This window comes from Phoxinus phoxinus (assembly GCF_949152265.1).
Source record: "Phoxinus phoxinus genome assembly, chromosome: 13".
Lineage (NCBI taxonomy): Eukaryota > Metazoa > Chordata > Actinopteri > Cypriniformes > Leuciscidae > Phoxinus > Phoxinus phoxinus.
Window position 1 is genome coordinate 19748162 of NC_136888.1, and position 72089 is coordinate 19820250.

General features: G+C 37.5%; 3 protein-coding genes across 16 annotated transcripts in view; 2 read left to right on the plus strand and 1 right to left on the minus strand.

Annotated features, from left to right (window-relative positions):
* LOC307009755 (protein FAM161A) overlaps nt 1-3247 on the minus strand; it is a 7207-nt gene extending 3960 nt beyond the window's left edge. The window contains exons 1-5 of one of the 2 annotated variants that reach the window (XM_079633806.1): nt 3225-3247; nt 2724-2813; nt 1725-2119; nt 1283-1554; nt 142-214 (exon numbers count right to left, since the gene is read on the minus strand). In XM_079633806.1, the coding sequence (XP_079489932.1) occupies nt 142-214; nt 1283-1554; nt 1725-1835 (456 nt within the window). In that variant the 5' untranslated portion in view covers nt 1836-2119; nt 2724-2813; nt 3225-3247. Of the gene's footprint in view, nt 1-141; nt 215-1282; nt 1555-1724; nt 2120-2723; nt 2814-3224 lie in introns of those variants that run through there. The other variant, XM_079633807.1, reaches the window with a different exon arrangement.
* Nucleotides 3248-7017: 3770 nt separating this feature from the next.
* b3gnt2b (UDP-GlcNAc:betaGal beta-1,3-N-acetylglucosaminyltransferase 2b) lies at nt 7018-34429 on the plus strand. Of its 5 annotated transcripts, XM_079633814.1 has the most exons (4): nt 16236-16332; nt 26125-26184; nt 26742-26872; nt 30661-34429. In XM_079633814.1, exon 4 carries the CDS (start codon nt 30679-30681, stop codon nt 31882-31884), a length of 1206 nt encoding a protein of 401 aa, XP_079489940.1. In that variant the 5' UTR covers nt 16236-16332; nt 26125-26184; nt 26742-26872; nt 30661-30678; the 3' UTR covers nt 31885-34429. The 5 variants fall into 5 exon arrangements, with proteins under 5 accessions (XP_079489937.1, XP_079489936.1, XP_079489938.1 ...); XM_079633811.1 differs by lacking the exons at nt 16236-16332; nt 26125-26184 and adding an exon at nt 7018-7171; XM_079633810.1 differs by lacking the exons at nt 16236-16332; nt 26125-26184 and adding an exon at nt 16072-16178.
* Nucleotides 34430-44555: 10126 nt separating this feature from the next.
* ehbp1 (EH domain binding protein 1) overlaps nt 44556-72089 on the plus strand; it is a 130958-nt gene continuing 103424 nt past the window's right edge. For 6 of the 9 annotated variants that reach the window (XM_079633781.1, XM_079633783.1, XM_079633785.1 and 3 more), the window contains exons 1-5: nt 44556-44979; nt 46634-47098; nt 62705-62762; nt 63610-63705; nt 65307-65360. In XM_079633781.1, the coding sequence (XP_079489907.1) occupies nt 46995-47098; nt 62705-62762; nt 63610-63705; nt 65307-65360 (312 nt within the window). In that variant the 5' untranslated portion in view covers nt 44556-44979; nt 46634-46994. Of the gene's footprint in view, nt 44980-46633; nt 47099-55675; nt 55822-56930; nt 56971-57105; nt 57191-62704; nt 62763-63609; nt 63706-65306; nt 65361-72089 lie in introns of those variants that run through there. The other 3 variants (XM_079633788.1, XM_079633786.1, XM_079633787.1) reach the window with 3 other exon arrangements.

A 72089-nucleotide genomic window follows, 5' to 3' on the forward strand; every position in this document is an offset into this window, starting at 1 on the left:
GTCTGATGGGCACTTTATAAACAACTATAGTTATGTCTATGTTCTCAAAGCGTTAAAAGGTTCTTGAATTTGATGAATATATCATTGAGTGAGATCATCTCAGCTTCCACACTGCTCTCTTTTTCTGATGAATTCACTGACCTTTATCTTCAGAGAAGAATCACCATTCTTCAGATGTCCCACTGATACCTTGCTGCCAACCTGTATGGTACTACTGAAAGAGGTCAAAGGTCAGGGATCAAACATTGTGCGTGATCTCACTGTCAAGATACGATAGTGAAGAAACCAAGTTACTTGAAATATTAACCATGCACTCTTTGGGAAAAAATAATTTCAATGGGTTTCAATATAGAACCCTGGTCACTGTGATTTTGCCAAGTAAGACATGTTCCTGGATCAACATATTTTGTTGATCCTGGAACAACATTCCTGTCGAAACCATAGTCCTAAACCTAACCCTACCCATAACTTATCCCTAAAATCAGTAAATGATAGGTGAATAACAATGATGCAGAAGCCTGGTTGTAAGCCTAAACTTGAAATAAACTGTAAACTTGTTTTTTAATCTGATTGGTTGATTGGAATGTTATTCCAGGAACAACAAAGATGTTGGGAGAAACTGAGAAATGGAGAAAAGTATATTTAATGTATCATAATACTTTTTTTAAATACATAAAAAAACAATTTATACATTAAAAAAATTGTATAAATTATAAATGTATACAATTTAATAAAATATAAAAATAAAGCAAAAATAGTTAAAGCTGAATTTATTAAATTTCGCCATGATGGGAGCCCCTAAAAGGTTCTATATATGAAGCGCCTGACAGAACTCTTTAATGTTCAATGTAGAACCTTTACTTCTTTTACTTCCTATGTATGACCAAAAATACCCCAAAAAGTATGAAAGGTGCTCTAACTAGTTTTTTTTTTTTTTTTTTTACTGTAATACATTAAAAATACCATAATATGTTTCCAGAGATGTAGGAAACGTGCACACAGTCACTTTGAAATATGAAATATCGTTTTTCGTTTTGATCTGTGTGATCCCGCACACTGCCAATTTACCCAGTAGTATTGCAACACCCCGGGTTGCCAGTTGGCTGAAACCACAGCGATGGAAGCCAACAAATGAACTGGGTCAACAGATTCTCAGATCTTTCGCAGATTCTACCTGATCTTTAAATCTAAAAATCTCATTTGTAATGTTCAGCTTTGCTCATTACTCATTATAATTCAATAAAGAATTAGATTTATTTTGTTTTTTTTTTTTATCACAGACCTCTCTGTATCTTCTCCATTTTGTCTCCAGCTGGTAATGAGCTGTCTTTCTCTCTGACCAGGTTTGATCTGGCTCAGATAGAGTTTTTCCATCTCAGCCATGTTTCTCAGGTGTTCTCTCTTCAGCTCCTCTAGTTTGGTATAGTATTCCTGGTTGGAGAACACGGGTCTCTGCAGTTGATGGGCTGCACACGGCTTCCCAAAGTCAGGATCAGAGAGGGAACTGAAGTCACACACCGCTATATTCTCACTGTCCGACTGCTGCTCATACTCCTGAGAGACCGAAAGAGAGCAAGACAGTACAGTACAGTATATAAACGTATATCAAGTGGTTCTTCCATTACAGATTCTTACTTTCATAATGCGTAATCTTCCAAATTCACCTGGAAATGCTTAATTACACGGTGAACTAGTCTTTTGCATTGTAGAAGTTAAATATCTACCTCTGTGTGGTGAACAATGTCATTCAGGGAGCATGAATAATCCTTCTCCTCTCCAAATAGAGCCTGAAGTTCACTCGGCTGGAGCCTCTCTGTGCGCAGTATTGGGGTCATGGTCCAGGTGCTTTATTCTTCTGAAGTTCAGCACAGCTTGCAATTCTGCTCTCATATAGCTTCAGATAAGTATTTTTCTGCTTCCTTTTGCCTTTTGATTTTGCACTACAGTAGGTTATAGGATTTCTCACCCCACACGTTCACACTCAGATGTGCCAATCAGAGTTTATCCCTGTGGATAAGCCTCAAAGAGTCACGATTGCCTGTTGACCATATGTCCCGTGTATTCTTCAATCCCTGATTTACACCTTCAGATGTGATTTGTGAACTGACCCATTCCAAACCTCAAATTAGATTTAGAGATTAACAACACTGTTAATTACAGAGTGCGTCCGGGATGTGAAAAGGTTTTAGCTAAAGGTGTTTGGAGGGATGTTATCAGTGAGGGTTCGGGGCGGAGTGGGAACAATGTTTTTTTTTTTTTTCACTATTCTCCTGTATCGGCATCCTGTTATTATTGTAAGCTCAATAGCTAAACAGATTAAAAAAAAAATATATATATCTTAAGGCTTTTTCTATACATTTGAATAAAAAAAGGCATAGAACCAGTTCATTTGAAGGGCATTGAGAACATAGTTTTATATAATTTGTTTTAAAATAAAAAGGCATTGAGATAAATACTGGGACTAAGTTAGAGCTGCAAACAGATTACTTTGCACTCCTTTTAAATTGACATATTACATTCTATGATATGAAATTTATTTAAATGTTGAATTATTTAAAATAAATTTAAGTTAAATTTATAGTCATTTTATATTTACCCACTTTTAAATACCCACCGTACACAGTTTCCCTATTAGGCATTACATTTGAATTATATTTAGACATTATCAAAGTCTACTTTCTGTCTGTCACGCTGTAGTATAGATCATGTCAGCAACCCCCTACCAGAGGACGCCTTTCTGCTGGAGACTGATGAAGGCTACTGCTAAGTCCATCTGTAGAGGTTCTGGTATTCTGTCACGCTGTAGTGAGATCCTAAACACAAGACGAAGGGAGAAATCCAAAGAAACCTTAGGTTTTCACCGGAAAATTCACCGGAATTTTCAGGTGAAAACAGTGCTATACAACAAATAACATGACTAATATCAGAACAAAGGGAGAACCAAGACTGTGAGTATAAATAGGGTGAGCAAACAAGGGTAACTAAATGAGGAGCACTGATTTGAATGAATGAGACAACCATGGTGACAAACAGGGCAGGGAATGGAAGATGAACAGAACCAATTAACAACTAACCATTAAACTTAAGCCCAATTTATACTTCTGCGTCGAACTCCCGCAATATGTCGTAGGCTGTGTGTAGCGCACATACCCTTCGGCGTACCCTGACGTGCACCTCTCCAAAAATGTAACATTACTCACATTCATACATCAATAATGTCTTACCAAGTTCGAGAAGAACGTTTTTTTCCAACATTCAAGAGCTGCTGACAATCTGGAAATCTAGTTCTATAAAACAAAAATCTCAGTTTAGAGGGAGTTAAAGAGAAAAGACTAACTTAGATATTCTTGTATGTTTACACAGTAAATCGCAGTGAGTCAGAATTGAGTGCATGTGTTTGTAATTACATGTGGTAGCAGATGGATTGACAGACTGAAGTGTCAGATGTCTGATAACTGTAAGATTGTGAACACAGCTTCCTGCTGATCTGATTAACCCTGAACACCCACGCACAGCTCAAACAAACACATTATATTCAGAAATAAAATCACAGTCTTGAGAAACAAAGTCATAATTACGAGAAATAAACTTACAATTGCAATATGTGAAGTCCAAATTTCAAGACAAGAGAAAATAAAGATGCAATTGTGAGATATTAAATTGCAGTTATGAGAAATTAAATCACATTTCACTTGCAGTTTGCGCAATATTAAGTCCCTACTGCAAGAAATTAATTTATAAAATAATTTAATGTTTTTATTAATGTTTTAATTATGTCACAATGATGTTTTTTTTTTATCTGAAGACAGTCTCACATTTTGAGTGTGTATCTTATCTTTTTTTCTGTTATTTTAATCCAATATTTTGTATTGTCCACAAGGGGGCGTTATAAGTATTCATACTGATGTTGTGATTTTCCAGGTGGAAGGGAGACGGTTGCCCTGTCCAAATACCCACTCTTGCTGTCCTGGCCACTTGAGAGCACGTGCATGCGACAGCAAAGAAGTGCGCAAGACTGTCCCATGTCTAAAAAATACCAAAGTGCAGTGTCAGTAATGCATACTAAACCCACACTATCTTGAGGCCCTATCCCAAATAGCACCCTAAACACTCGTGGTCTTCCTACGAGTCCACCCTTAGTTTCGTGATGTAACAGAGCTTTGACTGTCTAGTTGGGAAGAAGTCTGCTGTGGAGCTTGCACGGTACGGGCTCGCAAAAGTGCGCATTGAGGGCTCATATCGACCGCAAGGGCGGCGCTCGCGAGCACCCTTCTGAAACCTAAAATGGACTTAACAGACATGACCTAAAGTGCATATGAAGTGCGTCATTTGGGACAGGGCCATAGAGCATAAGGGTATCCCATTATGCATTATATTCGGGAACTTACTTGCCTCTAGGAAAAGGTTCCACTGTAAGTTTGATTAGATATTACATATCCTATAATTTGGAAGTAAAACATAAATTGTTGCTCATTTTATTGGTGCAAAGATGAGTAGACTATATGTAGGCCTATTTTGTACAACATTTGATACTGCTTTTTATCACTTAAGCACCACAATTTGAAAATCGTATCTTGTTAGTTACATAGCGACTACTGAACAGACATTTAGAAGTTTATTTGAAAATGCAAAGTATTGAAAATAAAATGGATCTGAAAACACTTTCATTTTTGCAACACTATAAGTGTGTCCCATCCATAGACAGGTCCCATCGGGTAATCATAAGTTGGCAATTGATGCTGAAAAGTTGTCAAAATCAACGTAAAAAAACAGGTCAAATATGCAAATCAAATTGCCGTAAAACCAATCCATGACATTGATTTGATGTAAACTGAATGTCAAACATTGTGACCAACACCAATTTTAGTGTGGGTATTAACTTTCTCTTTTCACCTTATTACCACTGGAAGACATTGCCTTTCCAACTGACCTTAAAATGCAGTGTCTTGATCAAGTTTTGACTAAGTTTTGACTAACTTTTGACGTCAAATTGATATCAAGGTGCCCGCTGGGACACTTTCAGTCTTCATGCCTACTTGAACACTTGGGCCAAATACAGGAAATACATCATGTAAGTAGCTAGACATGTGGTCAAGAGCAAAGACCGCAAGTGGTTATTCGGACAGGGCCAAAAGAACACTAAATCAGAGGAAAAAACTATAATTTCTTTAGTTTGTGTAAAGTTTAGGGGTGAAATACACCTTGTGAAATGTTGCACTTATTTATTTGTCAGTTACTACGTTAGAAGTTTGCCTCACTGCCAGTCTTTCTCGTTTGGTCATTGCGGATGTGTGAGGAGTTTATTTATTGCATTACACGCGAGCACTTCTCGCCAAGTGAACCATGTGATTATGAGCATTGAGTTGTATGTTTCATTCATCTTCGTTCCTCTTTTTGTACTTCCCTAAATGTGTCACATCACACTTTTTGTAAATGTGACCCATAATCACAAGTTCCTCAAAACAATGCTCTCGCACAAGTGTGTGAGAAAGTTTTCCAGTGGAGGTCATACAATCCAGAGTACATTAGTCAATGATTTGCTAAATGCCTTACTCAAGGTCAGCTGTTAATAACGGAAAGTTACAGAATATGTTGATAGACGTATGTAGCTAAATATGTACAGACCCGCTTCAATAAACACACAGTCATCCTGAAGTCTGGTAATGATGATCGCCCTCTTCAACGTCGTCTGGGTGGAGTGTCACCGTTACGTCACGTGTGCTCTTGGACTAGACTGAGATTTTCTTGTTCTAATCTGGATATGAAAGGGCCCTGTGTTCTGTAAAAGGACAGTTTGTGTAAACAAGTCTAGCTCCCACTGAAGCCAAACATGCATGAATGCATATTTTTAACTTGGAAGTGTGAGTGTGAAGTGTGAGTGTGTCAGTGGAGAGTCAATATCAAATGTGTGGGGTCAGAAAGCACAAAAACAGTTTCTTAATTAGTGTTTTGTGCCAAGTACTTGATAAAAAAAAAATATATATAATATAATATAATTATCAGGGTTTGGTTGAAACATGGCAAGGATAGATTGGATCCTTATCTACAGTATGATTAAACAAAACAAACTCAATTTAACAATAAAAATTCTTCACAAATGTTACGTTAGAAGAAAGAAAGCCATACGATTTTAAATGAAATTATGGCAAGTAAATAATGACAGCATTTATTCAATATCTGAACTTTACCTCATTATCATATACAGTTTTGCATGATTTCTTATTTTAAGAATGTTTAGATATTTGAACTGGAAAATAGGACTAAATTGCTTTTAAAATGCTGTCCAAGTGTTTTTTGTTTTTGCAGTGAGGGTGCTGATGTATCCCCTGTGAAGCCACAGAAAAGGAAAAGCACATCATGCACTGCACATGCTGCATGCATGACTGAACTCCTTCCTGTTCTGTTCAAAACCACATCATGGGCAAAAGCACCAGAACAGAAACAGAAAGAGGACTTGAGCCCAGGTATATCTTGGATCATTCTCTGTTTCACACATCGTCTTTCTCTTCTCACTTTTCTCAGTCTTATCTTGTTTCTCTCTCTTTCTCTCACAAGATTGCCATATAAATGTGGTCTCTTTTGTCCATGTGTTTCACTGTGCTTTATGTTTTCATAAAAATCACTTATTGTGGTTTGACTTCTTATGCTGTTGGATATGGAAAACTGACTGCACATAATTGTGTTCTTGGGTAATTTTCCGGTTACTCTAAGAACACAGGCTTCCTTTATTTTCCGGATTTAATCAGAGCTCTAGATCTCACAGGGACCTTCTCTTTTCTCTTCTCTTCTCTCTCTCTCTCTTTCTCTCCCCTTGATAATTTTCAAGCTGCTTCATTTTCTGAGGAACATTCTGAATCCAAACTATTCTCTCCGTGTAATTCTTGTCTGTTTCTCCATCGAGAGGAGACTCAGAAGAGAGTGTGCCCTCTGACCTTTAGGTGTGTGTAGTTTAGGCACTGTTGGTTCCATAAATAGTGTCTTGCAATACTGGCTTACACACACACACACACACACACACACACACGCACGCACACACACACACACACACACACACACACACACACACCATGGTCAAGAGGATGTGAAGAGCTTTCAGCTGGCTGGGAGTGAGATCAAGGCTGAAGACTTTTGCCTTTTATAGCTGGAGAGAGGAGTCTGGACAAAGTAAACAGTGAGTAAACTACTGCGCTCTTTCCTCTTCCTCTCTCTCTTTGTCTATGGAACATTAAGAATCTTCCCAGGCCTGTTTACATGACTGCTGGAAATCAAAAGGGCTTATATTTATGGGATCGCTCTCTTTTTCCAGGATAGAGATTGTGTGCTGCGTATAGGAGAGGGCAAGGGAGAGAGAAAGCAGAAGGGAGGTGCTGTGTAAAGTCCATTGTTCACATTTTAAATCAGCTAAACTTTTGGAAATCCTTTTGTTGTCTCATGTTCTTTAGGGAGTTTGGTGCTGAACTCTCATTATGCAGTGTTGACTTGGGATGTTAGGATTGGTGCAAGTCCTGTTTATTTATAAAGCAGTCATCAGATCACTTTCCTTAAAACATGTGATCCGAATCTTGTACTGCTCATAATGAAATATGAATAGCCTTGATGACCTAATTTCATACAGCAGTTCTTAGTAATGTTTCAGTTAGTCTCAGATGTTTCTAAACCTTTAAAATCCAGATAAATTAGAATTGTTGACAAAGGAGTAGAGCTATGACCTTAATGTGGATAGGAGAGCTCAGATAATGAGTTTATATTCTTCCTAATCTATTACATATAATTGCAGAAGTTTTTTATTTGTGTGTGTGAGAGCAAATCTGAGCACAATGTGTGACACCGACAAGTACATTTAAATGATAATCAAGTTAAAGTATTCAATCTGGCAAGTATACATGCACAAAACAAAAATTTGATACAGATTGTATTCATGATACCTTTGCTTGTATTGCGTCCGTCACATGTTTGTCTGCGTATGCGCTCAATGCCAAGGCCAACTGTGCGAGACAACAGCTAAATGACTAAATAACAGTAAATGTAACCTTACCTTAAGTCTGGACTGGCAGATTTCAGTTGGGCTATATAGATGATGAAATTGAAAATGATGATTTATTAGTTTAGTCTGACTGAAATTTAAACATTATGTATATAATTATACTTTAATTTTGAGATATCTTCTGTAATTCTAGAGAAAACAAGTGAGCTTACTATATAAATCTGAGAAGCAGAAAAAGCAAGACATGAAAGTCTCCATTTACTCTGCATTAATCTCATTACTGAAAAGTGGTTGAGTGAGACAATTAGATGTGAACTAAAGATCTCATTTGTGATTATTGACCTTCAAAACTTTTGTTTCATAAATGATATAGAACTTTCAGTAAATGATCTTGGAATTCTTTGAATTCTATAATCTATTGTCAGTAAATGATTGAAAGCACAATTCTCTAATGTCATTGTCTGCTGTTGCTTTTAGTCTTCACTGAAAATGAAGGGCCAAACTACATATAATTATTGATTTTCCCATAACTTTGTCTATGTAAAATATAATAAAAATGAGCAGCAATAAAGCTCTCGACCATCTTAACTTGCCTTTATTTCGAGAGGGAATTATTTAAGCTGTACTTTCATAAACAAAAAAAAGTGTTGTACAAGTATTAGTAAACTTGCTGTACAAACAAAAAACGTAGTTACTAGTACTCATAAGTATACTTTTAGACACTAAAAAGTGCATCAGCCCATGCACTTGTTGTCTTTTGACTTCCGGTCTGTATTTTCACAGCGATTTTGCGTATTTATGAATGAACGGCTCGTTTTAAAATCTTCCCGGTCTATTGACATTTGTTAAGACATCTGCTTCAAACATTACAATCCTCATGATAACTTTCGTTAACTTTACATTAAGTAAATCCACTTTAAAAGCTAGTTACTCCTGGACAGCGATCCCATTGAAATACACAAAGCGACCGCAAAACGGAAGTTCAAAGACAATATTCTAAAGATGGCGGCGCCCTTGTTTCTCTGGCGCATAAGGTCTATACTAGTACATTGATATTAGTATACTTAAAGTGTTGTTAAAAATATATTCTTGAACTTAATTGTAAGAAGTATACTTATTTTTTTGTAAGGGTATTCTGTAAAGATGCAGTTCCAGATATAAATGTTCAGCCAGTGTGAAGATAAAGTTCTATTGTTTTCGGCAGCTTTTTGCCAAATTCTTTAGGCACAGGTGACTGTTCCCCTTGAGGACAGCTGGTCCTCTGTGCCTGAGAGAACTAAGAACGCCCACTTGGATTCAGTGACTAGGCTGAAAGACAAGCTCTTTTTTCACTCCATAGTCAGCAGTATGGAGATCCGGCAGATCTGGTGGATTGATGTTACAAAAGACGATGAGGTACTGACCCTGAGTCTGAGTGAGGTCACAACCTAAACTAACAGCAAAGAACCACAAAAGAAGCGGGAAAAACGGCATAGATGCTTGTTGGTAGCACAATCACCATTGTTCTCTTCGGCAATGTCAGGTTCCTATAGTTGTGTTCATGGATAGTGAATTGTAATTGGCTTTGGACAAGGGGCATCTGGTACATGGCAAGATTCTCAAACTGAATTACATAGATGGGAGATATTTTACGTCTATATGATGACTTATTGCCAAATTAGAATATAATTGGCTCTTTTATTCAATAGTTCCCATCTCTTAATCATATATATTTTTTCTGATTGCTTCTGACTGATCTTTTCATCTCCCCTGTGGCAGATGCTGCGGTTGTTGTGTTGTCCTGGCAACACTGAATGTGAAATAAATGAACTGAGAGCGCTGCATTATTGATCAGTGTTAATGAGTTAAAGGTGTGGCAGATTGTGTAGAAGGACTCTGTTGTCAAAGTCTCTGTAATCTGAAACACTACCCTGCTGTGTGTGTGGGAGAGAGAGAGAGAGTGAGAGATGCCTCTGGGAACTTATATGTCCCAGATCTAAAATCATGAACATCATGATAGGGGTGGGAATCAGTATGGGCATGGTGATATGATATTATATCAATATATGGGTCACCATATAATAGGTCACCATATAATAACATTGCTATTTTTTCAAATAATTCTATTTTGGCATTGACAAGCCAATGTTTCCCACAATAGTTTCTGTATGAACCTGAAAATGAAAGACAACTGATTTACCTTTTTGCTTTTATGCTCAAAATTTTCATTATTATTATTCATTTATTCCCTTATATCCCTTATCTAAAAAAGGAAATCAATGCTTTTAAAAGGAAATCAATACTTTTATTCTGCAAAGCATTAAATTCCGCTTTGCCATCACAGCAATAAACTACATTTTAAAATATATTAAAAACAGTTGCTTTAAAATGTAACAATATTTCACAATATTACTGTTTTTACTGTATCACAGTGGTGTTTATTTGCGTCATTGTTTGGTAACACTTTAAAATATGTGTCAGTTCGTTAACATTGTTTAATATATTAGATATCAAAATCATTTAAAAGTCTCACTGGTCCAAAACTTTTGAACGGTATAGTGTGAAAATGCCCAAATAAACCTCTTATGCAACTGAAAGCGCCACCACAACGGTCACTGTGTATGTGTGTGACACACTGTATGACCACAGACAGCTTAGATGATGACATTTTTTTTGTCATGGAGGAAATTGGGCCTACCGTAATAGTCTGTGCTTAATGTCTATTAAAAAGACAACCCTCGGGGGAAAACAGAGCTAATGGTCTCAAATGGAAAACAGTAGTCTGTCTTTTGCTCTGTCTATCTCACGACCAATTCGTCTGAATTCGTCCGAGTGATTAAAAGGTGGCTAATTTGTCTAAACCCACGTGATGGGTATTTTTAGGGGTGGGGTCAGGGGTGGGTCATTCGTACGAATTCATGCGAATTTAGCAACTCGTAAAATATGTACGATTTAGCAAAAATCGTACGAGTAAGGTTGTATGAATTGGTACGAATTAGCCACCTCGTAAAATTTGTACGAATTGCCGAGAGATCGGTTTTGTATCCATGGGCAGCTTTAAATGCTTTGAGAGCTCATAAACAACAACAAACCTTCTCACACTTCTGAGATGACACAAGGTCTTGGTATGGATTTGTCTTGGAACAATGCGACAACATATCAAAGCAGCAATCAGAAAGGGACGCCAGGTTTTTCTTTGAAAATGCTTAAGGAGGGGCCTTGTGTACAGAACATACACTCAGTGTCCCTCGTTCCGTTTCCGTGGTTCTGTCTCCCCTGGTGATGATAACGCTCTCTTCCTTAACATCTCTATGGTTACAGGGTTTCATAGAACCAACAACATTTGGAAATCTACTGTACTGGGTACATGTAAGCATGCGAAACAAACAGCACTGAGTTGCTCAGTGCTTAATGGCCTTTGAGGAGAGCTGGCCACAAGACCACAGAACAAAGCACATTTTGTTCTTCTCAGCATGTCTTGGTGGATTAACATCTTAACCTTGCTTACTGCTTAATCTAATAATGCAGAAGGGGGTCATGATACAATTTTTTTGAAGTAAATACATGCAAGCATTGGCTTTTTTGTGTGTTTGATAATCAAACATGCACGCAAGCTGTGAAGACACACCAGTGGATGTTTCCTTGAAACTTCCCCTGAGTTTCACAGAAACCAGACAAGAACCACTGCCAAGCCATGTGCAATTGTAGACCTATAGGTATTGGTCAGTAAACAATGGTATGCTCAGGAATGATTTACATATACAAGACTGCTTTACAATTTTATGCAACACGCAACTGAAGAATAAATGTTCAGAATTATAGCACTCTAAAAGATTCTGGGTTGTTTCAACCCATGTTCGGGGCAACCGTTGGGTTTAAAATTTTTATTAAAATGTTTTATTTTTTACGGTTGGGTTTGTACATATTTTACCCAAACATGGGTTGAAACAACCCAATATTTTTTAGAGTGTATTAATCGTCATTTATTATTTTCCCTGGGAGCTCCAGACAGAGTTTTGCAATGGTTAACTGGGCCTCTACAAAAAACAGTGAATGCATTATAAGCATGAAAATATTTGCGTGCTAATGTTTGGTTTTAATGTTTGAGTCTGGGCTTAAGGGAAAGTTAAGAGATAATAAGTGCGCATTTTTGTTATCAGGAGATTTTGGGCCAGATTTACTAAATGGGGCAAATTAGCGTGGGAGCGCAATTCCAAAAAATGTGCAGATGGAAGTGGAAAGTTCATCGCGTGATCTACTGACGAGCAGCGCAAATTAGCATCTAGTTTTAGATATGCTTTTTCGGGCGGTGAATAATACCAGTCGATTGACTAGCGCAAACCTTGTTAAATCACCTTGCATGATAGATTTAAATACTCTCATCGCATAAATTTTGAGGAAGGGAAAAAAGGGAAACTCCTTCAATGCAATAAAATCAGTCGGAAAAACAACCCCATCCACGTCTTTCCAGAGCACATTTTTTCACTGCGTGTCTTTAGTCTTTTACATGTCTTGATGACTTCATTTGTCAGAAAACACTATTTTTTATTATATATTACTCTAAACCCAACACATTATCTCTTTCTTACCATCATGCACCTGTAACCCCTCCGGTTCTACTTGCACTCCTGGATTTAAATCAGCGTTTCCGGCATGGTGGGCAGTCTGGGCACTCAAACAAGGATGCTAGGTCGCTAGTGCACCCCTTGAGGCCAGGAGAGTGCGGTTTACTCACACAGCTCTTTCTAACTGGTCTCCATTACACACATAGACATACTTTCACCAAAAAAAAAAAAAAAAAAAAAAAAAGCATTTTCTATATTTTCATCTTACTTTAATTTGCTCTTTTGATAAACATATTTTGTGGGAGAAAGGCACATTTATTTTTCCTATTTCTTTATTTTTATTTATTTTTTCCTGAATTTTGTTGAAGGTCAAGATTAAAGACACAAATTTGGTTTCAATCTCACATAGACATGACCTACAACTTTAGGGTACTGTTAAAATCCCACCATATAAACTATTGTGGACATTGCTCCAGGAAACTGTTTCTTTGATTACTGTAGAATACGTTTGTTATACAGAAGGTTCAGTGTTGACAGAGAACAGTGGAGGCTTGACATTTTATTTTTTACACTGCATTATCATTTTATTTTATAAGTTGCCATGTTAGTTTCGAAACAACAGGATGTTCACACCCACACACACACACACACACACACACACACACACACACACACACACACACACACACACACACACACACACACACACACACACACACACACACACACACACACACACACACACACACACACACACACACACTTTCACATGACCTCACATACTTGAACATCTGCCTGTGGCTATTAATACAATCCTGGTCAGAATCATTGGTACCCTTGGTAAATATAAACAAAGAGGTCTTCTTAAATATTGCCCTGATGGTAGAAATGGGAATTGGCAATGCTTTAGCTATTTTCTTACAGCCACTTTCTATTTTGTGAAGCTCAACAATCCTTTGCTGCACAACAGAAGTCTTATTGGTTCACCCATAAATTAAAATGATCCTATAATTTACTCACCCATCCTAGGTGTATATGACTTTCTTCTTTAAGCTATACACTTTATAGTTATATTAAAAAATATCCTGGCTCTTCCAAGCTTTATAATGGGAGGGAGTGAATAGTAACTGAGATTTTGAAGCCCAAAAAGCGCCTCCATCCATCATAAAAATACTCCACACGGCTCCAGGGAGTTAATAAAGGCTTTCTGAGTGTGCTTTTGTAAGAAAAATGTACATATTAAAAAAGTTATACACTATAATCACTGGCTTCTGGTAACGGTGAACTCTGACACACATGTATAGACTTATCCATTTATTTGCCTTGTGAATGACATCATCAATGGAAGAAAAAAACTTGTTTGAAATAGACTAAATTTGGAAACAGGCTCTGAGAATAAACTCAATGGGATTTTGAGGGTACAAAACGCGAGGCTTGAACATTCTCTCTGACCCTCTCTAACTAATCTAATCACACTAACAGAGCACTCTTGACATCTTTCTTTTATCACCCATGAGCCATTCAGTTCCTCTCATCTACCCTTTTAGCTTGGCAAAACAGTGCAGTATTATCTGCTTTTAATCATCTCTCTGTTGTTGATGGTCAGTGTGTGGGTGGGTGTTTTACTGAGACACACTCTCAGATTTGAGCAAAATGTAAATCAAGGGCTTTTTGATAGATCACTGGTGTGGATGTTTTTGAGATCCCTGTGGCCCATGTGCATTCCACATGCTATAACCAGTTCAGACTTTGCATATAGATCTAAAGTTGCTGCTATGACTGGCATGCAAACAAGCCAGAAATGATGCAGCAGACATGACTGACATATGTTAGGAGGCATTCTATGTTATTCTGTGGTCTAGAGTCTATACAGGGAAGTCTATTTTTAACTCAGAGGGGTAAAAGAAAGGTTGGTCTCCGTGTCACATTCGTATAGTGTCCAAAAGTCTGAAACCCCATTGAAGATCTGAGATTTAAAAAGTTTAGGATTTTGAAAAATGATAAAGAAACATGAAAGAAACATTTAGGTTGATGCACTATTTCTGGGTCACTAATCTAATCAAATTGATCTTGTGAGTTGTGACTCTTACTGAACAGATCAAAATGTTCTAATCTACTGAAGCACAAAATGCTCTGGGTCATCTCAAATCAAGCTTGAGAAGATGATCAAGTTTTGTGCAAACTTGTGGAATTCATGACACTTGAGTGATTTTTTTTCACGAAACTCAATAAGCAGCAATGTTGTGAAATAATAATTCAATTTAAAGTAACTGTTTTCTTTTTTAATATATTGTAAAATGGCATTTATTCCTGTGATGGCAAATACTTTTTCAGAAACCATAGTCTTCAGGTCCACATGATCCTTCAGATAGTTTGCAGGGTTTGATGCTAAAGAAGAAAGAGTTCTTATTATTTTCATCAATGAAACAGTTTTTTATCAGGGTTCTTTAATGAAAGTAAAACAGTTATTTGAAATATAAATATTTTGTAAATGCGTCATTGCTGAATAAAAGTATCAAATTATTATTAGTTGCACCCACCCCATACTTTGGAACAGTGGTGTATTTTGTAATAGAAATGTGAATATGTATAAGTTGCACTAGTGGTATTAGAAATGAGGTATAGCCTGTTTATACATTCTCAACGTTGTGATTGGTGGATTCATATGATGCTCCTCCTAGAACCCGCTGTGAGGAACTTACAGCTGTTTACTGAAGTCACAGACAAAGCCCCACCTGTGTATTATGATGACAACTAAACAGAGAGAGAGAGAGAGAACATCTCCCTCAGCTCACGCCCTAACACATCTATTGTTCCTAATGAGACATCCTATTTTGAAAGGATAAACTTGTAACTAATAAAGACAGAATAATAAACATGAACAGATACTTTTTGTGTGAAGACAACAGGTGGCAGCACGAACAACTTTGTTCTGTGGTGAGCAAATAATGGAAACTGAGATTTATGTCCCCCTGTGACGGACAGTAGAGTCATGCATAACATCTGACCTTAGGCTACTTCGGCCAACTTGGTGCAGGGAATTCAGCAGAGCCCTGTGAGTTTCAACACATCCCTGGTGAAAAACTGGTTAGCTGGTCTTATCTGGTATTGCATTCTGGTCGGGGTAGTTAGATGAGTTTTGGGGTGGCATTGAAAAAAATCTAAATTAACAGCTCATTAGGCTACTCCCTGTTGGAAAATCCAGTTTGTTTAGCTGGTCCTGGTCCAGATGGTAGCTGGTTTAGCCTACTGCTGATCCAAGATGGTCTACCAACAAAGTTTTGACTAGCTAGAGACACCTGCAAGTTCCAAAACACGACTAGTATTTTACTACCTTTTACAATCTACATTATTCGCCAGAGTTTAACCTTTAGCCTCCTGTCCTGAACCCCAAATAAATCAACCAGTTGTAGTAGGCTATAAGAAAACCTTTCCAGGTAAAGCAAACACTAGGTAATCAAGTTTTCATTCCAGTGAGGAACAGAGCTCTGTAAACACAATGAATGTTTGGTAAATGTGGGGTAAACAGTAAGGAAGGTTTTTACCCCGCCCTGTGCTTTTTACACTGAAATGGGAGGAGTGGATGCATCATGGACAGATCTGGAGACAGACAGGATGTGAACGCGCTCTCTCACAGCTGGAGCTGAAAGGTAATGATGACTTTTACAACGATAAAAGGTTGAAGTGTTGCATTCAATCAGTTCGGTGTCCGCTGTTTGATAGCAAGATGTCTGAAGAAGACTGTGTGTTCCGGTTATAACTTTCATGTTGTGTAAGGAGCGCGAGACTTTCCTCCGCGTGCGGGTGAGTTTTGACGTTAGCAGGTCCGCTAAAACAGTCCGCATTTTATTTGCTCTACATCTTTGTTTAGATAAAGGTGTGAACGGTTTCAATTTACAAATCGTGTTTCTGATAAAGTTAAAGTGTCTGTGGGCTTGTTTTTAGCATTTCCCCGGTTTAAAGTAAAGTTCGCTTGGTTGTTGTTTGGCGTCACCTGGGGAGAGGTAACGTAGCTACAATCACAGATTGCATAATGTAGGTTAAAAATTAGTAAACATCTTCAGGAAATGTAAGCATCTTGTTAGCTGGTTCAGAGAAATAATTACTCCAAAACAGTCTAAATTTAGTTAGTCGTTGACAGGGTGCATGCCCGTGGAAACTGCGTACGGTGTTGGCTATGTTTTGTACACAAATATCTGTGTTATATGTCAAATCAAATTAGGTTTAATAGTAGTTCACATTAATGGATATCATTTGTTCCCTGTTATCCATTTTAAAGTATAATTGTAATTTGCTTGAATCCTCGTTAGCCTTGTAGGCAGCCCACTTGTGATCTTTATCAAGTTGTGACCTGCCTAATCGTGTCTGTAGCCTACATGGGATGAATTTACTTTCACAGTTGGTATAGCCTATGGAGTAACTGTTGATTTAGCACAGCTCATTCTTCTTCCCGTTTAACTTTTAAATGCATCATTTAATCTCATAACAATCATTGCTTTTTACCCAAACACTTTTCACAGTTTTATGTATGGTCCTTGTTTGCATGTGGTTTGCATTTGTGACTCCTGCACTCAAGTGAGGTGGAGAGAGTGAATCAGAGAGTTAATAGTTTTAGGGAAACAAAGTTCAAACTCTTCCAGTTTTGTTCTTCCCCTCTATAAGTCCAGCCATAAGAATTCATAATAAAACGTATTCTTTTTGCTTCCTGTTTCCCTAAAAGCTTTAGGCTGTTTGTTGTTTGTCAGTTAACAGTATTTTTTTTTAAATTACATTAAGTTTTTGCTTTCATCAGTAATACTTTGTAATCTAAATGTATTCAGACTGTTCCCTGAAGAGGCAAAAAAAAAGGGCATAAAGATTAAATCAGTGGCCACTTCCAGGAACATTTCTTTAGACCTGTTTGATTCTGAATGACCTTTCACAGAGAAGAAAGAGAGCTACTGCAAAAAAAAAAGTCATCCTACTCATTTTAGTCCTACATCCTACTTGGGACTACTCGAAAGTGAAAGCAGTGACCCATTATAAAAATGATTACATGTCTTCTAGTCAATGTATATTTCTTTTTGATGATTGGTTATGTTGGCATTTTGAGCTTTATACTTTGCAGTCTGCTGTTGGTGTTGGTTGAGCATATCATACCAGCAAATTGAGAAACTATCCCCTGGTTTCACAGACAAGGCTTATGCCTAGTCCCAGACTAAAGGTGTTCACACCAAAGATAACTATAAAAGATGAAGATATAGTTCTAAAATTGTTCTCAGTTTTAAAGAATAGCAGAGGCCACACCACAGCTTTAAGTAAAATTACACAGAAACGATATCACTGGAATCACTTCTCAGAATGATTTCCCCCCCCCCCCCCCAGCTGATGAACGATAAAAACATTGACAGCCAATCAGAATCAATCTTGCTATAACGAGCTTAAGCATTTAAAGCATCAGACAAGCGTGTGCTTAGAATAAACAGATATCCATAAATCATTTACTAGTTTACTCATAATATAAAAATTTTCCTATAGTGGTATCTTAATAGTTTCCAACTCATATAGTATGTGCTTGTTTTGTGGTCACGGGAGCCCTGAGCAAAAGCTTCTTAACTGACATTTAGGCAACCCGCATTTAAATTTCATGGGTGAATATCCCTTGAATTGCATGACACACCCACACAATAATGGTAACTATTTACAGCCTGTCCATCTAAGGGATTTTAACGGAGTCTGGAGTCAGAATGAGGTTCATTCCTGCCTGGTTTTCACTATAGTGTGTAAAACGTTGTCTTCATTACAGAGAGATTGCATGCTCTCAGGGAATGTAGTATTCATCAAGTCTGTGCTTGAGCTTCGCACAACCCTCATACTAGGCCCTAGGCTGTGGCAGTTCATTTGGACTAACTTTTGTTTTGAGAGGTAAGACTGACTTAAGGTAAGAAGTAATGAAGTATTACTCTTTGTGCTTCTAAAGTCATTGTGCATGGGGAGCAGGAGGGGTAGGAAGACTAAGTAGTGCTCAGTTTGCGTCAAGGTTTTTTTTGACTAACTAGGGAAAATCCCTTGGAGTTTTACTCATTATAATGACTTTAGGAATCCCCTTCAAGGTACGCTTGTGCCCCCAAGATGTTAGCCTGTCTCATTCTACCTGTTTTTAAACCGAAGCATTTTCAAAGTAACCTACAGTATGTTTAAAGTGTAGTGGCTTATCTTATGAGAAAACACTGCAGAAAATGGCAAGCATGCAGTCAGTTTCAGCGGGGGTGGGTGGGGGACCTTCCTGGTGGCGTTCTTCGGATGTGTTTTTAAGATCCCTCACACTTTCATGTACTTTTGTTTTGGTCACATGCGTTCCATTTAGCTGCCACATGGGAAATACTCCACCCAAATCCTGACAATTAACTTCAGTGATGGAGAATTCGCCCTCTTCCAGGAAATCTGCTCTGAAGTGACTTCACATATTGGACTGTTAAAGGGGAGATCAGGTTTTTGTATAAGCTGTGTATGTAAAAGATAACCCCCAAGTCATTTTTATTCTCATTTCTTCCTTCATACACTATTCAAAAGTTTGGGGTAATTGTTTTTTTTAATATATATTTAAAATTATTTTATTTTGTAAGGATGGATTAAATTCAAAATTTCAAAATTCAAAATCAAAAGTGACCATAAAGACAAGTAGATACTGTTATTTTGAAGTTTCTATAATCCTAAAAATAAAAAATATTTTTTTTTTCCACAAAAATATTAGGCTATGGCTGCTGAAAACTCAGCTTTGCCATCACAGGAATAAATTGCATTTTAAAATAAAAAAATTGAGCTGTTAAATTTTAAAAATTGTAAAAAATTCATAAGGCTGCATTTGGTCAATTGAACAAATACAGCAATATTAAGCAACAGAGATTCAAAACAAACTTTCAAAGACATTCAAATAAATCTTCCAATTCCAAACTTCTGAATAGTAGAGTGTAGGTCTTAATTTTGGGACATTCTTCGTGTTGAGGAAAATTTAGTCATTTGGACCTCGGTTTTTCATGTCATTAGCTGGGTTACCATCCAAACGTGAAACGAATCTTTTCAAAGTTCGCGAAAAAAAACAAAAAAACTACGCGAATTACCTGCGTTTCCATCAAGTTGTTTAAGTGGATGACGGTGATATAGGCATTTGGTAACCTATTAACCAACAGTAAATAAAACGCCATCAGCGGAAACATCCGATTAGTCAAGTGGGTATGAAGTTCACTACATCAGAATTTATTCGGCAAATGCATTATCTCCCATTATTCGCATTAACTCTTTTTCACACGTCAAATACCACCTCAAGGGAGCGAGTAAACTTTTTTTTTGCAAAATTAAGGGATTTTTCCCCCCTGAAATTTGCCGTTTCCATCACTAGTTTCTGCGATACTTCAAAATGCGCATACATTTTTTTTTTTTGTCCATCTTTTTGAGTTGATGTGTTTGTGATCAATTACTAAGGGTGTTTTATCTCTATACACAGAGGAGTTTGCAATCCTTCCCTTCTTAATATTGATTTAATTTACAGTCACCATGCATCTGAGCCAAGATAGTTCATCACAGAGTGATCAGTTTGCTTTTTGTTTAGCCCCAAACATTTTTATTCATGTGTGACATTAATCTTCTAAAATGTCAGTGGACTGGAAGTCCCACACAGATTATCATCAGTGGGTGGGTGAATAATATACAGTGCTTCTAAACAACTGGAGCTAAATATAATTTGCTCTGTTCTCATTCATACACGTCACATGTTCCTGCTTCATGGTTTCTTGTTTATCATTTGTGAACTAGAACAGTGGCTCTCAACTGTTGGGTCACAGGTCTGATCTTAAAATGTAACAGGCAGTAGTAAAAAAAAAAAGCTATTTGTGCTGTATTTAGCATAGTTTGGATGGCAAAAGAACTTAGAAACCCAGACTACATTTAGACACAGGTTCACTTGCAGTGAAGGTAAACTTGGTTTGAGTGTATGTATGTATGTATCCATGCATGTATGTGTATACACAGACACACCAGCCCAAAAATTATTTAGACATCAGATAGTGCCGGACACTAGAGTTAATTTATTTAAATGATGATAGCAAATCTGACGTTATACCCAAAAATACCTCATACAGTGGACTACCAGTAAAATGTATAAACATTTGGGACAAAAACTATTCAGACACTTTGACCTGACAGTGTTTTTTTTGTTTTGTTTTTTAACTGCTAATGCCACCTTTATATTCCACAGACTAAACAAAATTAAGCATTGGTTGGCAATTTGTTGACCTAAATTGGTTTTATCTAATAGTGTACTTGGGTTGAATAGCTGTCAGCTGTTAAATTTAATTCATTTGTAAGACAGTAACAGAAGGATGGCCGAGACCAGTGAAATATTAACTGATTTGATAACTCTTTGAGTTAATCATATTTTATTACCATTTTCTAAAATATAGTGAATAAACTGTGATAATTTTATAAATGTTGAAGGTGTCTGAATAAATGTAGGTTTTACTGCAATTAGTAAGTAATTGGCCACTGAGACATTTACAAACTAAATTCCAATTTTCCTATTCAGCCATGTTAATAATTTTGCATATTGTTGGGAAATTATTAACATGGAAATTATTAACCTTATAACTTTTTTTACTTTGTATGGTATACGCCTTTGGTGTTGTGTTTGGTGACTTGTTGAACCATATATCATAGTAGGGTTCCTTTTGGTGGGATTTCAATGGAAACAAATTTATTTGGATCTTGCTAAGGCATCAGTACAGAAACAGCTTCATGTCTTGATTAAAGATTAAAAAATTTAGTAAAGCCAGGAGAACTAGTATAAAATGCTGTAAGAAATAGCTATAAAAACTTAACTACAACTGCACTGAAAAGCATTTGCGTACAAAACCTTGCCAAATAAAACTTTCACGATATGACGATAACATTTGATGGATAGTTTGTGTTTGAATGTGTCTTTTTTTTTTTTTTTAGTAGACTATGAACTCAAGTCACAAAATGGCAAGTTATTAATGCTAACAACAAAAGGCAATGATAAAACGGTGTAAATACAGCTGGAAAACAGTGAAAAAATGGCCCAGTGCATGATGGGAACACCAGTATCAGAAAAGTTGAGTAATTTTATAACGTTGATATTTACACTTTAATTTCTACACGCTTGAATTGAGTACTAAAATATAATTTACTTAGTTTAGGCAAGAATTTAAAAAACTAACTTTTTCATGTAGAAACTACATTGTATTATTCTGTAGTATTTACTTCACCACAAAATTATTTCTTTCAGTGTAAGCCATTTGAATTCTGTGTGCGTGACACGCTGGTTGGCAACTGTAATCAACTCCACTCTGCTTTGCATTGTCAAACAACAATACTACAGGTTCTTTCTTTCTTACTGTCCAAAAATAGATAACATCAGGTGCCGCTACTCCTCCTAGGAGACTAGAATGCAAAACAGACAACCAAACATGCATGCAATAATTTTTTTAAAAGTAGGCTACATACTTTATTAACCATTAGCTGGTGGTAAACCAACAAGTTAGTCGTATATTGGAGTTGGTTTTAAAAATCAGAAATTCTTGAAATTCAACAGCAAATGCATTCACTTTTACAATCCAGCTGCTTTTTTACAATCCAGTTAAACAGTTTGTAAAGGGCTTGTGAATGGATCTGTCTGAGTGTTTAGTCTGGTGATGTGAGGCACGGAGAGATTCAGTTCATTGTTTACACAGCAAACGTAGTGTTAATTATTAATAAGAGACTTCACCTCCTGGGGATGCTTGCAGCTTAGTTTCTTTCTGACCGTAAGTGCACTAAGTAGGAGCAAATGTACTGAATGCCTGGATTGCAGCTCTTGCACAAGTCATAAGTGCCCTCAAAAGTATTTTTTTGCCCTGCAGGTCATCTTTTAACAAGAAATTGTAAATTTACTGACCTTCAGCTTCCCTGACGTTGCCTTTGTTTGCTTAAAGGTCCCCTATTATGGATTTTTGAAAATGACCTTTCATGTAGTGTGTAACAACATAGCTCGAAGTGAATGAACGCATCATGTAAAGTTTTAAATCTGAAAGTGCACCGTGTATAAAGTTGTGATCAATTTCTTTCGAAAGTAAGAATCAATTGAGTCAATGAAATGAAGTGTTTTTCAAATGAGTCATAAGCCGTTTCGTTGTGACGACAAGACGAAACATTAGTATATGGACCTAGTTGCACGTGGCCGCCATGTTTGATTTCCGAACAGCGAGTGTGCGGTTAGAGGCTTCCAGGTTTCGCATTACGCCCAGTGCAGGGAGCCGGAGAAAGCCGAAAATGACCTCTTATAGTTGTTTATGGAATCAATTATATAACTTAAAATACTACCAAGATCCATATTACTATCACACGAGCCAATGGCAATTAAATGCACGGATGCATAGTCAGATTAATGAATGAAATACAATGGTTTTCGAACGTCAACGGTCGCCGTATTGTGCACGGAGCGAATTGCCCGCCCACTTATTGCGCGTGCAGCATGGATAGCATAATGTCGAGGAGACGCTGTGCTCTACAATGTGAAGGTGAAGGTAAAGCCAGTTTTTTTTTTTTTTTTCACTGCCCAAGGACAAGCATGTGAAGAATCAGTGGTTTAAATTAATCTTTACCATGATACCACAGCATTCTAATCCTAAACGTTTGCTGTGTTCCCTTCATTTTACTGACGACTGCTTCTCAAATCTCGGAGTTCAATGCAGGATTCGCACACCGCTTGCTCTTGAAAGACGGTGTTCAAAATACTTAGTTTTGAGTTTTATATTGTGTAGCTCTCCTGCTAGCTAGTTTACTCGCATCATTAATACTTCTGCTAATCAGTTGTGGGCCACTATTACCTATAACGTTGTCTATTAATGCAGATTGTCTGTCTCTGAAAATAACTTAACTTACTTTTGTTGCCAGCTATTTTTACAATACTGGCTGTGAGTACACCCTAAGTGATGATAGCTGTACGTCGTTTAACCATGCAAAGCCACATGTCCTATTCATCATGTTTTTGTCTGCTTGACGGGACCATACAAATAGTTGTATCTTGTATTAGAGCAGTTAAAATTTGTGCAGGGTCATACAGAGGTTTTCCAAGACGGTTCCACTCGGAACAGGCCTCGCAAGGATCAATCAAAGAAGTTGAGTCCTCGTGCTGTGCGTCAGGCGCAGAAGCTCGGTTAAACAGACGCATGAGTGCTACCAGCAATGCTTTAGATGTTGCAGAAGCGGAAGGTCAGCTTGTCAGTGCTCTGACCATACGCCGCACACTGTAACAAGTCAGTTTGCATGCCTGCCGTCCCAGAAGGAAGCCTCTTTTGAAGCTGGTTCACAAGAAAGCCCGCAAACAGTTTCCTGAAAGCAACCTCTCCAAGAGCATGAATTACTGGAACTGTGGCCTGATGAGACTAAGATAAACTTGCTCTGCTCAGATAGTGTCTAGAATGTGTGGTGATTCCCTGGTGAGCTGTACCAAGAAAAGTGTGTTTTGCCTACAGTCGAGCATGGTGGTGGCAGCATAATGGTCTGGGGCTGCATGAGTGCTGCTGGTACTGGGGAGCTGCGCTTCATTGAGGGAAACATGGATTCCAACATGATGCCCTCCCTTCAGAAACTGGTCCGAACGGCATAATGACCCCAAACACACCGCCAAGATGACCACTGCCTTGCTGAGGAAGGTGAAGGTGATGGAGTGGCCACTGGCCAAGTATGTCTCCAGACCTGAACCCTATTGAGCACCTGTGGAAGGTGGTGAAGCGCCATGTGTCTAACATCCAGCAGCTCCGAGATGTCATTATGGAGGAGTGGAAGAGGGTCCCAGCAACAACCTGTGCAGCTCTGGTGAGCTCCATGGTCAGGAGGATTAAGGCAGATAACAATGGTGCTCACACAAAATAGTGACACTTTAGACACAGTTTTGACACGTTTACTTAGGGTGTACTCACCTTTGTTGCCAGCTATTTTGACCATAATGGCTGTATGTAGAGTTATTTTCAGAGGACCGTAAATATATGAAGATTTCAGATGCAAAAGCCTCTAAGTGCCATCTGAAATTTTCTTCTAAAATGAGCATTATCAAGCTCATACAGTGGGGAGAACAAGTATTTGATACACTGCTGATTTTGCAGGTTTTCCTACTTACAAAGCATGTAGAGGTCTGTAATTTTTATCATAGGTACACTTCAACTGTGAGAGACGGAATCTAAAACAAAAATCCAGAAAATCACACATTGTATGATTTTTAAATAATTAATTTGCATTTTATTGCATGACATAAGTATTTGATCACCTACCAACCAGTAAGAATTCCAGCTCTCACAGACCTGTTAGTTTTTCTTTAAGAAGCCCTCCTGTTCTCCACTCATTACCTGTATTAACTGCACCTGTTTGAACTCGTTACCTGTATAAAAGACACCTGTCCAGTGTCCACACACTCAATCAAACAGACTCCAACCTCTCCACAATGGCCAAGACCAGAGAGCTGTGTAAGGACATCAGGGATAAAATTGTAGACCTGCAGAAGGCTGGGATGGGCTACAGGACAATAGGCAAGCAACTTGGTGAGAAGGCAACAACTGTTGGCGCAATTATTAGAAAATGGAAGAAGTTCAAAATGACAGTCAATCTCCCTCGGTCTGGGGCACCATGCAAGATCTCACCTCGTGGGGCATCAATGATCATGAGGAAGGTGAGGGATCAGCCCAGAACTACACGGCAGGACCTGGTCAATGACCTGAAGAGAGCTGGGACCACAGTCTGAAAGAAAACCATTAGTAACACTCTACGCCGTCATGGATTAAAATCCTGCAGCGCACGCAAGGTCCCCCTGCTCAAGCCAGCGCATGTCCAGGCCCATCTGAAATTTGCCAATGACCATCTGGATGATCCAGAGGAGGAATGGGAGAAGGTCATGTGGTCTGATGAGACAAAAATAGAGCTTTTTGGTCTAAACTCCACTTGCCCTGTTTGAAGGAAGGAGGAGGATGAGTACAACCCCAAGAACACCATCCCAACCATGAAGCATGGAGGTGGAAACATCATTCTTTGGGGATGATTTGCTGCAAAGGGGACAGGGCGACTGCACCGTATTGAGGTGAGGATGGATGGGGCCATGTATCGCCAGATCTTGGCCAACAACCTTCTTCCCTCAGTAAGAGCATTGAAGATGGGTCGTGGCTGGGTCTTCCAGCATGACAATGACCGAAACACACAGCCAGGGCAACTAAGGAGTGGCTCCGTAAGAAGCATCTCAAGGTCCTGGAGTGGCCTAGCCAGTCTCCGGACCTGAACACAATAGACAATCTTTGGAGGGAGCTGAAAGTCCGTATTGCCCAGCGACAGCCCTGAAACCTGAAGGATCTGGAGAAGGTCTGTATGGAGGAGAGGGCCAAAATCCCTTCTGCAGCGTGTGCAAATCTGGTCAAGAACTACAGGAAATGTATGATCTCTGTAATTGCAAACAAAGGTTTCTGTACCAAATATTAAGTTCTGCTTTTCTGATGTATCAAATACTTATGTCATCATGCAATAAAATGCAAATTAATTACTTAAAAATGTATTAATTACTTTTCTGGATTTTTGTTTTAGATTCCTTCACTCACAGTTGAAGAGTACATATGATAAAAAGTACAGACTTCTACATGCTTTGTAAGTGGGAAAACCTGCAAAATTGGCAGTGTATAAAATACTTTTTCTTCCCACTGTATATTTAAGTTCAATAATTTCAATTAAATGACAGTTAATAGGTAATTTTCATTGCCATTGAAGTGAAATAACTGAACATAAACATACAAGCTTGATAAAAATTATCATTCTAGAAGGACATTTCAGATGGGACTTTGCATCTGAAGTCTTCATATACTGCTATACAAGCAGCACATTGACAAATAAATAAATGTATATTATTTATTTATTTTTTTCGCAGAAGAGACTGACAACTTGTTTAGCTTGTAGCTTGCTGCACTTTTGTGAAAAGGAACACTTACACCTTCAGTCACTCAAAGATGAAACTGATATTTTTCTCTCTACTGATCAATTCAAGCAATGCCAACAAATACTTGCCCAGGTCAGACCACCTGAACCAATCCTTGTGTGTGTGAACCGACTGTGTTTACTCTTGCTGTTTTAGGCTCTAATGTTCCATGTAACCATTATTACAGCAGCAGCAGCAGCAGCATAACATGTCTGTTCTTCTTTCTCCTCAGATATGGATTTCCTCGCCACATCATCCTTGTTTCTGTGATTTGCTCTGCCAGTTTGTCAGGATGGGCTAAAAACAATTGCTAGCAGCTGAGCACCGTACACCTGGACCCTCCACCGTCTCACCTGTGCACAGGTAAACATGTAGACACTTTGGCCCAAAGTAATTTATCTTGAGAAACAATCAGTTTGATTGTATCAATTGATTTCATCGTGTTCACTTGTCCACTGCTGATACTTTGAGAGCATGGTGACTGATGTTGATATTTATATAATAAACCATATTCTATTGACCATAAATGACAAATACTGTATATTGAATTTGTTTTTTTGTTTTCTTGTATACAATATTTAATCATAATTCATTCAAAATGAGAAACGGGTATTTTAAATGCTTCATGTTTTTATTCAGAAATATGAAACCAAGGAAATTGGCATTGCATTTAAGTCGAAACATACAGATAATGTTGTTTCTCGTTGAAAATAAATGGCTCACTGACAGGGACATATGTAGTCTTTAAATCACCACTGATCCCAGCGGCCAGCTGGCCCATGAGGCCACTCTAAATTTAGTCCTTTATCCCATACGTGTAAAACTAGACTACCCCTGCACTCGGATACAGCGCTGTTCCATAAGCGATACTGGGCCTTTTACTAGTATCCCTTAGAGAGTTACGGGGTGGGGTGTACAAAGAATAAGAGAAGATTGAAAGGAAAATGGGCTAAGGTAGAGCAGGAAGAGGGAAGGAGAATGGGAATGTAAGCTAAACTGAAGAATGTGAAGTTGAATAAATGAGAGAAGCCATGTGCAACAGAGCAAAGGGGTTGCTTGGAGACAAAAGCAATGAAACAAGAGAAAGAGTGAGGAGATGGTGAAAGAAGCAACAGGTGGATGGGAAAGGGGCATGTACAGAATAAATGGTGGAAGTATTGATTAACCTTTTAACCTTTAGTAAGTGTGAATTGTCAGTTTAATAAAATTTAAAACTCTTAAAGATTGTTTGTCTAAAGACAGTTACTCCAAGGCATTCCAAATAAAGTATTTTTTATAAACTAGTGCATTAACTCATATAGAGTAAAACATAAAGAGGTTCACTTAAAGAGGTTCACTTAGTTTAATTTTAGCTTGAAAGTCTAAAATTTAAAACGGCCTAGCTTGAAATGGGGTCATGTTCTTAAAGTAACTGATGTCTTTGTTTCTACTAATAGTTTGTCTTCTCGACTTACAGGCTCTCATGAAGTCATCTATGGTTGACATTTAGACTTATTAGCATGCAGTACTCAAGAATTTAGTTGCAAACATTCACACACGCATGCAAACAAACTCTGAAACAATGTATGTAGTCATCTAACGGAATTAACGTTGTGGTTATTTGCGTCACTTTTCTGTGGCATGTGGTTCAGTAGAAACCTATTGAAACTGTCAACTGTTCTGGTGAAAGAGAATCTATCCTAGGAAATGAAAACCGTAAGAGGTAAGGCAGGTAAAAAATTGAAACCGAAAGCTTTGCAGTTTTCTGCAGTTGACCCAGATAGCATCTCATGTCGTGAAGTGCCTTTAGTTAGTTATATATTTAAGAGTGCATAGCAGGGTTTTCTGGATGCAGCGCAAGCTACGATTTCTTATTCACAAACAAATGACTCGTGTACTGGTCCGTTAAAAAGATTCATGAAACTGTGTCAAAATTCACTAAGTTAGTGGTTTGAATTGGACTGAGGTACATTGATTTTGGATAGGGGGCGCTGCCCCAAAAAAAAGTTGAGAACCACTGCTCTAAGCATTAAATCTGGACTGTTGACATGACACGATTTAAACCTAATGAATGGTTGGTTCATAAGGATTAAGCAGACTACACAATACACATAGTGATATAGCGTTAACCCCTTAAGCGGCACCCCCCTTTTTTTAAACAGACATGAAAATGCACATTCCGAACTTAAATGTTTGTAATTCAAGAATGCTTTGGAATTCTTTCTGCTTTGTAGAAGTGAAATAAATTAAGAGAGTTAAACAGAAAAAATGTTATAGAAGTTTGAGTTTATGAAAATGTACAATGTTAAAAAAATATTATTCATATTTTATATAATATATATATTTTCAAAACCTGGAGGACTCTAAAAATGCAAAAAAATAAATTCCAAAAATCTGAACAAGTTGGGTTTCAAATTTTAGGTTGATATCTCCAAAAGTAAGATTTTGTTTGGGCGCAGTACCAAACTTTTTCACTAGTTGACATTACTGCCCATATAAGGGCGCCTCCATTTCCATATGTTGTTTGAGTGATCTGAACCATTATTTTTACAATTTTCATACAATTTATGAAGTAGACATCCTATTCAGAAGTATAGGATGGTTTGGCAGATTTTAAAATTAATTCAATTTCTAAGAAACACAAAAAGAACACGTATGTGCATTATAGCTCTTTGCCACATCACAGATGGTGAATCTATTATTTTTTTAATTTAAAACATTTTCAGACCTTTTTTTTCTAAAAGAATTGAATGGATGCTATCTTTTGAACTCTTGGCATGAAAACAAACTGAGGTTTCTACCATTCTTTCATGATTTTTCAGGTTCATCACTATTTCAAAATAAAGGTCTGAACAAGCCTTAGGAGTATTGAAATATTCTTGTTGTAAATTGATATATAACGGCTCCTCTAATTTATTTTGAAAATCGGTCACCAAATATGTAAACTAGAGGTTGTAAGCTTTCAAATGATATATAGTTTGTCAAGATTAGTTTAGGTTTAGTATACGATATTACTGTTTGAAATATGTAATGGCTGTGGGCCGATGCCAATATAAGGGGTTAAAAAACCCATGCACTTATCTTAGATGTTGAATTTCAGAGGATTTCTGAAAGCATGCAGCACTGCTAAGGCAAATGCTACCCAAGTATTTGGAGGTTGAGCAGTGAGCTCATTCGCTACTGTACTGATACAGCAGGAACCAATCAGCTGCGCCCTGTAGATAATGATGTGATTATGAACGGGAGAGTAAAAGGACCTATTAGCCTGCACCATCTAGAGTGTCATGCCAGAACTTTGTGTTTGTCTGATTCTAAATGAACCGGTAAACTATTGCTTGTGATTAAATGATACATATTCAGAAGGTTGTTTTTTGCAATCAACATTTTTTTCAATTGTAAACGATTCAACAAAACATGTCGTAATGCAGAATCTATTGTAATGGAAACTTTGTTTTGGAGTGAAATAGTACAGGGCCAGGCCAGCCTAGTAACACTTTTTTTTTTTCTCTCTGTATTTTTGATTATTCTCTTATTTAAATGAAGTCTCTTCTGCTCGTCAAGCCTTTTTATTTGATCAATAAACCCAAAATACTGTGAAATATTATCACAATATTAAACAACTGTTTTCTATTTGAATACATTTTAAATGTAATGTATTCCTACGATGGCAAAGCTGAATTTTAATGCAGCAGTTACTCCAGTCTTCAGTGTCACATGATCCTTCAGAAGTTATTCTGATATGTGGATTTTCTGCTCAAGAAACAAATGTTTTTTTTTTATTGTAAATGTTGAAAATAGTTATACATTATATTTTTGTGAAAACCGTGATCCATTTTATTTCTGATTCTTTGATGAATAGAAAGTAAAAAATAAGCATTTATTTGAAATGGAAATCTTTTGTAATAAACATCTCTACTGTCACTTTTGATCAATTAGTATCAGAATGAATGTATCCTTGCTGAATAAAAGCATTCATGTAAAAAAAAAATTACTGGCTCCAAAATTTTGAACGGTAGAATATATGGCATGAATACAGTCAGTATCACTTCAATGACAGCATCAAATTGTAAGTAAACCATATTTATTGAGGAAGTGTTTTTTTTTTTTTTAAGTTTGTCTTAACAGGTCCTGATCCATGTCTTTTTTTTTTTTTTTTTGTCTCTGCTTTTCAGGTGGTGAGATTTGACACCATGCAGGGACCTCGGAGGAAGGTGAAGGTCATGTTGATGATGACAACGGTGTTTATCTTCATAGTGGTGGAGGTCTCCCGCAATTCTGGGAAGGGCGACAGCAACAAAAATAAGAATCTGGTTCCCTTGAAGCGTTTTTGGGCAAAAGATCTTCCGAATAACGCCTACTGGAATCGCCAGCAGCAACAGCTGAACTACATCAACAACCCCATCAACAACCCCAACCTAGAAAAACACAACTTCACGATTGATAAACTTCCAGACTGGCTAAACGACACGGTCAGTCTTGATTCCTGTGACCCAGACTTCAGGGTGACCACCCAAGTCAAGGATTTCAACTCCTTACCGGATCGCTTCAAGGACTTCCTGCTTTATTTGCGATGCAGGTCCTATCCCATCGTGGTGGACCAGCCAAACATATGCAAAGACCAACCGTTCCTCCTCCTAGCTATTAAATCTTTAGTCCCGCACTTTGATCGACGTCAAGCTATCCGCGAGTCGTGGGGCAAAGCTGGCCGCCTTGCAAACAGAACGGTCGTTACAGTGTTTCTTCTTGGAAACGCAGCCATGGAAGACTATTTCCCTGATCTCTCAAATATGCTCCACCATGAGAGCTCAATGCATAGAGATATTCTTCAATGGGACTTTAGGGACACGTTCTTCAACCTCACCATTAAGGAGGTGCTTTTCCTGGAATGGCTGAGCACCCGCTGTCCAGGAGCCAGTTACATCTTCAAGGGGGATGATGATGTTTTTGTTAACACCATCCGCATTATAGACTTCCTAAGCGGTCTTTCTCATGCCAAAGCCAAAGAACTGTTTGTAGGGGATGTGATTACTAATGCTGGCCCACACAGAGACAAAAAGGTCAAGTATTTTATCCCCGAGAGCGTATTCGTTGGTGCGTACCCTGCGTATGCAGGCGGGGGCGGTTATTTGTTCTCGGGACAGCTGACCCAGAAGCTTCATAACGTCTCGAGGTTGGTGCCCCTCTACCCTATTGATGATGTCTACACAGGTATGTGCCTTAGGAAACTGGGTCTCGCACCTGAGAAGCACAAAGGCTTCAGGACCTTTGATATCGAGGAGAAATATCGGAATAATGCCTGTGCCTATAACAGTCTGATGCTGGTGCATCCCAGAAGTCCTCAAAATATGATCAAAATCTGGGCCTGGCTGAATGACCCAGCCTTGAACTGTCACTGAACTGCTGCTCTAGGGTTTGGCTGCTTTAAAGGGACAGGTCACCATATGATTATGATTCTGTCATCATTTACTCACTTTCATGACGTTCCAAACCTGTAAGACTGACTTTCTGAAAAATCTTATCTTTCAGAATATCTTCTTTTGTGTTCTGCAGAATAAATAGTCATAGAGTTTTGAACAACATGAGGGTGAGTAAATGATGACCGAATTGTCATTTTGGTGAATTATCCCTTTAATGTTTTACCGTTGTTCTATTATGATTTATTATTAGCATATTTTCATGTCAATGGTCTGGAGCAATGATGGGCTTTCTACATTTCAAATGTGCTATCAAGTGGCTCTGAATTGCTACCTATACAGTATTGCAATGGCTTGACTGTGTCAAATTCTGTTAATTATGTTACAAGTATTTATACACTGCCCTCTGGTTGTGAGGTCACAGGTGCTGAGGATTGTGGGAAATGTAGTTCAGCTGGTCTGGACATGAACACACAATACACTGCTCACCGGAGCACAAATATTGGTTAGTCATTTTAAGAGTTTTCTTTTTCTCAATGGGAGAGATGTTGTATCAAGTGAACTGACATGTTCAAAGTTTTAACAAACCTTTTTTAAAGCATCTATGCGGCCGTCACAAGCATAATCTCACTGTCCATACTTGCCGCTTTATTTCTCAGCAATGCGAATGAAGTCCTGTTTTGCACACAAACAGTCTGAAAATGTACACGTGTGTTTAGATTTATAAAGAGTTGGCTCATTTTAGAGCCCTGGTTGTGGGTACTACAGTTTCTGATCTCAACTAAATATAGGTTGCCTACCCAAACCTCTACATATGTGTTTTTGACTTTAATGCACTGCTGTCTCTTCCTTCTAGGTTGATTCTTATGCAGAAACCGACAATCAATTGCTTGTCTTAATCTTATTTTTGTATTTTTTAAAAAAAAAGGCTGCCCATTTCATCAAAGAAATGTGTAAAAGTTATAAAATCATTCACTCCTCTGCTGGAAAAAGCAGACCAAACGCTTGTTTCCCTCTTTGATCTGATTCGAAGTCTTCTCATGATGTGCTCCAGAGTTTTGGTCAAAAAATTATGGTTGTAAAAAAGCAAGAATATGAAAGTACAGCGCGAATGAAAGGCGATGGGTTTCATCTTAAATTTGAAATCAAGGCACCTCACAATTTACCTTCTTGACTAAATGAATGAAACCTTGCAGCCAAATTTCCAGCCCCAGATGAAGCCTGTTGCTGTTGTTCATGTTATTGTTGTATTTTTCCTCCCATAAAGAGGCCAGGAAATGGTCTCAGCTGGATGACTTCATTATGGTACTGAATTTGATACAGCAGCCCTCAACTGTTACAGTGACACCTGCTGGTCTGCATATGTACTTTTTTTTTTTTTTTTTTTTTTAATGAACACTGGACATTTTTCATAACCTGCTTTCATCTTGATGGAATATTTAAATCATGCATGTGGCCTTCCAGTCAACTAATAGGTCAAATACTTTTTTTTTGTTTTTTTTAAAAGAGGCAAAGGCCTAGTAATCATCAGACTTAAGGCTGTGCTGACTGTGTCTGGTCTAAGTCTTATCTGTCAGTCTGCCTCGTTGCTTGTTTGCTGAGGAGTTCAATCAATTTCGTGTCATATTTGTCTTGTTTAATATTAAGTTGTCCACCCAGCTATGAGGAACGAGGGCCAGAAGGATGTGTGTTTTATGTCGTCTCTGCACACCGTTTAACAGCCTGATCTTGTGTTTGGTGAGAAAACAAAAAGTGTTTACATGTGTTAATGTACAGTACGAAAAGCTTGTATTTACTATTTTATTGGTCACAGAGGTAGATTATACAAGTTTTATACACTGGTATTTACTGTACTCTAGTGGGTTCTCAAACTGCACAGGCTGTTGTTGTATGATTGATGGTTTTTGTATCAGTGCATAACATTGCAGAATGAACTGTTTGCCTTATGCTGTTTGTGTACCAGAAGATCTTTTGGTTTATTTAGGTAATGCCTTAATGACAATTTGGTCTTTATGTAAGTAAGATATTTGGATGTTAAAATGAAAATGTGTTGGGTAAAATATGGCTTTAGTTGTGTATGTGTATTTATGTGTATTTAATGTAGGTATGTATATACAGACTCAGGAGTATGATCATGGTAAAATCTTTTTTCTTTTCTTTTTAACTATTCAGTTTGTATTTTGGAGTTGTTCATTTATTCAGTCATGTCTATATATGACATTTCTGAAACTGTAATGGCTTTCAGGTAGCCTATTTCACTTCACATCACCTTTTTAAGAACATTCAAACTACTTTTTTGCCATATTTATATGCTGATTATTTTCTATTTTTATTTGTTTGTATATCACAACGCCTCTTACCAAAAACACATTGTCAAGCATGCAAACATTGCTACCAAAATGTGCCTGTTAATAATTCTGATCAATTATGTGTCTGTCAGTCTTTTGTAATTGAATAGGCACACTTGTTTTTGTCGCATCTGTCTACCTTTTTTGATTTAACTCTTATAATAAATGGAATAAATTGATGTTTTTGTACCTCTGTCCATTCCTGAGTGTGTCTTGCAAAATACTTTGCTACTTTTTTTCTGCTATTAAATGTGATCTTATTAAAATTTGATAAAAGACATGCATATTTTTTTTTTCTTCTTAGCTATTTTGTGATGATAGGAGTGTGTGTGTTGCAGCATTTGTTTTAAACCAGCAGATGGCATCTTGGTGATTTGTGTGTCAGTGTGCCAGAGCTCTCCTGCAGTAGCTATTTTATGTCACTGTGCAGCACTTCTTTTTATTTTATGCTGAATGCCGCCCTCTCTCTGATTTACTAAGGTACTTTGTCATGATCGGTTCTGTGAAACTATCTTGTTCCAACGTGCAGTGTAATTTTTCTTCTAACACTCTGACATTTAATTATAGCAGAGCTCACAAATCATCTGCGGCTCTACAAGAGGTCCAGAGCTCAACTAAACACTGAATTTTCATACCTAACTACACTAAATCTTATTCACACTTCTTGCTTTTATCTCAGTACTTGATTTGTGTCATTTATTACCTGCTGAGATCTAAAATACAGTTACATGCACTTTCTTGTTGGTCGCTTGGAATGGATTGTGTCTGTCAAAAAAAAAATGACACTGGATAATCAAGAAATAACATGGAGTTGAATGCTTTTTCTAACATCAAGATTTTGTTCATTTATATTTTAAACCGTGTGGAGTCCATTTCGGCTTCAGTTATTAAAGCAAAAAAGACAATTCCTGCATATTTTTATTTTCAATTCAGCCTTTTACTTAAATTGATATGTAGATAATTTAAAAATAATATGCAATACCGTTCAAAAGTTCGGGGTCATTATGATTTGTGTATGAAATACTATGAATGTCTCTTACGCTCACCAAAGTTGTATGTATTTACTGAAATATAGTAATATTGTGGAATATTAATGTTTTCAATGCAAATATATTTTAAAATGTATTTTATTCCTGTGATGGTCACATGTTGGAACATCATTATCAATGTTGAAAACAGTTGTGCTGCTTAATATATTTTTATTGATATTTTTTATTATTATTTTGATTAATAGAAAGTTTAAAGATCAGCTTTTATTTAAACTAGAAATCTTCTGTAATAATGTAAAAGTATCTGTCACTTTTAATCAATTTAATGTGTCCTTTCTAAATAAGTGTATTAATTTATTTAAAAAAATCTTGCTAACCTCAAACTTTTGAACGGTACTGTATTTTAATATATTTTTTATTTTATCAACATCAACTTGGATGAAAGTATGCTGTATTAAAAAGACTAACGGTGTGACATACATTTGTAAAAGTACAATTTTGCTGCATTTTAACATTGAGTGAAAGAGACATTTGAATAACCATATTTCTCAATTGTTTTAGAAACATCAGTTTGTGGGGTTGCATATCCTTGTGAAGGGACATTTTGAAGCGTGTGTGTTTTGTAAAAGAAAAATTGAAGTGCAACACCCTTTCTTGTCATCTTGTCCCTCAGGACATGGAGCGAGAGGATAAGTGAGGAGTTGCTATAGAGACTTTCTCTCAGGGATGAAGAGATGCTATATTCTGCAGGATTATAATCAGGAGAGGAGGAGTGTGAATGTGTTCGTGAGACCAGATGATGGTCTAATCAGACGTGTGTTTGCGTGAAATGCTGTTCAACTTTGATCAGGACAGTGGAGTAATAAACAGGAGTGTGTTTTGCAATCATATTTCTCATTGCCTCAGGAATGAGTGAAACTAGTATGTGTGCAATGGGATATTGCGTTTCATGGAACTAAAAACAATAGCAGATGAAGATTGATGAGGTCTCTGAGCATGTAGGGTGTATACAATTGTCACCTTCACTTTCCTCCAAACATACAGACTTACAGAGCAAGCATTTATGGCCATGTATGGTTATGAGAAAGCAGAAATGAGACACAAAAGACACAGAAATAGTCGACAGAGAAGCATGTGCAGATTTCTGTTCAGCTTGGCTGTGTGGTGAATGCATCTCTGCCAAGTCGCTCTCTTATAAGCAGCCAGAACCATCTCCTCATGTTTTCATTTAGCTCCCTGCTTACAAATTGTCTTATTTTGAATGATGTCTCATATAAAGAGTCAGACAGTACTGGACTATAAAAGAAAAACCAGGTCTGTATATGATTTATGACTGTGCCCTGTTGCTCTGACAGGATTTGATGGAGAAGTCCTTTCATGCACACTTGTTTTTTCATGCACAAGTGTTTTCCAAAAGTGTCCACCCCCTTCCATTTTTATTGGCACGCTATGTGACAGCTAATGTCTTTGGCACTCATTGAGCACATTGGAATTTAGAACCGGTTTTTGTCTTCTGCTTGTGCATGCAATGCAATAAATAGCAGATATGGAATTATTCACCTATTCAGTCTCGCAGGTGGAGGAATGCAGAATGTTGGTCCTAGATCAGCTGGATCTAGCAGGTCTTAGGCCATTCACATGTAACACTTTTTTTGCGTTTAAAATGTGAGGTGCTGGACAGTGGCAGTTTTTTTTTTATTTTTTTTTATGTGGAAGTTTTTAAAGAAGTTTTGGAGCGCATGCAGTGTCATGCACGATACGCTGCAAAATATGCCAGATGCGAGTGCAACATCACAACTGTCTAGCGCACTGTTTTACCAAACAATAGAAAAGCAACTCTTCTCTTCTCTCTCTTCTCTCTCTCTCTCTCTCTCTCTCTCTCTCTCTCTCTCTCTCTCTCTCTCTCTCTCTCTCTCTCTCTCTCTCTCTCTCTCTCTCTCTCTCTCTCTATATATATATATATATATATATATATATATATATTGGTGATGGTTAAGAAACCTATTAGCACTCATAGATATACAGGTATTTGAATAAACTCCAACCCTACATATTTATGGTGCAACTTGCCCTGTTTCTGCTATAAACCAACGAAACCTCTGTGGCGTGTTGAGGAGAGCTATGCTTTTACTTTCTATGCAGTCAAGTTTAAAAAAAAAAAAAGTTCAGCTTTAAAAAAACAACATATCAAGACTTTTCAGCTTCCTCAACGCCGTATTGCACAAACACATAAACAAGTTCTGTGTGAATGCCAATGGCCTTATATTGTGACCTGTTTATAACTTTGTTACTATAGAGTGATCGTGAAAGATGGAGTATCCCTCATCTGGAGAAACTGCTGCAGGAACATGGGACATTTGAACCTTTTTGAAAGGCCAATGAATGAAAAGTCCTTGAAGACTCTGTGTGATTGAGAGAATTGTATTTCTGACAAACAGAGAGCACCACAGGGAAATATTACACTCTGACCCTTCTCTCTGTAAACACACGCATTTGTTTTTCTGTCATGGTGGGGACTTCCCGTTGATTTTACAGTCCGATGGTTTTTATTGCATACCCCTGAGTCTAACCATCACAGAAATGTTTTTTATTATAATTTTTTATTACTATTATTATTCCGTTAAGACAGTATTTAGTCATTTTTTAAAAGCCATTTACATTTCAGGGGGACCATTGGCTGCTCATGCACAATGTAGGTGATTTTAAATTTTACTACCTCTATTGGGACAACACCACATTTTCTATGATATGCTGTGCTGCACATAGTAGTCCTCTTCTTAAATGGAAGAAGCCAATTTGTAGTTGTGTTAATGGTCCAACATAAGAAGGAAGTAATCACAGTACTCGCAAATGTAGGCTAGTGATAGATCTGCAGCACTGAATGACTGAGATCAATGTTCCCACTTCCTTTAAGCAGATCTCGGATGCTTCTCTGCTCACCCCAGTGTTTAGACGTGTAGTTGGAGATCTGAGGAGCAGAAAGAGGACAAAGTGTCAGCCTCAGGACCAGGATTAAAATGAGTTTTTGGCAGCTGCTCTGCATTCATCCACATAATAGCGTGAATATACAACATTATTGAAAGATGGTGAAAATGTCTGTCTGACAAAAGATTAAGTACCTGAGATGATGTTTCTGACATGTGTAATGAAGCGTGTGACATTTTATAATTGTCTGATGTGTCCTGATGTGTGTCTGTGACCTGGTTTCATTTGAGTGATCAAATCAGCTTTACAGATATTATTGATGGATATTATACTGAGGATGTCTACCCCCATCTCTCTTTATTATTATTTTTCTTTGTAGACATACAATATTAACAGTTTATCAGAGAGCATTATTTCCTATATACAGATGTGATAGTCTGTGTGAATGGATGGAGACAGGATACAGAGACTGAAGTGATGACAATAAATGGAAAGAGCAAGAGAGAGAGAGAGGACATACAGCATTCATCAAAGTGATTCATCTTTTTGTTTGTTCAGAGAAATAAATGATCAGTCTCTACTTCCTCTGACGCAGCAGTCCGGTGGAAAAAGCAGCAACAGAGTAACAGTAATTGTTACATAACAATTGGTCTGAGTAAAGACAGATGGCATAAATGCAAGCCAATGCAAAGTGACAAACGCCTGAGTGGATTCAATTTTGTTTAGGGCCCCAAATACAAGTGTTCATTATTTACTGCTTGACTATATTTGCCTCAATGAGGTTGAGCTGCAGCTTCTATGACCTGCTTTTGAACACACACTCTCTCTGTCTGCAGTAATGGCAGTAAGTCACTCAGTCTTTCCACGTTGCCCGACTGGAAACTCAACAGGACTGGAAAGTGTCTGTCCTTGGCAGTCCCTTGAAGAATTGTTTTACATGGTGTTAATGTTCAGCAACCACTTTCATACTGAATGTTTTTATTGCTTTATTTGTGAAGTCAGTCAGACAAAGACATGGTCTCTATAGCAGCTTATGGCTTGTGCGAGATGTAGATGGTCTATCTCTTGTGGTCAGTTTAGGCAGAACCAGCAGTAATTTTCAACCAAACAAGTACAAATGTACTGGGAGACGAGAAGCTACTGGTACAGAACTTTTTTTATTTTTGCTTACTAAATTTTACCACATTACACAACTACATTTTGTATTTTCACAGTAGGCCTTGAGAGTGCAGAAAAATAGGCATTTACAGGGGCATTTAACAATCGGTTAGCCTAAAAAATAAGTTTGTACATATTTTAGTTTTACTGACTATAGGGACAATAAACGCACACATGTTTGACGCAATAAACAGAGTTACTCATCGTGTTTGAAATCAGTAAAATTGAATGCAGTCACTGTATTTGTGAAGTGATTTTGCACTTGGGACTTGGATTTAGCACTGAAACTGAAAATGCAAAGCGGGAAGTATGTGTAAGAAAGAGAGACTGATTGATGGGAAAGTTTTTCTATTTCTGTGGATTTGCTTCAGGCGATGAACTTTCATCACAAGAGAGAATTAGTGTGTGGGTGGACATGTAGCTGCTCTCTCCCCACTTACATGTTCTTCATACTTTAGTGTTGAGCCACACACACACACACACACACACAAACGGACACACATATATCTTCACAAGCACATAAACACCCTTCAGGATCTGTGTCAGACACTTGTCCTAGTTCAGACGTGACACCGATATGACTAAATAAGCTGACGCCGCGTTTCCCCTGCTGTAGGGACTTCATTTTATCCCTTAAACAAACCAACTCTGAAGTTCCCTGCTTTTGGTCTCCCCTCAGCCACTCTGGCAGCTCCACAGAGGCCTTTATTATTTCACCTGCAAGCAATGAGAGCCGAACTACACACTGTATCAGTAGAGAGATCATTTTGCCCTCAGTCCTCCCCCTTTGGTTTTCCTCATATCACATGCTGTCTGCTGTCAAAGTCAGCTGCCTAGAAATGAGACAAAAATTCTTGCTTTCTATTTTCCACTCTTGCTTAATTTTTATTTATTTATCCTCCTTCTAACACTATTTTTACTAACTCATCACGCCAGAGTGGGCCACAAATGCACAATTTTGTAAGATTATGTAATATCCCTGAGAATTGAATGCTCTAACAGCTGTTCTAAATTGTTTTTGCTCTTGGAAAACTTTATAACTTATATTCATAACTTTATTCCAGCTAATAATTTTTATTTAGCATATAAGGCCATTACATTTTTGGAGCCAAATCTTCACTATGTCTCTGCACTCCGAAGTCCAAAGCCCATTATAAACCCTGTTCCCTCCCCTTCAAAATGTTCTTCCCAGAATTCCCTTTTTCTGCACTTTTTCACTGTGAACAGAGAAAATCCGCCAAAGCTCATCATGTGGCTGTCAGCATGTATTGGAGCATGTGTGTGTGTATGTGTGCATTTTTTATGTTGCTCATTGCAGATAACAGCATGCTCAGCCATCCTGATATACCCACAGATTGAACGCTCCACTGCAGGAGATAAATATGATATTAGACAGGCAGCAGAACAATTATAACGTACATGGATCATGCATTGGCTCCATGCATGTTTTATAAGGCATGAATGATGCTACACTGCCCATAAAGTCATTGTTAACACTTTAGTTTAGGGTCCAGTTCTCACTATTAACTAGTTGCTTATTAGCATGCATAATAATAGGATATTGGCTGTTTTATTAGTACTTATAAAGCACATATTAATGCCTTATTCTGCATGACCATATTCTACATCTCTTCAGTACCTAAACTTGACAATACCTTACTAATAAGCAATAATTAAGAGTTTATTGAGGTAGAAGTCATAGTTAATAGTTGAGAATAGATTGGACCCTAATCTAACGTGTGACCTACATTTTATTGCAGGTATGTTGCCAGGTCTTTTGAGAACTTATTTTTTCTGGTTAGAGTATTTTGTCCATTCCAGAAACTATGCACGCTTAATTATGCTCATTTGCATTTCTACATAATCAGACTTGTCATGTAATGATTTGTCATGTCATCAATTGTTAACATTGTCAAACCTGACATGTTGAATAAATTTGCGATATTTTAACTGATCCGGACAGTGGACCTCATGATTAACAATGACTTTTTTTGTCTATCATATGGTACAAATAGTACAAACCACTTTTATAATAATTTTGTGTTGTTTTCAGAGCTTTACAGCTCATCCTAATTTACTTGGGAAATATTGGTTATTTATTGTTTTTATAATTCATTATTGACTTTATTGCGAAAAATTGGTAACTGATCTGGAATATGATGACGTTAAATTAGTAGTAATCTAAATTTTGTTAAATCATGCACTCCTGCAGCTTAGTATTGTGAGTTGCTTTCTCATCAGAGAGCACAAAAAACTATAAAGATGCCATGTCTGCTTCAAATTAACAGTCCCATCTGTTCTCCATTATTTAGTGCTAGAGCACAAGAGTGAAAATATAGCACAGAATCAGTTGAACTACAAGGAATCCCAACAAATCCCAAACACATTTGAGTGAAATCTACACCAAGGACTAACACACGTTTGCAGTATGAAGCCTCGGAGGTGTGGTGGTGGATCGGCCCTTTCAGGCCTCGCTGCCCCTGGGAACCGCTGGAAACCCTTTGTCGGTCTCAAGAGGCCACTGCGAGATCTGAAGTGCCAAACAGCAGGAGGTGATGCCATACAGACAGCAAAACATCACAGATCAAATTAATCCATTTCAATGTAATGTATTTTATTAGTATTATTGTGTGTTTACAATTTACATACAATATTGTCAAAGCATCATACACAAAACAAGTAGACATTTATCGAGATATTATGAAGAAAAATATCTGTAATATATGTACAGTGTTTGTACTGATCAAGGCAGTTGTATTTATACTGTTGTTTTGTCCCCCTCTGTTGAAATTGCTTTCTCGGGGTGGGTGGTTTGGGTTCTCCGTCAGATAAAATCGCGTTCTGGGGGAGGCCCCCTCAGTGGGGGCCCTTAGAATCGTCACCATCTTTCGCCCCGCTAGTGACGGCCCTGCAAAGAACACCAACGGTTTTGCGAGCTAACACAAAGTTTATCAGGGGAATGCTAAACATTTACGAGAGAACGCAAAAGCATTGAAGTGTTTGTTCCTCCCATCTCATATTTTTTCCATCACGATGATCCTTTTGGGGCTCCGTATTTTTTAGGTGTTTGCATATGAAGTCTAACTTCACATGCATATTTACTGTTAAGCAATCTTCTGTAACCTAAAATATCATAGATTTAACATTAATTCAGTATTACTTCTATATAATTAATCATTTTATCTAGATCCCTTGTGCTTTTTCACAATCTTGTTTACTTATGTTGAGATGTTGAGGTTGCTCTTAGTGCTTCCTTGTGTTTATTTTCAGAGGACATTCAGCTGCAGTTACAGAATCTTCTATCCAACAACTTCTCTGCCTTCTACAATAAGAGATCAAAACACACACACACACACACACACACACACACACACACACACACACACACACACACACACACACACACACACACACACACACACACACACACACACACACACACACACACACACACACATTAACAATGATAGATTGATTAACACACCATCTCATTGTTGAAAAATGATTTCCTCATAATGCGGCGCATAAGGTTCAAAAGTAACTGTATAGAGCATTTAATTTCCCATAATGAGGCACATTAATGTTCAATAGTTTCTTCTGTGATGTCATTGTCTCTTTCTGCAGGCTCTTAAGCTTCCATTGTGTGTGACATCACTGTTCTCTTCTGTCTTTGTCTTCACCCACTGCTGTGCCCGTGTGTCCGTGCCCGTGCATGAGGGAGTGATTCACTTACAGTAAGCGTGCTTATCTCACTGCCAGGGAACACACTCACATTACCACTGGGACACACACAGGAAGAGAGAGAGAGAAATTAAAGTCTATACACAGACAAACTGCAGACTTACACCACACCAAAACTGTATATATATAAAAAAGGGAAGATTTCAGTAAATTGTGGGAATAATTTTTTTTTTTTTAGCAGTGATGTATTGTTAATGGGAACTTTTTTTTTTTAAATAAAAAAAGGTCCATTTTCCTAAATCACATCTTTAAAAAAAAAAAAACCAAACATCTTATCTATTACAAGATGGCGTTGGCAGCCCCTGAGCTTTCACAGTAGTGGCCTGAGAGGTTTAATGTTGGCTAACACATGTCCTGAAGTGTTGGCAGCCCATAAAAAGCAGGATCGGATCTAGAGACTTCTTGAGTCTCTGTCTGACACATGGCAAAGGTGTCTGATTGGCCGTCTTTGCAAGAGCTCTTGGCACTGTGACACTGCAGTCAGGATGTTTCAACTCTCTGTAGACACTGTGGCTGCTTATGTGTGGAGATCACACCCTCCTCTGCCCCATGTGCCCACATCCTCACATCTTCTGATATACGCGCACACCCGTTCATCAGGGAGGAAACTCATCTCATGCACTCAAAAGATAAGGATCAAGATGCTGGAGAACTGGCAGAAAGAGTCTGTTCCTTCCAAATACTCACAGATATGTGTCTTTCCAAGAGTGCTGGCTGCTTCAAAGCAGTTTTTGACACATGGTGTGTCTCCCTGTATTAAAGCACTGATGTGCAGGCATCAACAAGCTTCTGAAAATGTGTGAATTGAGGCAATGAAAGAATATAATGAAGGTAAAAACACAAAGTAAAATAAAAAATAAATAAAATGGTTAAATAAAAATAATAATTATTATTAATTTTTTTTTACTTAAAATTATTTTCTGGTTGAAAATGGTCTTTGTGTTTCTCTTCATACTTCAAGTAATGGCCAGAAAGACAAAACAAATGTAGGCCTAATACTGTAATTAACTGTTTGCCAGTTGAAGCAGAAGAGTATTAGATCACAAACTCTCACCACGTCTCTCGCTTCATTTTTCCAGTTTTTAAAATATCAAGGCACATTACTGGCACAACCGTTTTACTTAACTTTTTATCGTTTTTAGAAATAAATAAATAAATAAATAAATAATTGTATTACAAACTATAATTGCAATTTGTAATATAAGCCTATAATAACCTACAATAAAACAATATCTCTTTCACAAATAGGTTTTGTTTTGTTTTGTTTTAACCTTTTAATAATTCACAGATTGGCCTAGCCTACTATTTCACACTCGTATTTAGTTAACTTTATTTCTTAACACATAGGAGAAGGTTTACATTACTTATGTTCCTTCTCAGCTCTCTTTGCACACAGGCGGGTTAAAGATCTCTGAAAGATGTCTAAATCGACCAATAGGAGCCCTAACTGGCAACAAAAACGTTTAGAAGTGTCATGAATATGTAAACATTTATGGACCACCAGCCAATGAGAGACGCGTGGGGGCGTTTCTCGGAGACTCCGCACAGATGTTTGACTGAATGTGGGATTGGGGAGGAAAATGATGGAGTCTTGATGCGTTGAGTTTGTGTGTGAATACGAAAACAGCGCTGGAATTTCCTCCTCTCGACCGGAAAACCACCCCTGCCCCTCGCCTTCAAACTCCTCAGTTTGGCTGTTGCCGGTATACGTCCGAGTGGGAAAGGGATTTCTGTCTCGCTGCCGCTCTTTGCCCTGGGATAGCCTGCCTGGCTAAGGTTAGCCTAGGCTGCTAGCGGTGCTCTATGGGAATATCCAGCCAGAGCGGCTCTTTAGCTCGCTAGCGGTCTGATGCAGCCACGCGCCTCCCGCCGCAACGGGCGCATTCAGCCGCTACTGCTGCTGCATTATTCACGGGGTGAGTGCAGGAATGCGACCAGAACCAGGATGTTGATGAATAATATCATGATAAGGGTCTCTGTGACTGCAGGGGTTTCATTATTGATTGTTGTAATAATCTCTTAAGCTATATTGCTAGTCAGGTATTTATAACAACACTGTGACTTTAAAAGCGGGTTTTTAACCAGTAACCTGAGAGCAAATTTGTGTGAAGTCAGTTTGACAGCACTGACAGTGTATCAGTTTGTATTCTTCTTTGAATGAGGATGTGAGATGTTTGAAGAAAGCCTTCAGCAGTCTTGTATAGATAATTATACCTTCTCGTGAATGTTTAAACAGCAACAGTTGTGAACATAATTAAAATAAATGGTTCTGGAGTTCCTTATCCATTTCGAGCTAAAGTTTATTACTTTTAATTAAAAATATAATTTAACCTCAGCTATATTCATTAAAGTTTGACAGCATGAAACAACAACAACAAAAACGACTTTAAAACAAAAACTGATCCTGCAGGATATTTAGGCAATAAGAGGGGGAAAAATGCTGTTGTACTGAATATCAGCACAGCTGGCTGTAATTTGCTTGTTGTCATTATAGTGACTACATTCACAATATAACATAGCCTCAATTGTCTTTTTGCTTTTGTAAAACTACATAATACAAACATTAAGGATACAATGTTTATTAAAACATTATTTTAAGCAAAAAATTTCCCATTAATTTTTCCCCATAAGCATAAGAAAGAAGTAATTTGTTAAAGAGTTATAAACCAGAAACCAAACTAAACCAGCTACAAGGTGAATGACAACATTACAAACTTTGATTTGACGCAAAAAAGTAGACAAAATTGAACAAGAAGACTCTACATCACTCTCAGTGCTTCATGGGAGTGGACGGGCGTTAAAGAGTTCCTTTGGTACAATTTGCTTGTTTTGATTCTTGGATTGGTGGAGATTTTATCGCAGAATAGTGGATAATGTAGTTTTTCACCAGGAATTCCGCTGTAAAACACAATTATTTAAAAAATAAGTTGCAACTTGCCATCGATTAACAACCTCGTAGCTCTTTCTTTATAGTTTGGTATATTATGGTTAAAAATAAATTCCGCTATTTAGTAAAATGAACAGGATTTTTACTTCTGAAACCCAACTATTGCACTCTATGCTGATATGATATGCCTCAGAGAATTAAATTTGAGGATTGAAACTAACAATTGTATTAATGCAGTGCTTAGTCTGCTTACATTCTACCATGTTTTACTTGTGCGCTAAAATAAAATACAACAATAACTTCTGATCTGTTAAATTTTCAACAGTCTTCAGAATAATTGTAACTGGTCCAGAAGATCTAATCTGGCTGCACTTTGCTGGTTTTATGAAATTCGTTTGCAACTTGCACAGCTAAACAAAGTCAGCCAAATCTCTGTATCTCTAGATATCATCGCTTTCCATTTCCCTGCACAGATATCTGATAAGGATTGTTCTCTTTTGCTGGTATGAATCAGTGTTTAAACTCAGAATGATTTTGTTCAAATGATCAGTAGAACTGACATATGTTTTTGTTTAGATGCAGAAATTGGAAATCAAAGCTTGACATGAGTTTATTAATTGATATCTTTTTGTGCAACAACCTTTATCACTGAGATCTAACCATAGTCCTCTTTGTCTCTGTAGGTTTATTGACACATGCAAACGAGGAATATTGGATTACCATGCACTGCTAATGTTTATTTTGAGGGATTTGCTGTACAGAATGAGCTCTGTGAGAGCTGTCAATCATCCTGGTGGATTTAACATGTCATGCCATCATGCAGATCTGCGATCATCCACATTAATGTTTTGATGGCAAGGGATCTATGTGTTTTTTTTCTTTCCTCTACCTGATTTTAAACTCTGTAAACATCAATGAATGCACACAAGCTGATTTTGGACGGATACTTTTGAGAACTTTTCCAAGGAAAGGATTTGTGAGGGGGTGGCGTCAGAACGCGACAGTATTTTAAACAAACTGTTAGCTCTTTAAAGAGGAAAAACCATGGCTTCGGTGTGGAAGAGACTGCAGCGTGTTGGGAAGCATGCTTCCAAATTCCAGTTCGTCGCCTCCTACCAGGAACTCATGGTGGAATGCACAAAGAAATGGTGAGTTGTCACTGCTTGCATGTCTCACGCGTGCCGCTACTCATTTCCAGCCCAGCTTGTGCGTGTGTGTCTGGAATGCTGAGTTGGCCCGTGACGTATCTGACTAACGGCAATGATTTATCCATTCCCCCGGGCATTCCTGTGTGTAGGGAGAGGCAATTTACTACTATAACTTTCTACATCGTTTTGTTTATTTTCTCTCCTCTCTGTTTAGGAATTGTGCATTATCGGTTACAATGAAGGAATGTGTCCTCAAATTTCTGCAGATAGGATGTAACTCAAATTGGACGAAGTGAGATGTTAATAATAACATAGGCCTATAGCATATGTTTAACAATTAAATGGGTGCAATATAATACATAATTCTGTATCTTTGTATTTTACATAAACACTTGGTTGTCTCCCTGCATTTACCAGGTTTACATATAATGTTTTTTTTAGGTCCATCCATACTCTCTTTAAACCTCTTTAAGAAGTTATAAAAAATTATTATATAAATGGCAAATAAATAGTTTTACAGTGTGTACCACCAGTTAAGTTTGAGTACCCAGTCCTTAAGTTTGAGTACCCAGAAAAGCGCTATAAAAATGTAACAAATTCTTATTATTATTACAGGTGTCTCAGGAATTGGGAATATTCATGTACATCATCAACATAACATCTTTTTTACTAGAGATGCTCACTCTTACCATTTATTTATATTCGAGTAATTTTTGTGCAGTCATTTAATCAACTTATTATTGTTCTAGACAACAGCACTTAATTTCATCTAGGTCATGAGGTGCTTCATTCTCTGAGATTTTATGTTTATGTCTTTAAATGTTTGGGGAAAAATTGTCTCCTCCGGTGGATGTCTTTTAAAGTCGGCATGAACTGAAAATTCACCCTGTCTGTTTTCTAAATGCGTATTATTGATCTCATCGGGAGCTATTCAACATGTCGTTTTAAAAGTGACTGACCTTGTCATTTTTTATCAAAATATAATAACTTGATCTTCCGGTGAAACGGCAGACTCCTTTCTAGTGACGTATGCCGGACTTCTCCAATCATTTAGTCCACTTAAGCCCCACCAAACGATAAATAGAACTAAGTCCCCGTCCTACTTTTTTCAATAATCCATTTCACTTGAATATCCATCATAATACCAAAGAAAATATCTGTGGCTATTTTCATTTTCACACAACTTTAAACTTTACATTTGCTCCCAGTCTTGAGTGTTTGGTTACATCCTTGCTGCATTTTATGCTCACAGTGGAATGCTGCTCAGAGGTTAAGGTCAGGTTGTGGATTATGCTTTATTCGGGGTGAAGTACGCAGCAATTTTGTTAAATATCTCAAGTTTTCTTTGAGAATTTTGCCTTTGGTGTTTTCTTGCAGATTTCCAAAAAGAGTGTTTTGTTCTGCAGTCATGGCAATTGGCAACACATTCAGTGCTCCACAAGGGAACCATAATTCATATTTACAAGTCAAGTCTGAGGAGTTCAGGTGCAATAGGATTGTTTCTGGGCCCTGGAGGCATGTGTCTAATTAAGTGTTTTACTTTCGGGTTTGACGAACATACACCCTTGAGGTGTTTCAGATGTGAATGTGTCAGGTAATGGTATGGTAGAAATGCACTAAGGGCACTGTGTTGAGAATGCCTTTCTGTGGAAAAAAAATATTTCGTAATCAGGTTTTAAGACCAGAAAACATTGTAGACTGTGTTTAGGTTTGGATGCACAGACTGTTATCGGCATGGTGATTTGTGGACCAATGTGGAGCCAGAGCGGCGCTGGCGCTGATGAAAGAGCATTATTCACTTACTGACAAGAAGCTCAAAGGCGTTTGTATCAGGGAGACGTTTGTGCGTGTGTGTGTGTGACAGCTACGTGATCTGTGCTTTTTGGTTCGTCTGTCCAGTATGCCATTGTTCTGATGGAAAATTTTCCACATTTGGCCTCAAGTGGAAACACTTAAAAATAAATAAAGTGAAACCGTTTTCTCCACTTTTTATGTAGAAAAACCACAGGCATTTGTTCTGGAATGCTGAGGAGAAGGAAAATGTGTTCATGGGAGGAATAAAAGGATGTGTAAGTCAGCATTTGAATAAAGAAATAATTTTAATGACAAATCATTTTAGAAGTTTTAACATAGCATAACATCTCCACTGGTTCTGATCCCACACGGTTAATGTGAGTGTAGGGCGTATAAAAATAAAACATTCGAATGAATGTTAAAGCGGATGGAATAGGTCTAGTAAATCTGCCATGACCATCAGCTCTGAATGGCACGTGATGTGATTCTTGAGGCTGAAAGATTTCAATCATTGTCCTAGCCAGTGTTGTGAATGTGTGTGCTGTGCTGTGCATATGTTATTTGATCATTGATATCCGGTGGTGTGATTTATCTGTAGCCAGCACAACCGCTCTGCCGGGCACATAGTGCAGGAGCAGCGTCCAGTCAGGCCCCAGTCAACACCTTGGGCAGTGTTCCAGAAACATGCTGCTAGGATACGGGACACGCCACGGCCTGCTTAGGTATCCCCGCCTGTTGATTCAATGCCTTCTAGAATGTTGGCCTTTGCAGTTCTCTTGTCTCTTGGCAACATCAAATGTTTATGAGTTGAATGTTTCAGTGTCTCTGGTTTAAAGTGCTGTTGTGTAATCCTGCCGATTCCCACGCCTCTATAGCATAGCCACGGTGGTGTTTAATTACTGTGGAGAATTGCAGCAGTGATGTATAGAATGTTGTAAGAGACTTTCATAAACATCTTAAAATATGACTGACCCCCCAAACCTTTGAACGCAAGTGTTATAATTCAACTCACCTTCCTTGGGAGGACATACATTTTTATGCATAATCCATGTTTGTTTTGCGGACCATTTTGTTTCTTGGGGGTTGTAAGGTCAATAATGATAATATATAGCTTCCTTTACACTTTAGGAATGGGGTTCCTTTACAAGGGGTCTTTGGTGTCAAAAGGACCCCCCTGCTGTCCAGCATTGCAGCAGTGATGCTTTTAGAGTATTGCCTGGGGCAGCCAGCTGCTTTTGCTTTCAGGCCCGGTGCCACAGGTCAGTCTGACTGGAATGAGGAAGGGAAATCCTTCAAAGTGCTACAGCAGCCAAGCCTCAACTCAGACCTTTAAAATCCCAGCATGCTTCATGTGGGATTTCTCTTAGCTTTAAGCCCAGCATTATGTATTTCAGTGCTGCCAAGGATCTCGTCTTTACTGGTGTTTATATTTATATTTGACCCATGGGCACAGTGACACTGAACTTGTAATGAACTTACAGTATATGTTCATACAAGAAAGAATTGCATACTAAACGACAGCGCTCTCCATGTTTGAAACTTCATCATTAAAAATGCATTGAAAGTGCATCATACCTAATACCTAAGACTTGCTTTACTCTTATACACTTTTCTTCTTCTTTTTCTGGAGGGGTGGAGAAAAGAAGAAGATGATTGAATAGAGGGAGAGAGGGAATGTGGTTTACAGTGGGAAATAGTTTTACATTCTTTCAGCAGAGGGGAAAAAAAAAAAGTAGGTCTATTGCACTGCCTTTGCACTTTCTGGCCTGATTGTGACTCCTTTGGTTCTTCTGTCTGTAGGCACACATTTCATCAGAGCTGTTCAGCTCAGATGTGATCCAGAGTTCTAGATTTTATGTTATGTAATCAGAGTGAATACAAAACAACACATAGCATCTGCGCTGTGTTGTTTGCAAGGTGTCTAGTGAGATGGAGCACAGACTGAATATATAGCAATATGCTTTGTTGTTAATTTAAGCAGATTGTCCTTTTCCAGCTGTGTTTTCCATGTGTTCATCCATTTGTTCATTATAAGAAATGATAATTTCTCTCCTCTTATATTATTTCCTCTCGTGGCCTGAGGCCAGGACAGACGCTCAGCATAGCTGACTGAATTAATTTAGGTAATCTTCATTTGTTTTTATTTTATGACTTACTGCAACATTCTCAGAATGTTTTTCTGTTCTATATAGAACACTATGCCAAAAAGGTTCTAAAGAAGGGTAAATGTCTTGCATAATACTTTCATGTTAAACAGTTCATAATTTTTTTTCTAGTGATACAGTATGTTTACAAACTGTTTAGTTCATCATAATTAATTTAATGAAATGAAATCTCTAAAAAGATCCCATGGGAACCCCTAAAAAGGTTATATATAATGCACCTGGCAGAACCTTTTCTTCTAAGAGTGTTTACTTGTTTTTAATAAAGTTTAAACATTATATTAGTTAGGAAAATAATTGTTGATGCGGTATCAAAATTGGAATTGATAACTGAAATTATCTAAAATGTGTGTGTCGAAACCAACCATATTTATTAGAATACAAGGTTACGGGTCAAAAACAGTGATAGATTGTTAGTTAGTTAGTTTTGGGTGATGGGGCCTGTGAAAATGTTGTCAGGGCAAGTAAAAATCTGACTGGCATTCTTGAGCATTGAGCTGTGCCTTTGGCCTGAAAAATGGCAATTTAATGCTTAAGTTATTGTCTGTCACAATAAATCACCCTCTTGTCCACAACACTCACAGATGCCCCACTCCCTGTCACTCTGAATTAAGCCACTGAGGGTGAATGAAACAGACCCTCATTTGTCATTTCTCTTATGAATGGATGCTGGCACTGGGCAGTTTGTTCGTTTCCATCTTTCCTTTTTGTTGTTTAAAAGGAAAGCTTCAGGTTCAATGCAAGATATTCGATAGCATTTGTGCCCTAATGTTTACTACAGAAAATCAAGGTCAATAAGTGATGTTTTTCACACTAGTCTTATGAACAATGTAGCTACCATTTAAATGCCTTACTGTTCTTTACTTAGCTTTGCAGTAATTGGCATTATGGTCCTGATGCTGTCGATAGAGCTTAAGTTGTATTATTGATCCAGAGTGTTCCTTAAAGCATTTCTCTGTAAGTGTTAAACCCGTCCCTCTGCCTTCACTTCATGTGGATCACGTGAGGAAATGACTGATGCTGTGTAGGAGGAGGCAGTGAAGAGATGTAGATCTGTGTGTGTATGAGTGTGATTACTCATGCTGAGCAGACTGAAGGTTTAATAAGGTCATGTAAGTGATCAGGGAATCAGAGGGAGGTCATGATATAGCTTGTTTTATTGATCATCGCACCTCACAGTGAGCTGATCGGTGTTTCTTTCTCTCTCTTTTGGGTTTGGATTCATATCTTCTGGATGCAGTCAGCCCTCATAATGAAGAATGCATGGTGTTCTGCATCAATCAGTTTGAGTTAATGGAGTCCAAGCCCTTTCATGTGTCTCATGACACTGGGTGTGTATGGTTGTTTGCTCTCTGGCTCACATTAAAGCCTTTCTTGTTAACAGGACCAGATAAAGGGAGATTTTCAGCGACTTGAAATTACTCAGAGGAAATTATTAGTTTTGTAACCCTCAGTGATCTTATATAGCACAGCTTTTAGAATGCAGGGTCATATTGTATAGTTTTGTGGCGTTTTATTTTTTCCCTGAAGTTCACTTATAAAGTTTTATTGCGCCAGAGTCAGAATTTCTTTTTACACAGTTTTCTACCTGCTCTTTCATTTTAAGAATTTAACCGGCATATCTGTATCATGACGAGGGGACCATTGCGTACTGAACATTAAAGTGTGTGTTTATATCTTAAACCTCTTCAGTGGTGTTCAAAAATAAATGGATAAAAGTAAAGGCACAAGAGGAATTTGGGGTCAACAGAATTGTTAATAAATGAGATTTTAAATGTAGATAAAAAGCATTCAGTAATGATTTTCATGAAAACCACTGCAGGCACATTTAGATTTATTTCCTTTTAAGGCTACAAATCTACCGTCTCTGTTTTTCTCTCTTTCTCTCTCTCCATTTGTGCGCTCGGTCATTGGATGATTGCAGCACTGATTGCAGTTTTTCATGATGGCTTCAATAAAACAGGTTTTATTACTAACTCGTAAATTTAAAGTTCCATTACGATAAACTGATGACTGAAGGAAGTGTGTGTCTGTGTGCAAGATCTGCCGGTCAGAAACGGCTAGCTGATATGATCATGTGGGAGTCTGTGAACTTTAGCTAAACTGACTGATAATCCAGGGATCACAGTGCTTCTTTTGGAACAAACAACTGACAAAATGTTTACTTGCTATGAATTAATTAATGTTTCTGAAGTATTTCTTAAAACTAGAAGGCCAACACTTCTGCAAAAAGATTAATTTAGCAAGTTAAGAAAGTTATGAATAAATATCTGTATAGGGCTGAAACTGGCAATTAGTTTAGACTACTAATAGTCTAATCTGTTGATTAATTTCAAAATTGTAAATTGAAGTAATGCTATATTTGTCCTATACGTTGTGGGCAAAATAATAGTTTGAATGCCTCTATGAAACTAAAGTAGTAACAGATCTGTTCTTCTGTTTTATGATTTATATTGAAGTAATGCTGGGTTTAGACTACATGATATCAGCCCGATTTTGGCACGACCCATTTGACGCAGAGTGTCATGATGATTCGTAAACAACGAGCGTCGGGATGCAACAATTGTTCACTTTATCTTGTATAGGGTGTCATAGTGGACGACAGCCGATGCCGCATCATCTCACATGTGATCTGTGTGTGTCCTAACACTCCAGTTTAGTGATGGGGACACTAGGCAAAACTGTCAAAAAGCCCCGAGGACGGCAAGACGTTGTGCAGTGCCAGGTTGTCAAAAAACTAGAGCTCGACCGATGTGGATTTTTGAGGGCCGAGACCGATATTAGGGAGTAAAATAAGCCAGATATCGATATATATTGGCCGATATTTTTTGTGTATATTATAACACAGTAGCAATATTATTTATTAATATGTGTATAATATAGTACGGTACCAGTCAAAAGTTTGGACACACTTTCCCATTCGTGTGTACAAACCATTGACTCGTACTGTATATAGAATATACACAAACAGAATATTATATATAAACACATTTTTTGCAATGATCACTCAAATGTGGTGATCAAACACTTGTGTGACAAATATGTAATGGAGGCAGGGTTAATGAGAATGATACATTTGAGCTGTAACCAAACTAGTTTGCATCGCATGTTCTATTCATTATATTCTAAATACTGTTGCATAATCTTCACTAATGTCTTAGTTTTAATGCATTTTATAGTCACGTTCTATAAAAAATAACTTGGGCCTATATCAATAAATATATCAAAAGTGTCACTGCAAAACCTTATCTTCTATTCTTTGTATTAATTCCTCTAGTCTCTACAAGTGGTGGAAGAAGTACTAAGATATTTTACTTAAGTAAAAGTAATAGGCTAATACCATAATGAAAACATGTTCAATTACATGTGTACTTTTTACTTAAATACTATTTTAAATAAGTAGTCAGCAAAATGTACTAAACGTAAAACTACTCATTGTGCAAAATGGACCTTTATAAAGTGTTATAATTATATAAATTATTGGAATATTGCTTGATGTTGTAACTTGGCGTTTTAGGCAGAATGGGGTGACACAGTGTACACTGGACACGGCAAAGAGCCCGCTGCAAAGTATTTGTCCTTCGTGTCAGTACATCATAAATAGAATGAGACATCAGTTTACTGTCTGAGATTTATCGCGCCGCATCCAGTGTAGACAACATCACTGATTATAATGGGTTTTGTCGAATCACATCACTGGCGTGCGGTGTCTTGTTCAGGCAGCAGTAGTCAAGCGGAGTCTCAACGGTAAGTTGCTAACTAACTAGTTACCAATGCGGTGGTGGCTTGAGTCTGTTGAATGGTGTTTTAATGCTATGTTGTCACCTAGTTGGTGAGACACAATGCTATAAAGTAAATAAACAATGTCCCCGTCTTTTACTCACGAGCTTATCATACTCATTTGCTACATTAGCTAGCTAGCCATGTTTCAAACCTTGTCAGCGGAGTGGAAGCTAATGTGTGCGCATCTTACACTGAAGAGACCTCCTTACTGAAGTGAAAGTGTTGGCTGGTGTCACTACTACAGTACACTACATTGTATGTTCTGTAAACAAAAAAACAAGTTCATATCGGCTAGGGATGCACCGATACCACTTTTTCCAGACCGAGTCCAATACCGATACTTTCATTTTTGGTACTTGCCGATACCGATAGCGATACCATGACCAATAGCCTACCTGTATTTTTAATTTTCAATTCATTTTTTATTCATGCATTTGTAATTTTTAAATGTATTGGTAGAGAAACCAAAAGAATATCAATCATATTAGTTTTAATATTAGTTTATTACATTTAAACTTAATTTGTTCATCAAATATATATTTCATGCACTGCATATTCATTACTGTATAAATGAAATATAGATGGATCTTTTTGTAAAGTAGAAAAAGGTAGCCTATTTAGTCAAGAGCAGTGAGTAATTTATTTATCCTTTGTTTGATTAACATTAAAACACAGCAGATTTATTAAACTGCTGCCCCTTTAAGACCGAACGCACCATTTGAATTATACGTTCTACGTCCACTTGATATATAACAGACTTTGTTTACTAGGATACTCGCCAAGACGGGTGTTTTTACATAGTTTTGTGTGAATTCGTCCGTATGCGCGCAAGACGTCACGTGAAAGACTTCCATTCAGTATTCCCGCGCTGTCTGAGGCGATGGTTTTCGGGGCGCGCGCTTTGGATGTTGGAAGTTCATGGAACTTCTTGACCTGCAAATGTCCTGTAATAATGTAGGGGACCACTCGTTATACATAAATCAGGTAACAGTGCTTTAATTACATATACGATTTAGTTTTAATCCAAATAACACGTGCTGAGTGAACGATCAGCAATCAACAGCGTTCAACAGAAGTGCGCTCTCTCTCTCTCTCTCTCTCTCTCTCTCTCTCTCTCTCTCTCTGACCAGTTAACGTTAATAATAAGCTACATGCCTCGTTTTACTTTCTTTGCCATTGACATCCGACTGAACTAAAAACTTTCCACTGACGTCTGTGAAAAAGGGATGCGCTCGACCAGCTTGCGCGTGCGTCTGTGCCGTTGCGCGCTCAATCCACTGCGCCTTTTTCTCTTATCAGCTTGCGCACCACAGCTATAGGCAGTACTATATTCCGTTTAATATTCCACTGATAAGATACATTTACTTCATAGACAGCCTTCTTTTTTGTCCCCATTATAATTTGCACAACCAAAATGCTTGCAGTGCACATAAAGTCCAGTATATTGGCTATATAAAACAATATAATGGTTCTGTGCGTCAGGTCTTAGTGACAGCAGCTTAATATACTGGCTGCCAAATTGAGATATTAACAATATCTATTTGGCAGTTTTTCCCTATGGTGTTGATGTGAAAATTGTGGCCAGGGAAAATGCATCTGAGTGGCTTGTAACTTAGCCCTGCATACTAATATTATAAGTGCACCCCAGAAAACGTATAAAACAATGCAGTTCATAACCCCTTTAAACTAATGTAGTTATGTTAACAAATGAAACCTTATTGTGAAGTATCACCTATTTTATTTACGTACCGGTATACCTCAAACGTTTTAAGACAGATATGTTTTCTCTTTCACTCACTTTATTCTAATAAATAATTTAAAACCAGGCCTACACAGAAATCAATTCTCTCTCTCTCTCTCTCTCTCTCTCTCTCTCTCTCTCTCTCTCTCTCTCTCTCTCTCTCTCTCTCTCTCTCTCTCTCTCTCTCTCTCTCTCTCTCTCTCTCTCTCTCTCTCTCTCTCTCAGCCGTATTGTGTGGCAGTATTGTATTGTGTGTTTCAGATCTCCCATTACAGGCTATTTAGTGTGTTAATCTTAATATCACTCTGTTCCAGTTGATGCTCTCATTGTCTTGCTCTCTTTATTTATTCAGAGATCAGCTCAGAGGGAGATTTCTGATTGACAGCGTCAAGGTGTGTGTTTGTCACAAGTGTTCATTCCATTTTATTGATGGAGCGGTTTATAGCCTAGAGGTGGTTGTGGAAGTCTTATTCCTCATTGATATTATTATTATTAATTTTTTTTGTCCTTCCGTTCTTCTGAGTCAGGATGTGGTTCAGTCTGTCCGCTCCTCCTCTCGTGGCATCTCATCCCTTCCTTTCCCTCCCTTTCCCTGTGGAGTCAGTCAATAAGGTCACAGATTGTACAAGCATCTCTTCATAAACAGCATTTTATAGACATGATCCATACATTTTAAAAACTGCACAAAAAGATTGCAATCATTCAAACAACCACGCGATCTTACTCCTAAATAACAGTGATTCGGCTTTGTCAAGTCACCTTTATTTTTATAGCACTTTATACAATAAAAATTGTAGAGATGCACCGATTAAAATTTTCTAGGCCGATTCCGATTTTTCATTGAGTTTGACCTGCCGATACCGATTTTAGCCGATTCCGATTTCATTTTTTCTAACCAGTTTACAGCACACACAAATATTTATTTTCTATATAAAAAAATAAAAATATTAATAAACATACTTTAACCCAAACTGAATAATAAAAACAAGTTTAAATGGTTACATTTTCTATAAATATTTGAGTCTTCATTTTCTTTTCTGACATAGCCTACTCCAGTTCTTGTTAAAACACACTAGACATGCAAATTCTGTGCATTTTTGGGACTTTTTGTGTGAAATCATATTTATTTTGTCAATCAAAAGTGTGCTTTCACTTTAATTGAGCGTGAGCAGCACAGCAAAAATAGACTTGGCGCTGAAACCCCGCTTCATTGCTGCTCACGCACGCGACGCTCCTGCTTGACGCTCACGCACTGCTCCTGTGCGGTGTGAACGCACTCATTGATTAACATGCACACCGGAAAAAAAACGCGCTGCTCACGCTTGTTGTGCGATGTTAATCGTGCGGCGCCTGAGTGAATTTGACAGGCATAAAATCGCCATATGTCAGACTGACCAGCCGGTCGCCGGTCATGGCCGTCCGATCACGTGAAAATCAGCCACCAGCCGATCAATCGGTGCATCTCTAAAAAAAATTTCAGCTTCACAATAATAAACAGCAAAGTAACAGAATGAGTGATGCAAACTTCATCAAATGTGTATTAAACCTTTTTGTTTGGGTGTCGGACAAAAAGGACAAAAATTAAGGATACAATGGTTTTCAATGGGGAAAAAGTCATTGAAAAGTCCCATTCTGATGATCACAAGTGGTCCCATGTTACCAGGTGTAAACAGCAATATCACCTGAGATGGATTTTAATGCCATATAAACTAAACACACGCCACCCTCTTTCTCGTTGTCTTAGTTTGTGATGGTGTGGGATAGCAGCTTTAGCGTTCGTGTTTGGGGCAGCTGTGCTTCTAGTGCCCAGTGAAGGTTTTTCCTCCTGGGTTTGCCAGTCTGTCCGTCTTTATACCCTCTCTACCCGCCTCCACTTCCTGCTGATAACGTCTCCTGCTGCGCTATGACCCACTTTGTTACTCCTTTTCTGTTTATTTATTTATGTCAGCCCTCCTCAAATCTACAGCTTTTGTTTTGCTGTAATCTTGAAGTATAAATGGTGTCTTGAGGTAGTTTGCCTCAGAGATAATTAGTTTGTTGCAATGTTGTATTTAAAGAAATTTCTGTTGTTTTCTGTCTTTTGTCTTTGTCTCTTTCTGCAATAGAAAGAATGCTTTGTAAAGGCTCAAGATGATTCTAAAACTTTCTCACACTCGCATCTTTTTCCGCTGTTTTTTATGGGGGTCTTTATAGTTTATTAATGGGTGTTGTTGTAGATCTACTTTTACTAGCTAGACAGATTACTTTCAGCTCTGTTATAATACTAAAGAAAAGCAGTTTCCAGATTGTTTAGATCTTTAGAATTTACATTATTTTAGATCAGGGTTTACTAAAGTCTGGTTCTGGAAGGTCCTTTTAAAACCTTACAAATTCCTTAAAACAAAGTATTAACATTATAAAGTAAACATTATTATTCTTTTTTTTAAGTCTTAAAGACCCCCTGTGGTGAAAATCTAAATTTTAATGTTTTTTATATGTCTATGTGGTGTTTTTAATATGCTTTAACACAAACCATGTGCAAATTCATCAACACCATTGCTGGGTATTTTCTCCATAAAACTTCAGTGAACCCAAGACAGTCTCAAAAACACGGGGCTCATTTGGATATTAAAGGAGAACTCCGGTCAATTTTAACATTGAGCTAAATTTTTTGTAAATTTGGAGTGCTGTCAATACAGAGAACAACGACAAAAATCGGTGTTGCCTACACCGTGTTATCCTCTTTTTAAGTTCAATCGACTACTTTGGACTTCGACCGAAAACAGGAACTAAATACAGGTATGTGCGCTGGCTGATATAACATAATTTTTGTTAATATCTTTCACATCTACTGCAGTCAGATTCACTCGTGTTCACTCTGAAGGAATCACTCAACATGGCTGGGCACTTGTATGACACATCAAGGATGATAAGAGGATAAAAGCAGGTTTAAAATTAGACCCCATTCAAGTCAATAGGGTGCAAATTTAAAAAAGAGGATAACACGGTGTAGGCAACACCGATTTTTGTCGTTGTTCTCTGTATTGAGAGCACTCCAAATTTACAAAAAATTAAGCTCAATGTTAAAATTCACCGGAGTTCTCCTTTAATGTAAACCGTAAACACATATGCTAAATGAAGCACGGGTGTAGAGTTACAGTCAAGTTATTTTAAGGCATGAATCTTTTTTTGTTTTTTTCCCCCACAGAATATAGCTAGTTTTAAAGCAGAAAAGCAAAAAGCATTAAATTACAATCAAGAAGCCAGAGGTGTTGTAGCCTTGTGTACAGTGCTTCACTTTGTTTTGACTCAAAAGTATTTCTTCAAAGTACATAACATGCTATGTTTGGAAGTCTTCTAGAGTTCTTTTAGTAATAAAAGGTGTGAACATTTATAGACCTCCAGGCTATCGATTTTGAAACTCCTGGTTTGACAGTCTTGGCTTCAGTCCTCTCACCTCAGATGTTGACAGGTTTCTATCAGCAGACACCGGCCAGGTGTAAGATCTACATAGCATGCCAGTGATGGAAACTGAGCAGTTTCACTTGAGAGTTTTTGTAGAGGACAGTATAAGAAGGACCTTGAAAGCACAGTCAAAGGAATGGATTTGTCAGATAAAGTAAATCATAGTGTATCTAGAGTTGCATGACCTGAAGCTACAAATCAGAGCTAAAACAACTGGCCGACTTAAAGGGTCTGTATAATGGGTCTGAGAAATAAACTGTGCCTTGGGGAGCACAGAGTGCAGGAATGAAATGTAAGAAATGAACCACAAAATGAGTTACATGTGTGGTTCTTTCTGTTTTTGGCAGGTTGCTGGTGGGATTTTAGCAGGAAACACAATAAACAATAGTAAAACAGTGAGGAAGTCCTGGTGAACATGTTGCCTGTGTTTCAGTTTCAGTGATAGTGCATTGCATAAATTGTCTGTGGAAACATACCGGACTGGCCTCTGGTGGTTCTAACCTTTGACATAAAGCCAGCCAATCAAATCAGAGTTTGCTATTGTGATGTACAATAGATGGACAGTCAACGGACTGGGTGTGCTATCTAAGGCTACAGGTTTATTAAAGGGATAGTTCACCAAAAAAAAAGAAAATTCTGTCATTAATTACTCACCCTCATGTCATTTCAAACCTGTAAGACTTTCGTTTATCTTCCGAATACAAATAAAGATATTTTTGATGAAATCTGATTTCTGTCCCTCCGTTGACAGCTACGCAACTGACATTTTGACACTTCATAGATATCATGACACACTTCATAAAGAGATTGTAAAACTAATCCATATGAATTGAGAGATTTAGTCAAAAGTTTCTGAAGAGACACAATCACTTTATATGATGAACAGATTTAATTTAGGCTTTTATTCACATATAAACATTTATTATTGCAGGAAAGAAAACATTATGACTATAATAAAAGAGATGGTAACATCCAAAAGTTACCAAAATTAACTGAAATGTATAATTTCAAAAATTGAGTAATGGGACAAAAAGGCCAGATGTTCATCTGAATGCGTGTAGTGTTTCTACTGTTCAAAAGTTTTGGTTGCCATGACTGCAATTATTTCATAAAAAATACACTAAAAGCTGTAATATATTATGACATTTTATTGCTATTTAAAATACCGGTAACTGTTTTCTGTTTATAGAAACAAAAATATCCTGAATATATGAAGTCAAATGGTTTTCCTATGAAGGCAAAGCTGCATTTTCTGCGTCATTACTCCAGTCTCCAGTGTCACATGACCCTTCAGAAATTATTCTAATATGCTGATTTTGTGCTCAAGTCAAGAAGCATTTATTATTGATTTGCTACTTAATAGTTTTGTGAAACCATAATACATTTATTCAGGATTCTTTGAACATAGTTCAAAAGAACCACATTTATTTAAAAAAAAAATTTGGTAACATTATAAATGACTTTACTGTCACTTTTGCTCAATTTATGTATCCTTGTTGAATAAAAGTTTTAAATCAGGGGGAAAAAATCATTGTGACCCAACCATCCATACGATGAAACATCATGCCATTATGAAAAACTGTCTGATAAGATCATGTGCATCAGGGCCTGCAGTGGAGCATGTCAAGCCTAGAGGAAGCACACAAGTACTGAAAGTAGGGATGGAAATAGACAGAAAAAAAGAAAGGAGGTTAAAGGGAAAGAGTTTTGCTATTTCAGAGTGAGAGATGACCGAAAGCAGATTGTCTTCAATGCTCCATGTCACACACAGCATGTTGCCGTAGGGCAGGAGGGAGCGTGTGTGTCTTCTAGAAATGTAGAGACAATGGGGTGTCTGTGCATGGTTTCTCTGTGATGCTCTCTCGTTGGTTTCCTGGACACAGTTTATAGTCATTGGTTGAAATGCTGTCAGTGGTGATTCTCAAATCTTCACAGAAAATCCTTTTTGGAGAGCACTGGGAGAGTGCTCTCTTCCTGGGAGAGAATAACTGATCTAGAATAATCCAGATATGCATCAGGGGTTACTTTAGATGGGCTTAGATCTGGTCTTCTCCATGTTTGCAACAGTTTATGAGGACAGTGATGTTTTTTTAAAATGAGACACACACACAAGACACATGCACAAACACACCTGTCAGATTGCGGTCAAGCCTCTTACTGCTGGTAATCCAATTCAAGCTCATGAGTCCTGGATCCTGTGTGTGTGAAACATTTTTTTTGTCCTTCAGGTCTAACAGTCCGTTTATCTTTAAACCTGTTGGTCTGTCCGTGAGTGTCGTCATTCACTTTGTGTATTGTGAATGTCGTACTGTAAGGTGTATTTGTACTTTAGCGTGAGGGATGAATTTAGGATATAATGTTTCTCCTGTAGTAGAGGTCTTGTGACCTGAACTCCATTAACACATTCATCTTATGCACACACACTTGCAACAAAAAAGCAGTGAGTTTGTGTACTGCTGGTTTAGGCTGTGTGTGATATGGTTATGATTTGATTTGCAGCATCATTTCAACTTTAACTCTTTCCTGAGAAGGCTGGCCAGCATCTTCCTCTTTTATTTCTCATCTTATCTTGTTCTTAGTTTGTGCACAGAAGAGTCCTGGTAGTGTTTCAGTTATTGTGTTTGTTTATCAGCTTTTTTAGCACTGGTTGTTTAATTTCTTTTTCTTTTGTCCTTTTTTTAGGCAACCAGATAAGCTAGTTGTTGTCTGGACTCGTCGGAGCCGAAGGAAATCTTCCAAGGTGGGTAATTTAAAAAAAAATGCTGTTTCAAACTAACAATGACTTGAGTATATTTATGTGTAGTCAATAGCAGGTTTTTGCTTTAAGTTACAGTCTTCATTTTTCAGTACAAGTATACATAATCACAATGCATAAATTTGAAGGATTAAATGCACATCACCTCTTGAAGACATTTGTAGCCCAATTAGTATGTATACATGCTGGACAATGTTGAGCTACAATCATATTTCCTAGATCTGTAAATCTGACTAAACAAAACCAGACTAGTAGAGTTTGAGTAGTTAGACTCTGACATTATGGGTTTAGTTTGGCTGAAATTTTAATGTATCGGTACCTATAAATGTACATACTAATTGAGCTAATGAGTGAGCTTGGGACGCCACAACTCCATTTTGTCCCTCCCGATATTGGCTCAAAAATGACACGCATCACCTTTATGAACCATTAAAGTTTTTTGTAACAGCTTATGTATGCATCACTCCCAACTTAACTGCAAAAAAATATTTCCTTACTAGGTGTTTTTTTTTTCAATTACAAATATCTAAACATTCTTAAATCAAGATCCATTTACTTGAGAAGCAAAATGGCTCAAGATTTTAACTTTTGTTTTCATGCTTCATGCATAAAACCAGAAAAAATATCTGCCAATGGGTTAAGATTTTTTTTTAAAGCTGGAAACTGACAAAGTAAGATTTTTTCTTTTTTTTTTGCAGTGTTTACGTAACAATGACTAGCTTATTGTATAAAAACTAACTGTATATTTTACATGATTAAATATGTTAGGTTTCATGTTGCATTTATTATAATCATCTTGTGTATCATGTAATGTCATTTATTTTGTTGGCAGTCTCATAGCTGGCAGCCTGGCATCAAGAACCCCTATAGAGGAGTGGTGGTGTGGCCGGTTCCAGAGAACATAGAGATCACTGTCACCCTATTTAAGGTACACACGCACACACACACACACGCACGCTTTCTCATTTAGAGGCCAAGTAGGCCTAGACGTTATTGGGGCCAGTTGTAGCAGTTGGCTGTTTCCCAGAAGCTGATTGGTTGGGATCTGCAGGTCTGCTGGTGTCTAGACATCCTGATTCCACACTGATTTAACTGCCATAGTCCACGATTTTAACTCCCTTCTCAAATGTGTGTGCAGCAGAAACTGACACGGCAGCAGGAAGCGTGTGCTCTGTATTTTAGTGTTTTTGAGATGGCGGTCAGCAGATTTTTCCATCTGGCACGAGAGAAGTGAGACCTTACACCCTGAATTGTCAGACCCAGGTGCAGCTACACAGGAAGTGCATCTGTTTGACGCATAAAGAGAAAGAGCAGTTTGTAGATCTGAGGTTCCTCATATTGACAGCAGAGGATTTAAGATGACAGCACTCTTGACTCCGATGACATTTCAGTTCATATATTTTCAGCTGTTCAGTTTCGCAGTGGCAAAATTAGCTTTAAATAATTGTATTTTTATATATAATATGTAGTCTGCATGCATAAATATGTATAGTACGTAATCGTTCAAATATTACTATACTTAATATGTATGCACGCAAAATTTGTATATATATATATATAACTATTTATTTTATGTATGTTATATATTTATGTAAATATTTTCCAAATATATTTCCTTATGCATGTAGAACAAATTATAATAATATATTTTATATATGATTATGCATATATTCTTAAAATATGAGATTCTGATCATATCTTCCATAAATGTAATAGAATTATGATATATTATATATCAGAATTATTTCCCTACCCCCACCACCACCACCACACACACACACACACACACACAAGTTAAAAGCTAGCGCTGACAGGCTGACCTGGTGTTGTATATCCTCTAACATTCTGCACATTGTGTTTACAAAGGTCACACACACAAAGTGCTTGTCCAAACATTTTCCTTATCAGCCTTGTTCTCTGCAAACCTACTCTGTGTCATGTTCAACTACATCTCCCAGAGTTCATTGCAGAGGACCAGTTTGGCTTTCGTGAGTTCATGAATGTTTCATTTGTGTACCGCCAGCCATGCGGTCAGCTGACCGGGACAGTTCTAGAAAAACAGAAGAGCAGCTCAGGTGAAGCTGTATGCATGTGTACCTTCATACGTGTAACGTGCCGTGCATGTTTAGCTGACCAATAAACTTGGTTCAACTTTGAAATAGGCTCAAGACAGGTGAATGTGAGAAAAGTGTATCACTGTGATTTTATATTATTGTATGCTATTGACAGACAGACAGATGGGCATCATATCCTCTTTGACGGAAATTTGACTGTTTTGGTCATTATATTATTGAAGCTTTAGATAAGTCATTTATGAAAGTGCCTCATCCCTCATGTTTTACATAACAAAAAAGGAAATGCAAATCTTGTTTTGTTCTGTAGAGATGGATTTGATCTGTGGAGGTGCTGTTTCCAAATATCTCTGCTACCAAAGACATTATACTGAGACCGTCTTTAATGAGCTTCCACTTTCATTTTTTTTAATGCCATCAATTTAATCCCTACTTTTTATTTTATTTTATTTTTTAGGATCCCCACGCAGAGGAGTTTGAAGACAAGGAGTGGACATTTGTCATTGAAAATGTGAGTGCTTTTTTTACACTCTTGTGGGTCTGGTGTTCTGCTGTGTGCAGCCTGACATCTAGTGGTCAAATGGAGTCATCACACTACTCTTACAGTTTCAGTTTCCAGATGAAGAATGACTGATTTAAGGCAGATGTTTGTGTCATATCATGTTGTTCTTTGGTGGTTCCTCACCATTGTACTCTAGTTGTTGTAAGTGTTCATGTGGTTTGAGATTACAGATAATTGACAAGTGGTTCTATAGTTTGGCTGAACTATAGTGTTAATTTTGTCAGCTATTTTTTTATTTAGTCTTAGTCCTGTGTCAAATGTTCTTTTAAATATCTGAGCATTTGAGTCTAGTTTTAATCAATGATGTCTTTCGAGAAAATTATTTGTACATTTCATCAGAATTATAAGCACAATTTAAGAGAATGTCAACTCATTTTCCTTGTTTATTTTACATAATCTAGTATACTGATTTAGTAAAGGTTATTTATCATGTACATGAACATACTCTCTACATTTATAAACTGGTAAAACAAGAAACTTCTCAATAATTAAAAGTGAAATTCCTAATAATACCAATAATTCCAAAGTTTTCTATTAAAACAACAGCAAAAAAGATTTCGTATTGCCACACAGAGTGTAAGTGTGTTTATTCAGTAACCACAATTGCAAACAATATAGTCTAGATCCACGTTTAGATTTATGACAGCTCACTGAGAAGATTTGATCACATGTTTAGTCGCAGCAAACAGCGCAAGCGGCTCGCGAAGGAACAGACTGACTGAATGACACTTTAGTTTTAAGCAGAATATCTCAATGGAGATGGCTAAACTCCAGCTTACTTGTTTGATCAAGTAAAACACTGGGCAGAAAATGTAAAAGCTCTAATTGGGGAATTCAAAATCTTGACATCTGGCCGCCGCAAGCATGAAAGCTCGTAGTAGAAGTATTGCATGTTGATATAGTCTCAACTATTTTACTTATTGGTGTCTCGTCATCATCTCGTCTTAGTCATGGGAAAAAAAGCTTGTTGAACATTTTCTGTCATAGTTTTCTGTGATGTTCTCCATTTAGATTAATTCGCCTTGTGTCTTGGATTAAAAGACTGTTTTATCAGAACCAGATCTAGCTTTTATTTGAGCTTAACATTTTAATACAAATACGATTACTTCATTCTGTCGTGTCTTTTGCTTTCTAGAAAATTCCTAGCTGTTTTGCGCTATAAATCTGTTGATTGTTGGAAGCATTTCTCTTGACAATGATTTGTGTCTCGGATGCTTTTAGATGTCCAAGACTGATGCTGCCGATCTTTACAGTGCAACTGCTGTACTGTACAACCTTTGACTGCTTTTTGCTCTTTAATTTACACTTAAGGAGACGATACTGGAATCTTTGCATGTGTTTTATATCCTCAACACACAGACACAGGGCTCTGAAAGATGGATACATAATTCGAGGCAGAGATTCTGGGACATGTGCTGTGCAAAACGTGAATTAGTAATGCTATCTTTGTATGATGATGCGGTTTGCCTTCTGATTAGGCATCAGTAAACACCGTGAATGTGAGTTTGGTGGTCGTGTCAGAGCTGTGTTTGAGTAGACTGTTTTATTTTGCTGCTGAAGAACACGCTAAAAGTTTCCTCTATCTTCACTTCTCTCCTGTAGTTTCATTACACAGTTGTTTTAATTACACAATTGATACTCGCATGTTCAGAATGACATATTAAGGACACTACCATTCAAACATATTTGGATTTTTCAAAAATAATGCTTTTATTAATCAAGGCCACATTAAATTGATCTACATTGACAATAAAGACATGTATCTAATATTACAAAAGATTTCAATTTTAAATAAATGCTGTTTTTTTTAACTTTCTATTAATATAATCGAAGAATCCTGAAAAAAAGTATATCGTTTTATAAATGTTTTCCACTTTGATAATAAAAATAACTGTTTCTTGAGCAGCAAATCAGCGTATTAGAATGATTTCTGAAGGATCATGTGATGCTGAAAATCAGTTTTGCGTCACAGGAATAAATTACATTTTAAAATATATTTAAATGGAAAACAGTTATATTAAATTATGTTTTTTTTTTATCAATTAAATGCAATCTTGGTGACTCGGTGAGCATAAGAGACTTCTTTAAAACATTTTTTTTTTTTTTCAACCCCAAACTTTCAACAGTACCAGCAATGTAGCATACTACGGTTTGAAGCAGACTGATTTGTTTGTAGCCTGTAGAGTTTATATTACACTAGTTTTCCATTCTGAACATGGCATCTTTGTGTCTCTAGAGAGAGGTTGTTTAGATCCACAAACATGGGCACCAGTCCAGACAGGGCTCTCTATCCATCTGTCTGCTCAGCAGACACATACGCAAACATCGACACACACAATAATGAAGTCACATCACCGGCCCAATGTAAGTGTCTCCAGCGCTGGCAAGCTCTCATTAATGTCTCTCAATCAGCATAAACACTCATGCAGTTCTCTGTGTGCGATGTGAAGTGAATGGATGATATGGTATTCCTGTGTATTTGGGTTAGAGTGGTGGGAGAGGAGGGTGGGAACACAAAGCATGAGATCTGAATTCCTCCTGTCCATACACACCTCACTAATAACAGACTGATCAAAGACATGCCTGTCATCTGACACCAGCAATGAGACGAGAAGAGATCCACACACACCAGGTTCCCACAAAACCCCTCGAATTCCTCCTTCCAAAAACAAACAAAAACACTGGCCACAAACTCTCTCTTTCCTCACACACGCCCACGCACACACCTCAACACTAACACTTGAAGTTAGTTACTTAACCACATTTCAAACATTTTTAAATTTATTTTTTCAAACATATAAAAGGTGTATCGGCATAAAATACAATATTTATTTTCATCAGAAATATGTTTGAAACAATTGTGAATTATAATTTGTTTTAAATAAAGTTGTGAATAGTTATAATTGACAATCAAAAAACCTGTTTTGGGACTTTTTATTTTATTTTGCACACTGGTTCATTCTACCCTGCGCTCCTGCCTGCTGTGAGAAACTGGGAGGAAAACAGAAGAAAGAATGAGAGAGGGATAGAAAGAGAGGAGTATAAAGGCGGGAAAAGAGAAGAGAGCATTCCAAGAGAGGCCGACATCAAAGCTCCTTGAGCTGCTCTATTTGGCACCGTGTGTGTGTGTGTGTGTGTGAGAGAGAGAGAGAAAACAGTGGCAGCATTTCTAGCCATTTTCAGTCTTTATTCATATCAGAGTCTTGTGTTCTGGTTCACTCTGGGTTTAAACCTGTGAGTTGTGTCTGTAGTTTGTTTCTGCATTACTTCTGTATTTGTGGAAATTGTTGTTTATCATTTGTTTGTCCACTGGAGTCATGTTCCTTCTCAAAAGTTCAGACTAGTGAAAACGCAGTCTCATCCTGGACTAATCTGTGATGTTTCCTTTAAAGTGCATAATGGAAAAATGGATAAATGGAAAATCAGAGCTGTTCAAATAATAATTGACCCAAAGTTCTGTCGTCATTTACTTTGTCAACTATTGCAGTATTTAAAAAAAGTGGAAATTTCCTCAGTCTCATTGTTTGTTCCATTGAAAAAACTGAGTTAATAATTTCAGTATTGTCATTTTTGGTGAACTATTTCTTGCTCATTTCCTCCTCCAGCCACTAGAGGGCAGCGTGTGATTGTCTGAAAATAGGTTCACAATAAGTAGACATGTCCTGGATTCTTGAAATGGATTAGATATAGTAAAGGGGTAAGAGAAAAGATGAAAAAATGTGAAGAAAATGTATAGATTCTAAGATAAAAAACAATAAACACATTTGTCGAAGAAGAATGGATACTTCCTGTTGTTCAAACAGTGCCCTTGTCTGTAGTTCTGAAGCTTGATCTTCAAGTCCAAGTCTTCAGGGGTCTGCCACTCTAAAACACATACACAATTTAGCTTGTTTTGTGTTTTAGAGTAAGATAATTTGCCAATTCCAGACCAGTTCTTTCTGTATTTCTCTCTCTCTCTTTTTCTGATGATCTGCTGCCTTTTGTGGCCACTTTAAATGTCCAAAACATTTAAAGTAATTTCCACCTCAGTTCTCCTTTGCCCAGGGGTCCTCACCACGGGCTTGGTCTGCGGCAGGAGCACATTACGTGGGCTACTGGTCCAAACGCTGCCCCTGGTCCCGTACTTCTCTGGAGACCACACAGAATAATTCAGCCACCCAGCCAGGCATGCTGAGCAAAGCTGGTGTGGAGAATGAAATAGAAAAGTTTGTGTGCGTCTCTTCAGGGATTAATCTCAACTGAATGTAACTGGCTCTCAAATTTTATTGCTGCTTTGCTTTGTGTAATTTTGTCCGAATAGAGTCAGGCGCACACAGATTTCACTTCAAATGGAATATTAACCTGTGCAACCTTATGGAGGATTTCAGTGAATTATTATTGTTATTTGAAAAATATGTTCAAGATGGTCTGCAGTTTTAAGTCTGAGTTTGGTTTTTATTTTGGTAAAATCTAGGGATGCACCGAGAATTATTTTTATGTTGTGGCTGATTCAAAATTCTGTACTATATTGTCTACATAAATTAAGAATGAATAAAGTGTTTCAAACTAAATTCAGGAATCACAATTATAATGTACAGTATAAAAATGGACATTTACTTTTATCAGTGTTATTAGATAATTCGATTTATTTTAAATGAGGTCTATTCAATTATGGAAAAAGTAATGTAAATGTAAAAATAGCGATGCTAAATGTTTTTTTGCCTGTGTTCTATTAAGTGGAAAATGCTATTTTATTGCGTTTTTGGATAAACGTTTTCGATGCATCCCTAGCAAAGATACATTTAGGTTATTGTGTCTTCAACTACACAACGTATTGCTAATCAACTTATGATTTGAATAGTTTTCCTTGGATTAAGTGACCATCAGTCAATGCATGTCACTCAACACCAACGTTCATCTGGACCTTAAAAGACAATCTGCTGGTTTCTTGTTGGTTCAGAGTAAAAACAAACTTTGTTTATGCAATATGAACAACCTACAGTGATACTGACAGCAATAGGTGCAGATATTGATCTACCGTTTCACGCTACATGTGTATATGTATACAGATTACTGTGTGTGTATGTGTGTGTAGCACTCTTAAAGTGCTCTGAAAGATGTCGTTAAGATGTAAGTCTCTTACTCTCACCAAGCTGCATTTATTTGATAAAAAATACAGTAAAAACGGCAATTCTGTTAACTATTATTATAATAGAAGTAACGTCGAAACCATAACCAAGACGTTCACACTGAAGGCATTTTATGCATTGTTTTTCCCATTGTTTTCTAGGTAAACATACGATAGATGGACATCTTTCACAATTGCACTTGCACCTTGCACAAGAGAGCCGCATGTTTAGAAAGCCATGTAAAGTTAATAGAATTTCAACTTTTAAAAATGTCACGAGACATTTTTTCCCCATTCCACTGAAGCTCATGTTTTTATGCAGGGCTATGCAGTTTTGGGAATTTCTTCGCTGTATTCTCGCTTTTTGCTCGCAGGTTTCTCTATAGAGCTCCCCCTACAGCTCCGGAATAGATATTTGACAACACTGTCGAAAAACTTGTTGTCGACTCTCAGATACCAGAGGCTAGTGGATCAACGACATCAAAGCAGATCGGACATTCTTTACAACATCTTCGTCATTCGGGTTCGAACAGCGTGAGAGAGCGCAATAATGACAGAAATTTAGCCTATTTATTTTGCCGTAAAGCAATTCGTTACATCGCAAGACTTGATATCACGCGATACTTCCTGACGCTGCGGCCAAAGTTGCAAGGGTGGTTTTCCCGCTCACAGGGGGTGCGAGACGACCACCATTCAACCACCACAATTCAATATTCAAAAAAGTAATATAACCATTCCAATGACTCCGAAGCTGTTCAGTTAAGGTAAAAAACCTGCATAGTTCACCTTTAAATGCAAAAAGTACTGTGTGATCGTTGCTTTATATTAAACTATGCATAAATACATGGTGCTGTTTTGTTCATAATTAATGCAATTTTACACACATACATTTGATTCATAAACATTTGTTTAAACGTCACACGCTTACATACAGTCATGTTATTTCATTGCTTTGAATAAATAATTAATGCGGTGCATTAATATTTTGCTCCTTGCGCACTCTTACGGCCTCAGGAGACGGGCCAAAATATTTTTCCCATATCTGATATTATGCCTTTTAAATTCCAAAATAATTTCAATATCTGTCATATCTAAGTAAAAAAAAAACTATTTTTACATCCCTAGTTCAGTGTGATGCTAAAGAAACATTTTCTGCTTGTGCTGCTTAATACTTTTGTGGAAAACTTTGAACAAAGTTGAAATGAACTACATTTTTTTGAAATATAAATCATCTTTTAATGTCACTTTTGATCAATTTAATGTCTCCTTGCTGAATAAAAGTATTACTCCAATCTTTTGAATGATTGTGTATATGATACTCCAAGTGACATTGTTTGCGATTTAATTCATATATACAAATATATAAAAATAAAAATAATGCGCAATAGTTTTATGACAAGTAAAAAATCTGCATGACTGATAAAGGCTTTCAATAGACTTGCCGTCGGCAGGTGTGCAAAAGTTCATTTTGGAGTGTGTATGTGTGTTTGACAGACAGATTAACAGGATTCTTAACAGGGTTGGAGATCAGATGTAAGGCAAGGTCACAGTCGACTTTAAGCCCACCTCAC

What these genes read in the sequence shown, in the direction of transcription:
- b3gnt2b (XM_079633811.1), top strand. Translation starts at nt 30,679, where the DNA reads ATGCAGGGACCTCGGAGGAAGGTGAAGGTCATGTTGATGATGACAACG.